We start from the raw sequence: 71,148 nt of genomic DNA, 5'->3' as shown, positions 1-71,148 counted from the left end.
CTCAGTCAAGCTTGAAATGAATTTGTCTTTAATTTAAGAGCTCTTGAAGACGGTGACTGCAGAGCTGAGAAAAAAAAACTCTGTTACAGAGGTGATGTGATATGTGACTTATTTTACACGTCATACGTTCACTAGGCTTTCCTCTGTGTAGAAACTAAACGTCTACTTGGGGTGGCTGTATCCGTTGTAAGGGAGACATGTCTATCCCATAGGATTAAGACAACAGCACTTTCAGATTTGTTTTAAAAGGCCTCTGAGAGCGAAAGCTTGCTGGTGGTGATCAGCCTGTCCTGGGTCAGCTGTCTGCCCCATGGCGTTTTTGCCTTTTCTTTCTGTGTGTAATCCTGACGCTCTGAACCAGACCCGCCTAGGACTGCTCAGACACATATAACTATTCAGGGCACAGTATGACCCCGCTCATGTCTGGTCTGCTGTACAAGCTGCAGTTAGCCACTCACTGAATGACAGATATTGTTGCTATTCAAAACAAATATGTATCTCCAAAATGGTAACATTGCAGGAGAAGGTAAAAAGCAGTCTTTACTTTTAATGTAAGCTCATGTAAAAAGATTTTACTCCAAATAATCATATCTATTGGTCCAGTAATCATTGAATATTCACATAATATAAAGGACAGCCGCTGTGCTCAAATGATGTAGAAAAATATCTGAACAAATTGAGATACATTGTTTTTACAACAGTAATGTATGTTGCTGTCATAACAAAACAATGTATCTCAGTTTTTTCAGATTTCCTGATTTTCTGGAGAAAACTCCAAAACTAACATAACATATTGATAATGAATATGACATTTTTTTCAAATTACATTGTAAACCTTTCGTTCTGACAACATATCAAACAGCAACAATATACTGAAAAAAAATTAAGAATAAAATCAATAATTATTATAATTATTAAAAATAAAAATCAATATACTGTTGCTGTTCCATTTTCTTAAGTAATTGGAAAATTCCAGGTGTTCTTTACATTGTATAAAAATGTTCATAATCAGTGGACTTATATAAACAGTCCAAAATTACTTAGAATAAAATCTTGCTTCATTAGCATACGTTACAGCCAAGGGTGGATTTAGTGATTCTAGGACCCCCAGATACATATTTTAAATTACTGAGCTTCCACATAGTGCAACCCTCTACACTGCCAAAAATGATACTTTGGCAAGTGAAATCTTCTTCTTATATGGGGGCCCTAGTCAGGTGTCTATTTTTGCCTAGTGCTAAGACCACTCCTGATTATAGGTTATTTTTTGCTTCTCCTGTAAAGTTACTGTTGTGCAGATACAAACTGATGACATATATTCACTTTTCAGCATTTTGTGTGTTAACAGTGTCTTGATTTTATAGAGCTCTAATTATATTCTACACAAATGATGTGAGCCAGATTGATTTGGGCGCACCAGCCCTCAAAACAAACAAACAAACAAACAAAAAAAAAAACAATCCCTAGAACTTTACTCTGATACACCTTTAAAAAGATGGTCCTTCAAAGGTTTTTTACTAAAGAGAATGGTTCTATTTAGAACCATGAGTCCTATATAGAACCATTTCACCATGCGAAGAACCATTTAAGCATGAAATGGTTCTATATAGAATCATTCCATTTCCTAAAGAACCCTTAAAGAAGCATCTTTTTTTAAGAGTGTAGGATGCGCCCAAATGACTGTGGTTTCCATGAAAGATGATAAATGAGAGATCCTCAGAAGAGGCTGAGGGCTGTATTAAATTTTGATACACTGTTTCAGATGTGTTTCATTTTTTTTTCATTTTTTTCCAATACTATTGAAATTGTTACACCCTTATCTAGCACTAAACATATGAAAGTGTGAAAGCTCTGTGTTGACTAAGAGTAGGATGAGAAAGAGGGGGGAGATATATGTTTAAGTGCAGTTAGGTGATTGAAAGCCAAAGATGGCTGACTCTTTGGTCTTCTGCCAATATGTGTCTATATTCACATCATGTGCCTCTTTGTAAGCTTACTGACAATCTCAGGCTGGTGTGCACGTGAAACAGGCTTGAATCATACTCCTCCCCCATTACAGCAAGTTCCCATCAATGGAATCAAATCTGAAGCCAGGACTTTGCAAATGATATCAGCTGTTACCGGCCAGCATGCGTGTCAAATAGGAGAAGCCAGCTGTGTGCTCTGTGTTAGGGATAATGCAAATATTTGTTCACAGTGTATAGTATTTTTAATCCATTGTATCCAGTAGAGACATAACATGCTTAAACTGCATGTGCAATGGACTTTTAAGCATAGTTACCGTATTACAGTAATGCACATATCTTTAGTAATATTTCTTGAATCATCTAACCCTTAATAAGAGTCAGTTTGTTTAGCTACTGATATTGTTGATCAACAAAGGCCAGAGCACTGACTCACTCTTAGACTTTAAAACAAAAAAACAAAACAAAACACACAAACACACAGTTTAACCAGTTGGCTCATTATGGACATGTACTCTTTCCCCCTATATCTATTTTAGTCCACATTGTAGCAGTACATTATGTTCAAGTACCAGCAGTAAAGTACAGCACAAAGCTGATATCATATTCTATTATAATTGTATTCTGCGTGCCAGCATTTTGTGATTGAGCTCTATTGGTATTAGGATTAAGCTTCTTTCTGCTCTCTCTTAAAAAGCACAAGAAAAGTACAAGTCAAATAATAAAATCAAATAATGTTAGTTCAGCCTAAAAGAAAGTACATAAGCTTATCCAGTGTCCATCATTCATAGATGTCCACTAAATCAGTTTTTTATTTGTTTACTCATACACAAATATGTTAAAAGCTCTTTCTCTTTCCACAACAAGTGTAGTTTAAACAGAAACTTAGGAAAAAGAGAAAACATACATATTAAAACCTCCACACCCTCCTCCTCACAAACCATTCAGAGAAACTATATGGATCCTACTCTGTATCTTTTAAAAATAAACAGACCCTCACTGAAAAGCTGATGCAGACACAAAGTGCCACCTACTTTCATACCCCCACCTCTGCAAGACATTTGTGACAGCTGTGGGGATGTATACTGATGTATACAGAATGAATGGCTCATGTAATCTTGTTTGTTACAGGCCTGAAGCCTCTGCAGTTTTTCTTTATCTCTCTCACACACTCCTTTAGTCTAGCGCAAAGAAATCAGTCTCTCTTTTGCATACACTAAAATCTGAAAACCTGGATTATGTGCTACAGCCACAGTCCATCAGCTGAAAAATGCGTTCGTTGAATATAAAAACATACATTGCATACAAGTGCAGCACAAAGCTGAGGAAATCTTGTATAAACCTTCTATCCTGCCTGATTTCCTTATCTTCTCTCTCTCTCTCTCTTCTCTCTCTCTTTCTCTCTCTCTCCCTCTCTGTATGCTCATGTTTTCTCTGTTCCATTGGCAAGCTCGGGGGAAAAACACTGAGGCATCCTTTAGAACTGTCATCTTTCTCCGCTCTGTCCAGCACCTGTTATTTGCTTGGGGAGCTTTTAATACTTATGAGCGTGGCCATGCTGCATTCTGTGGCGGGTAGCGATGGAGCTCGGTGCCGGACCAATAAACAGCACCCTCTCATGCTGGCGCTATTGTTGCTCTGAGGAATTCTAATTGGGGATTCATGAATGGCTGGGGTTAGTTCTCACCCAGGCGGGGTAAGAATAGCATCACAGTGTGAGAAGAGAGGGCAACAGAGTCAGCCTTGCCCATTCCCTGTCTGCTCGCTGAGGGCAAATGTCAGCCAGCTACAGAGGCCAGTGACCTCTCACACAGCTCTGACTCTGAAGCTGCACTGGCTCAGATAGAATGTTAAAAGAAAGTTAAATAAAACCTGCATAAGTTCAGAGTCTTGAAGGTTATTTGTTCAAGCTTGACTGCTTGAAGCAAAAATGACCTTTTCACACAAGAGTACACAAAAATATAACAGCATGATACTCAAAGACATTTTCATGGTACACAATGTGTATTAGCATATTTAGTTTTTCTGAGGTTTGCCAATAAGTTGGAATGAACAAAATGCACAAGCAAACAGTAAGAGCTAGGTATCATTTAAAATTTTCAGGACCGATACTGTCAAGATGCCAAAGTTTATACAGTGAAATAATGGCATAATTGACTGATATACCATCTACTTCTTACTTCGAAGTTTATAGGCACTTTGTATCAATTTTTTTTTTTTCATTTGTTTAGCATTTTAGAAGGACTGTCATAGCTCACTTTGGCCCTTACCAAAAGCTGCAACCTGATAAAAATGTCTGTTCTTGATGAGTTTTGTCTGCTGGTAAAACAAAGAGTCCTTAACTGTGTCTTCTGAAAAAGAATTCCTAATTTAAAGTTGTACACAGAACATTGTATTTGTGTGTGTGTTAAGTCATATTGGAATCAGTGGTTTTCAGTTTTCAGGTTTACTTAATGTAATAATTTTTTTTTTTTTATTTGTTTTTAAATTTGTTTAATTTGTTTGATACATTTATTTGATCACTTGTGACATACATATACAGTAAAAAAAGATCATATTTTGCTCTATTTAAGTGCATTCGAACTTTTCCACAATTTACTTGGCAAAGAGGCACCAGATTGAATAACTGCAAAAAAACAATATTTATTTATTTGTTTGTTTTTATATTTATTTATTTATTTATTTGTTTGTTTGTTTATTAATTCCCCAATCCATTAATCAGTTACCCAATAGCATGTCTTAAAAGTAATACAATAGAAGCAGTACTCAAAATGTGCTGGCTAAAATTTTCACTAAAATTTGCTGGCTAGTTAATTATTAGTTCTAGTAGTTTGATAGCTAACTGATTTAGAGTATCTGAATATCTGTAATTAAAAATCTGATATAAACATTCTGTCTGCAGTATATTTGTAGACAAAACGTGCCTTATACTATCACATGAAAAACAGATCAGTGCTTTCAGTGAGTACTCTAAAGCAATGTTCCTAAGGCTACAAGACACCTACATAAACCCTTCATGGCACCTAACATATACCTACATAGGTGCGTATAAACACTTATTCCAAAAGGTGTCATTTGTCATAAAGGTTGCATTTGCCAACTTTGAAGCCAAGTTCACGTAACATCTATGTCAGGTGCTATTTTTTTAATGACATATGCTTTGTAATTCAGTTATTAATATGATAAAGTTGACGAAAGCAGCCTTTTTGACAGATGAAAAAAGCTATTATTAATGTTTATTTTTATGTCAGTTGTCATGAGTTTATGTGTCATGTAGGTGTCATGTAGCCTTAGAATACTGCACTCCAGTAAAATGTGACAAATGGTATTACTAACTTATCAAAAAAATACAATGGTAAGCTAAAATTATTTAGTAACTGCTTAGGGTTAATTTTGACACCCTTGGAGACTTGAAGTAATGATAAAAATAAGAAAATTAAAAAATAAGAAAATAAAAAAAATAAGAATTCAGTGCCTGTGATCAAGATATAAGGAAATGGCATTTGTGAGGCTTACAAACAAAATTTCAGGTCAATTTTATGCATTTTAGGGTTGAAAAAAGCTTGAATTCAAGAGTATTTCACCATATGTGAGGTAGCCTGCATCTATTATTGATCAAAATGAGCATGATCACAGACTTAACTGTGTGTAAAGTGGTAAGTTGTTGTGTAAGGAACTCTATCTTAATGAACCTGAGATAAAGAACTGAATAATGAATGCAGAGGTAAGAAGAGAGAGAGCGAGAGAGGGAGAGAAAGAGTCAGGCAGAGTCAGTCCTGCCACTTTTCAGGCACTACCCAGGCTAATCTGGTGCACCTGTCAGCCCCCGTCTCTCATAAATGAACAGAGGGATCAACACTTTAATTTGTGTAAGCAGGGCTCTGTGCTCCACAGACATGGCTGCATGGTGTTAGGATAGCACAGCTACATCCAGCTCTCCCCCTGCCAGCCCCACATTATGAGTCAGCTCTTGCAAGCGGTAGAAGACCTTTTGCGTGAATACCAGAGATAAAACTAGATTGAAAAGCTTTAGAATTGCTTTCAACTTCAATCATGTCCCTTCTGCAGGGAGAGATGGGAAAAATTGACTATGAGTGAGGGAGACAAGTGAGAGTTTTTCAGCTACGCAGGTTTGATTTTGTCTCTGTGTTGCTTATGGTTGAATTGTTAACTGACTTATATACGCATAGTGTATATTAGTATCTGAGTCTTTTGGCAGTGTTTCTGGTGAAGGTATATTTAGATACATGTCAATTCCATATGATCCATTGTTTCAGTTTGTATTTGTGTCATCCTTTGCATATTACAAATAATATTTTCGAGCACGGCTTTGTTCAAATAATTCATATGTAATTACAATCAAAATAATGATGAAACTAGCTGTTTTTCAAGGATCACTGTCTAATTTTGCTGTCCGTGTTTCATACTATATGTTAATTCAATACATTATTGATCTTGGGTCTTGTTAGTGTCTTAGACGTTAATGAGACAAGAATAGTTGTTGCTGGCTTTTCATTTTGAGGAAAGGAATTTGCTTACACTCAGAAAGTTCCCTGTTCTCTTAGCTTAAGGTTTGAAGTAACGAAACTGACTTCAGTTACTTTTTATAGACTGTGTAGCAGTCAGATTGTTTTTAATACAAACTGCTAATACTTTGTTTTGGATTTGTACTCAATCTTTACAAAGAACTTGTGATCACAATCGTTATATGCTTCATTTTATGTAACACAAAGTCTCACAACTATCAAATTCTAAACAGGGCAGCTGTGTGGAATTCATGCAGCGCTGGCATTTCTTTGTTTGTTTTTGCCCAAATGGCAGCTCAGCGTGCAGAGGTGTGCTAGGTGGCTAAATCATAATTTATGCCCAGTTGTCTCCACATGCAGCCCCTGGCCTCAGGTTAAACCAGTGGCCAGTGTGACCACAATCTACAGACCTGTCTACTTACATTAGCCCTTCCAGCAGTCTCACAGCACACTCTGCTCCAGATAACTGGTCAGAAAAAGGACTTGTTAAAAAGGGGCTTGTGAGCAAGACCTGGTGCTTAAACATACCCTCAGCCAACTGCTGAGAAGGATTGTGTCTAGCTTTGTCAAACAAGCTGTATGAGATTTTTAAGACACTTTTGTCATTATTGTTGTTAACAGGAATTATTTGCAATACTGGGACCTTGAAATGAATCTGCAGAGTTTGTTTCTGAATGCTTTTTTCTCTTGGATTGTAGCTGGAGCTGAATGATAAACTCAAGATAGGACTGGGCTTAAGACAGATCTGAACCTGAAAAATTCTGGTTATGAGAACTTGCACTACAAAAGCAACGTGGTGAGTGTCACCAATAAATCCATTCAAAAATTATGTATGTTTGATTTTGCATTTCATTTCCTTTCATTAAACCTTTAAAATTCCAGGCTCATCCTAGGGCAGATTATTCAGTAACTGTATGGAAAACATTGCAAACTGGCTGACTTATTCCAAAGTGATAGAAATATGTAATAAAAGTCTAGACCCATCAGGAGATCCTTGTTAAAGGGTTAAGTGTAAGAGCAATAGATAATAAGTTTTATATTTAGTCTGTCAGTGACACATTTCTTGTCCCTGTTGGTAACATAGTGGGCCACATTTACCACACGTTATAACAGTGACAAGTAATCTGCGTGATTAATCTGACTATTCACAGACTGTTTTGGCTTCACATGTAACTTTCACAGGTACTAACACCAAGTAGTATTAGAGTTACTTAATATTTAATCTGATCATTCTACTTCCTTTGTGTAAAGTTTTCATCTCATGTTGAACAGCTACTTACAGTCTCACACGAAGGTTTAAACACCCCCAGTCAGATCACAGGTTTTTTCAAAGTAAGTCAAAAAAAAAGTGAACATGTCCTCTACAGGGAGTGAATTTAAATATAACATTTTTCTGCAAAGTTTACGTTACTATTTGCTGAGTTTGACATATTGGAAAAGTTGAAACATAAAATATAAAATGTGCCACAAGTTTTGCACAGACCACATGTAATCTTTTTTCACAGTATGTTGAATTGTGCACTGCAGTGTGCAGAAGTGTGTTCTCTGGGGAGGATGTGTACTTATTTTCACTCAAAAAATCAACAAAATATGTCATTTTGACCAGGGGCGGCCAACTATTGCATATGATAATACATGTTCCCCTAACTGAGTCTCTTTCTCTGGTTCCAGCAGGCAGGAGGTAAGATGTTTGTGGAGGTGTGTGGCCAGCAGGGGCCATGGGCACTCCTGCTGCTGTGGTGTATAAGCTTATCAGCAGCTGATCTATCCTGGCCATGCCCACAAAAGTGCATCTGTCGACAGGACACATTAGAGGTCAATTGCTCCACAAAACACCTAACAGGTGTTCCCGAAGGCCTGCCTAACAACGCCAAGCGCCTGGACCTTTCTGGCAACCGCTTGAAGACTTTGAGTCGGCGACAGTTCTATGGCCTGTCCAAGCTCGAGGATCTGGACCTTAGTGAGAATGTGATATCTATGATTGAGGTGGAGGCATTTCAGGGTCTTAAAAACCTTCGATTCCTACGAATTAAAAACAACCGCCTAAAGATCATTCCTGTGGGTGTCTTCTCAGGCCTGTCCAACCTTCGCAGCTTGGACATCAGTAAGAATGAGATACTTGTCTTTCTGGACTACACATTTCAGGAGATGGGAAACCTACGGGAAATGAACGCAGGGGAGAATGACCTGGTGTTCATTTCTCAGAGGGCCTTTGTTGGCCTGCAGAGCTTACAGGAGCTGAATGTGGACCGCAGTAACCTGACCTCCATCCCTACTGAAGCATTTTCACAGCTCCAGAGCTTGACCAAGATGCGTCTGCGAAGACTCACCATTAGCATCTTGCCCAACAATGCCTTCCGTCGGCTGCACCAGCTGCGCACCCTGCAGATCCTTCAGTGGCCCTCCCTGGAGACCTTAAACAGCAACAGCCTTATCGGTCTCAACCTCACCACCTTAGTTATCAGCAACTGCAATCTGAGTGCCGTACCTTACGCCTCGCTGCGCCACCTGGTCTACCTACGCTACCTTGACCTGTCCTACAACCCCATCACATCTGTACAAGGCAACCTGCTAGGGGAATTGCTCCGACTTCAGGAGTTCCATCTGGCAGGTGGAAGCCTTCTACGCATTGAGCCAGGTGCCTTCAGAGGACTGGTCCACTTTCGGCTGCTCAATGTATCTTCAAACAGACTTACCACCCTGGAGGAGAGTGCCTTCCACTCAGTGGGGAACCTACAGACCTTGCGGTTGGACCGAAACCCCTTAACTTGTGACTGCCGGCTACTGTGGGTAGTGCGCCGACGTTTCAGGCTGAACTTTGATGGTCGCCAACCTACATGTTCTGCCCCTGATCATGTGCGAAAACGGGAGTTTCGAGACTTTTCAGAGGTGGAGCTTCCTGTAGTGTTCATCTGCAGACAGGCACGAATCCTGGACAGACAGACGCAAGAAGCAAGTGTGGATGAGGGAACAAATATACAGTTTGAATGCAAAGCAGATGGCTATCCACCACCGTCTATTACTTGGCTGTCTCCCCAGCAGACTCCACTCAGCTCCGTGGGCAGAATACGGATACTTGCAAATGGGAGTCTGGAGGTGCGTTATGCTCAAGTACATGACACTGGGACTTACCTGTGCATTGCAGCAAATGCTGCAGGCAATGACAGTATCTCTGTAAACCTTCAGGTACGGAGTTTTCCTCGAAACTACACATCTCCCTATTTCTCTGATGAGGGGTGGGTTGAAACCTCGTTACCTCCTTCCACCAACTCTTCAGATCAAGTGTCAAACCCTTACCCCTTTGATGCCAAGACCCTTGTCATTGCCACTACGATGGGCTTCCTTTCATTCCTGAGTTCAGTGGCCATCTGTTTTGTTTTTATGTTCTTTTGGAGCCAAAGTAAGGGTCAAATCAAGCACACTGCCACCATTGACTTTGTGCCACGTACATCTATGGGTGGAGGTGGTGATGGTGCAGATACTGGGAGGTTTACAATGAAGCTCATATGAAGTCATCAAAGGACTGTTAAGTGCTTTGGCAGTTAGCTAACAGTAGTTAGCAGTTAGTTAACACTGTTAAGTGCTTTGGCAGTTAGCTAACAGTAGCAAAGGTAAGCAAAAACAGCTGACTTTTTTGCAGTACTGTAAATAAGCTTGTACTCAGTACTACTTCTTGGTATCAAACCGTTCAAGTCAATCTGGTGTTATTTTGGCTCATTTGATTTTCATTACTGTACAAAATGGCAAATGGGCCTTTTCTTATCATTTTTGCTGAGTTGTTTGGAAAGACCCTTATGTACCATGTGCTGAAATACTGGGAAATAGCCGGCATTAGCACTGTAAAGCATGCACAGTACAACTGCTTTGAATTGAGTATAGCAGCACTGGCCGTGAAACAGATATTGTGAACATCAGTGTTCGCTACTGTGCAGGCACATTTTAATAGGCTGGGGTGTAATGATTAATGTAAATAGGAAGACTGTGTTGGCCTCAACAAACAGGACATGTTAAGAGCATAGTGCGATCCACTAAATATGGGCCACTACTGCCAGTAAAATTTGAACATGCTACTGTATTTGTCTGGAATGTCTTTTATTAACAATATGTTGTCAATATTAATGATTTACGTAAAATCAAATACTTTTTTATGATAACATCAATAGACAGAATGCTAATCACAGAGTTTAGAATTCTCTTAGCTATTACTCCATATAATTAGACTATGTAAATTACAGAACTTGATTTGAGATTAATTGGTCATCACTGGATGATATTTATCTCTATACCATTAAAGAGCTTAGTTTCCCACAGGCTTTATAATCTAAGAATCATCTCAATGGTTATAGAACATATTGAATGTAAAACTTGTTTACGATTTTGCAGTTGTCTTTGTGCTTCAACACTTTGGGAAATTGACCCCAAAAACAGGCATAGCTAGAAAAAATAGCTGGATAATAATCACTTAGATATGTATAAGCATTTAGCAATAAGAGTTACTTTGAAATAGTACATACATTATTTGCTTTTTACTCAGTAGTGTTTGCCTTGTTTGCACTTGTTGGAGCAAAAGTGGACTACAAATTTTGGGCAATTTTTGTTATGGGCAAAGAATTCAGTACTTTAATCTTGTTTGTTTGTGGACTGACACATGGTAATATGTAAATGTGTTTTATTATTTCTGTAATTATGTCTTTTTAGCCATGGTAAATTATGTTTAATTAATGCAAACTACTTGGATGTGTCTTAGCAATGCATAAATGTCACAACAAAATATGTAAGATGAGATAAGCTTTTGAAATAAAATGTATGTCATGTACATACTGTATACTTCTGTCACACAATGCTGTTTTGCAAACTTATTTGTAAAATGTAGAGTTTTGCATTTGAAACTATTAAAGACTATGCAAATCTGCTGGTTGAGCAGCCATTATGTTGTCTTGTCTTTTCATTCCCTAGAGGTGCTTTCTTACATAACCACTAAGCAGGAAAAATAGTGCTGTCATGCTTGAGAAATCTGCACGATTATCACTATAAATCTAAGCCTCATTTGTTATGCCCCTTAAAGTGATTCCCTGCACCTACCTCACTCATCCTTTTGATTTACCTTATTTTTTTGCACCTTTCTCATTCAATTTCCATAATGAAATTAAAAAGTGCAGTTGCTTTTTGAGATGTGTGTTGATAAATCTGATGTTTGACAGCTGTCTCATTAGAGGACAAAATGTGGAGGCAGAAGGTCAGTGTTCTGTTTGAATGCCGCTGCCATGCTGCAGACCTTAATCAAGCCTTCTCGGCTTTATTTGGGATTCTGCAGTGAGAGAATTCGCTCATGCAGTAGCCGAGAATAACCCAGAAAAAAAGGATGATAATCACGTGTATGACCAGCGGTTTAAACCCTTTAGGATTACCTCTGGAAGGCTCAATCTGTTATATAGGTCTGTCTGGCTGCGGATGTGCCCAAACCATAGAGAGACTGCCATGCGGTGTGATCTGCTAAATGTATAAATGTATTTTTTAAGACATAAATGTGAAAAATGCAGAAGTTTGAATGTAAAAGCTTTGACTTTTTTTCACATAAAATCACTGTGTCTGTTTTAAAATATTGCTTAATTCACATGGCATAATTTGTATAGTCTTAAATTAGTCAGATGTTCTTATGTGTAGCAATGCTACATATATCCACTGATTGTACTTTATGAATAAACATATTGATGAAAAGAGTATTTGGACCAAGGCTTTGACAGTCATGTTCTGTGCCACTGGTGTCCACTAGGTGGAGCCAAAAGCAAATAATTGAAGAGAAAACACAGCTGCCAATGATCCATTGCTTTAAAACATTGGCTCATAGCATGCATACTGGTTTGCTTATTTCTTTATAATCAACCATCCATTCTACATTGGGAAATAATCCCCATTATGGCGTCAATAATTATTAACACAACCAAAACAGAAAGTGTGTGTGTATATATATATATATATATATATATATATATATATATACACACACATATGCAAATATTTGTTAAAAATGCATACTTTCTCTGGTGCACAAACATTCACTGGTTTGGCACTGGTTTGGTTTGCTGTTGCTAAGGCTTTGGCAATGTGAAGTCTGTGTATTTTTTCAGGTCTCTAACATCTTGCATTATCACAAGGAGACACATATCCAGTTTCCTTTAATCCTGCTACTGTTAAGAAATTTCAGAAGTAATGCAATGATAACGCCCAACTCAATATTGGATTATTCTTACAGATGGATTTTCCAGCAGTGAGCATTACAAGAGGGAATATTGATCATTGATTCACATCCTCAGCAGAAACTGCACTGTTGCATCCATCTTGTTGAGGAGCATAAGAGACTGCTGAGAAGATGTGAAAAGACATGTTAAAAGCAGAACAGTACAATAGTTGGGAGGGGGCAGATTGTGGCATTTCAATTCCAAAACACATCATTAGATATTAACAGTGCTTTGAGGAAGGCCAGTTTGTTTGATTACCTCTGAATAAACTGGAATACAGCATCACTATCCAAAAAAAAAGGGAGGGGGGGCATTTTTTCAATTTGCGTTTTTCTACATCATTTGAGCACAGCAGCTGCCGTTTACATTAAGCAAAAAAAAATGAATGGAACAATAGACATGCTCCAAAATTACTTGGGAATAAATCTCTACATAAATTAAAAGTAAATGACATTTACGCCTTTTACTGCAAAGTTGCCATTTTGGATTTATTAATTTTTTGGACAGTGACAATATGAAAGTAGACTTATCGTAATACTTTCTTTGAACACACATATAAAATTACTTGTTGCACAAAGACACACTGTAGAATTTTTAAACAAGTACACTGCTTATACTATAACACCCTGTACACTGTTTATACTATAACACCCTAATGTTTGCAGACACTCACTGATCTAACATTTCTCCTAAAATCAGAAATCAAGAGTCTTAATGGGGAATTTGTCCCCTGTTCGTGCAGTAGCAGCCGCTACTCTTCTGTGAAGGCTTGACATTAGATGTTAGAACATTGCTGTGAGGATTTGAGGATCGTCCTGAATGTATTGAATGGAGCTCCTTCACTCCAGAGAACCTAATTCCTCTGCTCTACAGCCCAATGCTGGCGGGCTTTATACCCCTCTAGACGACGCTTGGCATTGGGCATGGTGCCACTGGACTTACGTGCATCTTCTCCTGAGAGTCCCATTCTATTGACAATGCTTTTCTTTGGAGATTATGCCAACTGTATGTTGACTGAACGCCTGTATCATCAATAAGCGCTTCTTAAAGTAATTCAAAGGGGTATCTGGATCCTCCCAAACGTGTGCATTTGAGGAAATACACTGGTTGATGTTATTCACACCCTACACCACCATGCCACACTAGAACATGCTCAACACAGTCTCAAAGAGTGGACTGTCAGAACTCTTAAACATAAAGGTCGGCCTGTAAGCATGATGGGTTTAATATGAGTCTAAACCTGGCAGGTTTAAACTGACTGGTATTGAAAAGCTGGATTGTTTCAAGTCTGAACATCTCTCTCATCCCTCCTCTCTCCTTCGGGGCGTGTGACGTACAGCCCATCACCCCGACTTCCTCTCGGAGATGGTGAGGGACAGGAGGTCTTCCACTAGCACTGAGACCGATGCTGCGTATTAAAGCGTAGCCTAAACCTGCCAGCGGTTTGGAGGAGGATTTTAGTTCCCTTGTTTGGAGGACGTTCTCTTCTTTCTGACAGCAGCGTCGTCTGTTAGCTCTAACGCATCTCAGAACCATGAATCCAGTCCTTCTGACGACCCTCTTTTCGATAGTTCTGGCTGAAAAATCCCCTCGGCTGAAATTCACAGTGCAAGGTAAGCAGCGCTTTCCTGTTTGGCTTTTCGGCTTTTCTAGCGATGTTAAGCTCAGCATGATTCGTCACCTGGAGTGAATTCTGGAAACATCTCGTTTCATAGACACCCTGTTTGTCTAGTGCTGTCTGTACTGTATAATAATGAACACCTCAGTGTTGGGGGGGGATAGTGGAAATGCATGTGTTTTCGCGCGGCTTAATTGCTCGCTGTACGTAGAATACGAGCTAAGCTGCTTAGATACTGAACACAGACCATACTTCTGAATGCAGTGCATTCACCTAACACGCCTTAAAAACCATCTGTTTTCATTGACATTCACTTAATCCTGACTTTATTAAGCGGAGGAGTGAGGAGAGTAACAGTGTGGATGGATTTTTCTGTTACCATCGTTCGTTCTTGGGTGGAGAAAAAGATTTTGTCATTAAAGTGCACTAAGCAATTACAGGTTATCTACCCTTTATGTTATTTCAGAGTGGAGTCTAAACGAGCTTAAACTTTACTTTTCCTTCCCCAAAGCCGCTGCTACCAAATACAGTCTACAGTTAGTGCCTTAAACTAAAGCAAGAGCGGACGTGTCAGGATGGGTGACCGCTGCAGACACTGCGTCTGATTTCCCAAAGAAACACACAGCCTGCTGCTGGTCAGTGTCACCATAATAGATGAGTGTGGTCAAACATGGGTGTATGTTGGGTCGATATTTATGGCCTCGTATCCATGGTAACGCCATCTTGACATATGTTCGTTGTTGGTAAACTGTCTGTGATCATAAACACCGGCTTGAAGAGATAGGAATCAAAGCCTCGGTCTCCTCTAGCGAGAGCTGCTGTAGCGCACGGTTTTATTTGCTGTATGCATGAAACGGTCAGCTTCCTGTTAAGGCTGCTGTAGAGGTAACAGGGCGGACGGCTGTTTTCATGTGTGGGAAAATAACATGGTTAAAATGCCATACATCTTTAATTAGTGCTTGTTGGGACGCGAGTTAGTGGTCAAAGCTGCAGAACTGCATTGCAGGTACGAGCTAATGGAGATGATGCCATTGCAGTAGCCGAGGATTTTCGAAGATCCGAGCAGAAAACACACGCGACCTCGTCAAATGCGCGCGCGCGCGCGCGCACACACACACACACAAACACACACACACACACAAACATATGGGAAGTAGCCTGTGGAAAATTCCACAAAATCCAGCTCACAATTACTTATTCTGTGCACGATTTAACGCGTTTCAGTCCACTCGCTGAACCCCAGCTAAAGAGGATGGGATCAAGAGACAGACCATCTTAATCATTCTGTCTTTTTTCCTGACTTGTTCTCCAGCGTTTGATCCCCCCTTGGTCTTCAGTGTAGTGATAGCCACTTTACCAACATTGAAAACATTTGTCAGAGAGCAAATTCAATTGCTGTGTTTCTGTTTTGGCTATAAAACCCCCCGAGAAATGTACATTGTGTTCATAAGAGCCTGTTTCAGCACCACGGAGAGCGGCTATCGATCTCTCTATCTCGGCCAAAGGGAGGCGCGTCCTCAATTCAAAGCACGTCTTTCTGAATTCACAAAGGAGGGGCGAGCCATCTGATGAGCGAATATTTTCCACAGTAGCTTATATTATGAAAAACAGACGTTCTCTTCTGAAAATACATTCCGGAATAGGCTTGGCGAGGTTATTTTACTTTACCTATAAAGCTTGGAACGCTGTTTTGCCACAAACGCCACAAAACACACCTGTTGATGATGAATAAGATTCAATTAGTTCTGAATTCCAATATACTAATGCAAACACACCGGGGCTGAGGGGACAGAGGGGACAGACAATGGACAACAGGACTGTCTTCGACACATCTGTGCTGTATTGATGTTAATGGCATGCTGTATATCAACTGAACATGACAGCACATAAAGATTTTGATGGGTGTATTTTAGAATTATAGTGAAACACAGTTGAACTCATGCATTTATATTTACAAACTCCATATCTTACATATGTGCTTCAAACCCTTGAAGACACCACTTGCATTCAGTACCGTGCAAAAGTCAGAGACCATCCTTCATTTATTTAATTTACTGATAAACAGTCATTAAGTAAGTAGTTCATTTTTCAGCAGCAGGACAAAAATATTAAACAGAATATTACACAGAAGACCAACAGTTAAATGTACTTTCATTTTTTTCAGTGTTTCATGAGTCCGCACTTTGTCTTTATTACAGCTTCCTTTCTTTTCAGAAGACATGCTTTCAGTTTTTCAAGGAATTTGCAGGGATGTTTTCCACAGCTCAAAAGTGTGATCTTAGAAGTTGGTTGCATTTTCTGCTTCTTATGATCCAAGTAATCCACATTCATGATGCTGAGGTCTGGACTCTGGGGTGGTCAGTCCATTGTTCTGAGAACACCAGCAGCATATTTGTTTGAGCTGCAAATTTCCATTTTCTCAGTAACAGTTCCTTGGCAGCTACACATCCTTTCAGACTCATAGTGTTGATTTGTCTTCTCACAGCAGAAGGATCTACAGAAACACATTGATTTTTTTCAGGTCTGAAACAAGAGTGGAGCTTAATTTTCTCCTCTTTCTCAAAGATGAAAGCTTTCAGTGCTGTTTATCTGATGGTAACAGTTTTGGTGGTGTACAAAGTCTTGCACTCTTAGGATTCCCATTTTGTCTATTTTTTTTTTTAAATAACTTTTGGAACTCCATTTTAGGAAACTCCTGTTTTTCCCCCTTTTTTCCTTTGAATTTGCCTTTCCTTGTACAAGTGGAGTGTCTTATAGCCAATCTCCTCAGGAATTTCTCATGAAAAATGAATAATTGTAATTGTACTTCATGACCACTTGCCTGGAAATGAAATTAAGAGTTAAGAGCGGTCTCTGACTTTTGGACAGTGGTAGACAGGCACCAAAAAAGTGATTCACTGAATTCATACAATTCAAATATATACATTATTTCCATGTGAATTTGCACTTTCTGTCAGTAACTGTTTTTGTATAATCTAACACTGTTATGTAATATATTTTATACATATGTATACATTTGAATCAATTAAAGTCAGTAAACATATTTTTCAGCTTGTGTCTTGACTCTCTGTAAACTGCCTTTCAGAGCCAGCAAGGTTTCATTTCATGAAACCAGAGAACTACATGACAGTGTACCACCAGCAGGGGAGCGATGTTCTGTATGTGGGGGGCCAGGCGGTCATCTATATGATCACATTCACCCATAAAGGAGTGCAAGACACATTGGTAGGGGCCTGACATAGTAACCTAATACCAATGCCCTCAGCACTGATCTAGATAGTATGCATGCAGAGAACAAAACTCTTTTATAATATCTATTAGCACTGGGTAGAAGTGCTTCAGTCAAGATCAGTGAAGATCAGTGAAGATCACTGAGGAGTTATACTAACTGTAGTGGTTAGATCAAAGCCAGATCAAATCCTACATTATACTCTCTTTAAAGTAAAGGTGTCAAAAAGGGGTTCTTTGGAGTGTTGCCATAGAACAACCACTTTTGGTCCACTAAAGAGCCTTTCAATGGAAACTCTATTGAAACTTCTCAATTAAAAGGCTGGGATCCAAAAGTGGTTCTTCCATGGCAGCACTCCAAAGAACCTTTTATTTTAAAGGCCTAGAGAAACTTCACATGGTTTCTAGCAATTTAGGATCTTAGCAGCACTTCTCTGTCCATAATATGAATAGCAGAGCAGTGAAATATGAAACTAAATATTACTGTATAATAACTAAATATTACTTGTTGATCTGCTCACAGATAAAATTAGTGGCTGATGAAGGTGCCAAAGAGACCTGCCTTGCCAGATCAGTACCTCTTCAGGTAAGAGAGACTTTTGTGTGATGGTTACTGCACCTCTATCCACATAGTCCTAGTTTCTTAAACATGGATTAAGCCTTGGACTAAACTGTAGTGTCAAGGAAGAGTCACCATTAGACATTCTCTTTAGTCTGTGCTTAGGCTTTCCTGTACTGTAAATTTAGTGCTACATATCTGGACTTAATAATAAAATAAATTTTGAATCAACACAACTTTCTCAGAATTCTTAGAAAAATAAAAGGACATACCAGCTAGCTCTGTAATTGAGCCTTCTGTGATTCACCAGCCTGATAAGGATGAACACAAGCTTGTGCATACAGATTTCTCTGGTCTACACTGACATCAAAGCTTAAAGCAAGAGTGGAACAGCTCCTTTGTAAATATAGATTCTCTTCACAAGGGCCAGCCAGAGCAGAGAGCAGAGCACAGTGGCCTCATTCTAAATTTACAGAAATAGTCATATGTGACGAGCAGCACATCACTCATCATCACACTAGACTGAATGGGGTTATGTTTTAAGGTTAATGGCTTAGATAGAACTCTTGTGAATAACAGGTTCCTTTAAAAGGTTCAATTAAAAATGCAAAGAAAAGACTTTGCAACACTTTAAAGTCTTTTTTATGTCTGCAGTGCTGATCTCTAACATGCATGAGCATGTATGATAATGTGAGGTATATTTTGCCAAGCATGTATAGTTCATGTGTTTAACACTTATAAGTTATTCCTTTTATTCTAATATGTTCTTTCACCTTGTATAGCTCGAGTGTGATAATTTCATCACTGTCATCGAGAAAGTCAACGACACCTTTGTGGTGTGTGGGACAAATGCAGGCAGTCCTAAATGCTGGCTACTGGTAAGGTGTTAAGTATTCTGTTCATCATATGCATGCTTGTGGAGAATGCTCAGAATCTTCTAGGCTTTCAGAGCAGGCCCAAAAAATTTTAGTTCATTTTTACTAAGTATATTCATCATACATGTTGCATTTAAACTCTTATTTCATCATTAAGTTTTGTTTGAAAATGGTTACATTTTTTAAAGAGTGGAAAATTGTCCAATCTTTTTTTCTCATTTGTTTTATGTAGATAGAGGAAAGCTAGCTCTCCCGTTGGTTAGGACTTCAGAAGCTGAAGTGAATTCTTTATATGTCAGATTTTAACTACTTAGGAAGTTAATAATTAGTAACTGACAGTGGAATCAACCAGTCATGTTTTGATATACAATGGGTGGGGCCTAACCAGTTGTGAGAAAAAAAGTCACTCTAGGAAGTTCTGGATACGTCACTGACTGTGAGTAAAGGTGGTAACCTGACTATTGCATTTCGGTCAGTCATTAGAAATGGAAAACAGCAGCAGAAATTAGAAAACAATTGGAAACAATATGTCTATTACAAACTTCAAATGTCCAAATTCAATCTAGAACAGGCAAAATGTTAATATGAATCGCTGTTAGCTGAGCGCTAGCATACTACTAGTATCCCTTAAGATTGCTAGCAGAAATTAGCATTGTCGTAGATGTGGACTTCTTGTTTTTGACTAAATTTTGACAATTACGGTTCGAACTGCAGTTCAGTTGCAGTACAGATAACACTGACAGATAACATTGCAATATCAAAAACAAAATGGAAACTTTGAGAAGGAAAATATTTTTATTAGCTTTCATCAACTTCATTAGATTTTATTACAGGCGATTTTGTAATAACGTATCAAATGTGAACCATTTTTGTTGGTCCACTGGTTATGAAAGGTTCACACTGTGTAAAGCTCAGCCAATGTTTTCAAATGCACAGTTTAACATTTGAAACAAAAAGGTTTTGAGCAACATCATAGAAAAGCCTTTTTAGGTTTAAAATGGAGAAGTAAAGAAAGTTTTTCATAGTTTAAAGAACCTTCACATAATGTAAACTTAATGGTTCTTCCTAGGACCTTTAGTTAATCTGGAGATTTTTTAATTTTTAAAAGGGTTAACCATACTCACATATCTCATTTACAAAAATCCAAAAAGATGTCCATTTAAAGATTTTTTAGGGAACCAAATGTGATTCTTTTATTGCAGTGATCACTAGCCATTCTCCTGGAGATCTACCTTGCTGCAGGTTTCACCTCCATCTCAAATCTATGCCTCATTCTGATTTGGGAGTGTGGTTTTAAAAATAAAAGCTAAAAAAGGTTAAGGTTAAGAGGTTAAAATGAGTTAACGTTAAGATAAATTATAGCAATGATATGCTGGAAGGAACAACTTTACAATGTTTAGTATTAAAATGGGATTTTACTGAATCTACAGTGGAGGAAATAAGTATTTGATCCCCCACTGATTTTGAAAGTTTGTACTCTGACAAATAATTAAACAGTCTATGATTTTTATGGTAGCTTCATTTTAACAGTGAGAGATGGAATATCAAAAAGAAAATCTAGAAAATTAAATAATATTTAAATAAAAAATAATTTGGGAAATAAGTATTTGATCCCCTAAAAACCATGACTAATGTTGGCTCCCACAGACTACTGACACACCCTAATCTCAGTGAAGTCATTACCTGCATGAGAGACACCTGTCCCAAATTGTCACCTGTATAAAAGGCCACCTGCCAACAGACTCAGTGACACTCCAACATCTCCACCATGGGCAAGACTAAAGAGCTGTCTAAAGATGTCAGGGACAAAATTGTTGACCTATACAAGGCTGGAATGGGCTACAAAGCCATAAGTAAGAAGCTGGATGAGAAGGTGACAACTGTTGGTGCAATTATTTGGAAGTGGAAGAAGTACAACATTACTGTCAATCGACCTAGGCCTGGAGCTCCATGCAAGATATCACCTCATGGAGTCTCACTGATCATGAGAAAGGCTAAAAATCAGCCAAGAACTACACAGGAGGAGCTGGTTAATGATCTCAAGGCAGCTGGGACCACAGTCTCCAAAAAAACCATTGGTAATACACTGAGAAGTAATGGTTTAAAATCCTGCAGTGCACACCAGGTTCCTCTGCTCAAGAAGGCTCACGTCCAGGCCTGCCTCAAGTTTGCCAATGAACATATTAATGACTCCGAGAGAGACTGGGAGAAGGTGCCGTGGTCAGATGAGACCAAAACTGAGCTCTTTGGCCTCAACTCAACTCGACGTGTTTGGAGGAAGAAAAATACAGAGTATGACCCTAAGAACACCATCCCCACCGTCAAGCATGGTGGTGGAAGTATTATGTTTTGGGGGTGTTTTTCTTCTAAGGGCACAGGCCAACTTCACCACATCGACGGGAAGATGAACGGGGCCATGTATCGCAAAATCCTGGGTGACAACCTCCTTGCCTCCGCCAGGGCACTGAAAATGGGTCGTGGATGGGTCTTCCAGCATGACAACGACCCAAAACATACAGCCAAGGAAACAAAGGAGTGGCTTGAATGGAATGGCCTAGCCAGTCTCTTGACCTCAATAGAAAATCTATGGAGAGAGCTGAAGCTTCGCGTTTCCAAATGCATGCCTAAAAACCTTAAGGATTTGGAGATGAGCTGCAGAGAGGAGTGGGCCAAAATTACTCCTGAAGTGTGTGCAAACCTTATAAAAACTACAAGAAACGTCTGACTGCTGTGCTTGCCAACAAGGGTTTTGCCACCAAGTATTAAATGATGTTTTACTAGGGGGTCAAATACTTATTTCCTTTAATGAAATTCAAATTAATTTTTTATTTCTCATTTCATGTAATTTTCTCAGTTTTTCTTTTGATATTCTATGTGTCACTGTAAAATAAAGCTGGCATAAAATTATGAGACGTTTCATTTATTTTTTTGTATTAAAACTTTTAAAGTCAGTGGGGGATCAAATACTTCCACTGTATAAACAGACAGCATGACCGACTAACAAAGTACACATTTCGAGAGTGTAGCCTTGTAACATTGTTCTTGTATGAAAGCACGTTGAATATTAAAAATTCTGATAGCTTACAGGAACAATGGGTACATCCTTGGCCCAAGCATAATGTAGAATTTTCCACTGATATATTAAATAAATCTAGAGGCTTGGGTGCATCTGTTTTTACATCTGCAGCTTCAGTTATGTGTTTAGCTCATTATTTTGCTGATTCTGCTCCATCTTCAAAATTATCATAACATCTTACAGTCTTTAGTTTTGCAGGTGGTGTGAGATCATTAGACTTAAACACACTAGTCAAGAGGATTTTGTTCTTCTTCTAAAAGGAGACAAGGGTCAAGTAGGGAATGTACATAGAAATGGACCCACAGTAGTTCTGGCATCATCCTCTTTCATCATCTCTTCCATCAGGTGAATAAAACTGTTCTCACAGATCTACCTGACAATGGACAGAGGACATCAGCCTCAGATATCTCGCCTTCTTTTCCCTCTCAGCGTTCTGTCAGTCTCTCAGCAGGTAAAGGGGGTGGGGCGACTGTTAACTTCTCTCATTAGACATTTTCCAAGCCCAGCACTCTCATCTAGATGAATCAGGCATTCTATAATCAGACAAGAATGTTCTCCCTACACAGGTGCTGCTGATGCATAAAGTCTCTCTCTCTCTCTCTCTCTCTCTCTCTCTCTCTCTCTCTCTCTCAGATGGTAGTCTGTATTCTGCTCTGTCAGCGGTTGCGAAGCACCCTGGCTCTATCCGTCGCACCTACAGCTCCAACAAGCTGTTGAAGACTGAGAGCAAATGGTTGCTGAGTGAGTGGGCTGAGGTGTTACAATCAGAGCGCCAGGCGTTTCAATTTATAAATACTTGCCAACAAGTCACAATTGTTATTTTTTCAGTTCTTTTTCATTGTGCTGTTGTGCTGTTATAAGATTTTGTAACTAAACTGAAAAGTGACGTATAATTTCATATTATTATTATTATTATTATTATTATTACTGCTACCTAGTTAGGTTTAATTTGGTACACTCTTAAAAGGAGGGTTCTTCAAAGGTTCTTTAGTAAAGGGAATGGAACCATGAGATCTATACAGAACCATTTCATGCTTGTTGTAAATGGTCCTATAAGGCACCAAAAAGGGTTCTACTATCATTACAGTGTCAAATTTGTAACAATAGAAAAACCCTTTTTGGTGCTGTGTAACACATTCTACATCAATCTGAAGAACGATTTCACCATAGAAAGAACCATTTAAGCATGAAAAAGGTACGAAATTGTCACTGGGCCAGTGCCCCTCTTGTCACTGAGGTGGTACCCTCAAGAGTACATCTCAGTACCTTTAGTCAGGGAACATAATTGGACCTTAATCCATTGAAATTATATTTTCTAAGCTGTATTGACTCCACACACCCATGTCTCTCCAGGCCTTTTATTTTATTGTTCTGTTTTAAAACATTAAGTTATGAAAAGGTACAAATATGTACTTTTGGCAAAAATAAATTATCTAAGGTTCACAATCAGACCTTAAAACCACTGTTGTACCTTTAAGGGTACATTTACATTGCTTGTACCTTGATGAATGAAAAATGTACCTGCACAGAACCTTTATTTCTAACTGTGCAGTTTAAAATGTTCAACGTTTTAACAAACTACATTACACATATAACCGAAAATAATACAACACCGTACTCAGTCTCTTGTAATGAGGTCTGATAATATGATCTGGATTCATAGTCTAGGACAGATGTGTGGATAGCCAAGCATATCTAGCTAGAGAACTTGGGTTTAAGGTACGTGGAATTAGGCCCATTTAAATGTTATCACCATTGGCTTCCTCATAATGAAAAGAATTAAAAGTCTTAAAGCATGATTCCACGTACCTTAAACATTCAATATAATTTGTTATGTAATGCAGTATTCTGTAGTGCAGCATTATCAGAGGCCACAATTTATATAATTTTTAGGTTTTTTTATTCAGCAGTGTTGTCTCACTGCAACGCCAAGCATACATTGCACAAATACATCATACAAGCATTGGGAACTCCTGTGGTGTCAACAAATCCAAACTGCTAATCTAGCCACTGAAATATAGGCTAATACAATCAAGCTAGCTTTAGTGTAATTCTTACCTTGGACGTTGAACAAATATCATAAAGAAAATAGTGGTTCTATCTTCATTCAGCAAAAAATAGATGCCTTTGACATGGTTTTTACCCTTTTTGCCAGAAAAAAGAAGGCAAACGGAGGTAAGATATCTAGATAGCCAGCTAAATAACCCAGATAACAGCCAAAAATAACAGTCAGATAACCCCCAAAAATCCACCCTGAAGCAGTTATAGTCTTCTTCTACCTTTAACATATGTCATCAGAATGGGATTTCCATGGTCTTTAAACTTAAAAATCTTGCTCTAGAGACCTACATTATCATACACTATAGCATGCAAGTGGGCATGTTACAACTGATGTAGTGATGGTTACATTTGACATTTTCCTTTAAAGATTTGGGGGGTATGTGGTTATGACCTGTTAATGAGGCAGAGAGAGAGATGCAATGGAAGAAACCCAGCTGTGATCAAGAAGTGGAGCTGTCAATAGCTTATTATCTTCTTATTGAGAGAGGGAAGCACAGAGTGCTTCTCAATGTTAACAGCTCTGACTGCTTCTACAGAGCAAAGCTGAAAGGAATTGACAAGATGGAAATAATCAACAATATCACTTGAATAACATTTGGAAATTAAGTGGTGCCAGTTTTCATAGATGGCATGAGCTAAGACTTCTTCATAGACTGCTGTGACATGATATGGAAGAGACCTAAAATGGGGTTGGTGAACGCTGGGAGTAAATGAGAAAAATGAAAGATAAGATCATTCATGCGTGAAGCTGCAGGAAGCAATCCTATCATGAAAAGCTGCAGCAAAGAAGAACAGAATGTTGTAGAGACATGCAGGATAATATCTCCGGCCATTTCAGTATATTCTGACATTGCACCTTTGTATAAAGCCCTTGCTATTCAAACTGTGTGCTTGCATGTGATACCCTAATGAATCTGTAAGAACTTTCAGAGCTGAAAGAACTTAAAGAGCTGGAACAGAATGACCTTCGGTGGGCATTAAAATGCACATGCTCTGAATGCACAGTCCTGTAAATAGATCCTCTCTATTGTTGTTTTCTTCAACTAATCACTCACAATGAAGGATTGGTTAGCATGTTAGCAACTCTGATAGGATTTTACTTGACACCAAAAAGGATTTGCCTACAGGGACGCTTTAAATAAGCCTAAAATAGATGTAAACGGAAATGATCCTTTCAGCAACACAGACAGGTCAAAGCAATCCTTTAGTGTATGAAAGCAGTAATTGCTTGCTTGTTTTGTCTCTTTCTCTCTTCATCAGACCCTCAGTTTGCTGGAGCTGCAGTTATTCCTGCAACACAAAAATACAATGAAGAGATCTACTTTTTTTTCAGTGAGATCAACAAGACAGCCAGTTTGGATGAAGAACGATACAGGGCACGAATTGGACGAATCTGCATGGTAGTCAAGTATAGTGTTTTTACTTGTGTTTACTGAGTATATTGAGATCTTCTGATCCATAAAAATGATCACAACATTTATGTAATTCACCATCAGTTAACTGTTATATGTCGTGCTTTATCAGTTATACAGTCATGTGAAGAAGTTAGTGCACCCCAAGAAAGTTTCCTTTTTATTGACATATGTGGACACATCAGTGGGTGTTCTTCAGTTCAGTTTTTATAAGTGGAAATTTTATTTCGCAATAATTTATAAAAAAAATAAAAAATAAAATAATAATAATAATAATAATAATAATAATACCTGAGATGTACACCTCTGGCTCCAGTAACTGCTTTTGCCCCTTTGGCATAAACATTTTGGTCCACCCCATGCAGAATTCTTTCAACTGTGCAATATTTGAGGGTTTTGTTGTATGTGCAACTTGTTTTAAAATTCCCCCAAATGGATTTAAATGGGATTCAAATTTGTGCTTTAACTAGGCCATTCCATAACCCTCCATTTCATCCTTTTGAGATGTTTCTTGGTGGATTTACATGTATGTTTGGGATCATTGTCCTATTTGATGGTCTACTTCTTCAGCTCCAATTTTTTTTACAGGTGTTGACACATTTTCCTTAAGCACTCTCTTGTATGAAAGAGAATTCATAGTCGATTCTATGACTGCATGCTGGTCAGGCCCTGAGGCAGCAAAGCAGCCCCAAACCATAACATTTCTTCCAACTTCCTCTAATCTTCTAATCAAATCCAGTCTTCACTAAACATGGCTTCTGGTACTGTGGCCAAACAACTATCTTTGACTCATATATCCATAGCACATTGTTCCAGGAGTCCCAGTATTTCCCTAAATATTCATTAGCAAACTACTTTTGCTCTGATGTTTTTCTAAGACACCTTCTGGTGTACCTCCGATGTAGGTCAAATTTATGGAGTCTTTCTAATAGTAAATGCATGTGCTTTGACATCAACAGCTAGAGTTACTTGCAATTTTGAGGTTCTTAGAGACTTCTTTTAGCATCTTACAGTCTGTTCCCAGGTTAAATTTGCTCAGGTGGCCTGGCCTAGACAAGTTGGCAGTGGTTTTAAATCTTCTCCACTTGTAGATGATCTTCCAGACAGAGAAATGATTGATTTCCAATATTTTGGAAATCTTCTTAAACCCCCACCCAGACTCACAGGCATGTACAACCTTCTTTCTAAAGGCTTCAGAGAACTGTTTTGATCCAGGCATGTTGGCACCACACACTCCAATAACAGAGAACCAAACCAGATGGCTGAGGTTAAAATGTGTTCCTCCGAAATATTCTGTGACCATGTTCTAATCACTCACACTTGGTGCACCTGATCACCTTTATCTATCGACATTGTTTAAATGAAGATATCTATATGTTGAAAAAAATCTACATTTCTCACAGGGTCTATTAACTTCTTTACATGACTGTAAGTCACTAAGTCTCACTGAAATGACTGGACAGAATTCTTGATGACTATTTGTGTGCGATCTAGAGTGATGAGGGGGGCATAAAGACTGTGCTGCCTGACTCCTGGACTACATTTATGAAGGCACGTGTGATGTGTGGGACAGCCAGCACCCCACAGCAGTACAACAACATCAGACGAGCATTTGTGCTGGCATCTCAGCATCGAACTGGTGTCATGTATGGACTCTTCTCCAATGTGTGGTGAGTGGCAGTAATGCATCTGCAATTGAGAACGGAGCCATCACTATTACGTGATGTATTAGATGTCTACTTTATTAGACTGCACTTTAGAAATATCAATGGATGCTGTCTAATTTGTATAAAAGTAAAAGATCATAAAAGTAAAAGAATAGTTTGTGCTTTTGCTTTACTTGCATGCCATTCTCACCAGGAACACCAATCAAATTACTGATATACTGCATGTTTTGGTGCAATTAAAGGCAGGAATTTGTATTTATATGCATTCTTCCTGTGCTCTGACACAGGGACACTACTGTAGTCTGTGCGTACTCCATTGAGGAAATCGACCAGGCCTTCGGTAAATCTAAGCTGAAAGGCCACACTGGCCCACTCACTGGACACCGGCCTGGAATGGTATCTTCCCTCATTGTTCAGTTTGACATGAACCCCTTACATTCCAGTTTTATTACATACAAAGGCTTATCATTCAGTAACTACAGGGGCTTTTAAAATACAAACTGGTTGAGCTATTTACAAGTTATAGAAGTGTATAACAAAATTGTATAATGATAATAATAATTTGAGTCAACAAGCACTTTATGTATAAATAAATATTATTATTTATTATTATTAAATATGTAATAAATTCAAATAAATGTAATAAATACAAAAGTGCATTGTGTTTCAATCTAGTGTAACACATCATATTTTGTCTTACTCATGTTTATCTTTCTTAAATTCACAGGAAAATAACACCAAGAAACCCATAAAATCATTTTGCAAAGAGATAAAACTCACTGTAACTGCTATTTCTCTTCACCCAGTGTGCCCCTAAGAATAATACCACAGCTCTGAACCCAAAGACACTGGGAGTGATCAAGGACCACCCAGAGATTGAGGAAGTGATCTGGCCAGTAGGAGGTGCACCTCTGGACCTGCCTACTGATGACCACTTCACACATGTAGTGGCAGACACTGTGCTGGCTGTCAATGAAGAGCACTACAGTGTTATCTACTTAGGCACAGGTAAGAGGAAGGACGCCATGTCCTTATGCAGAAAGCTAATGTACTGACTGTATATTTTGAGAAAAGATAGGGTTTAGAGAAAACTACTACTTGTACATTGCTTTTTACAGTTACATAGCAATCCTGAAACCTCATAGAGTTTCTAAATGTACAATCCTTTTTATGAAACCTAGAACAGGGGTCACCCAGTGTGACTGCAGATTTTCATTCCAAGAAAGAAGAAGCACACCTCATACAACTTCAGTTAATTGAGGACTGAGACAAACTGATTAAAAAAGTGAAATCAGGTGCAGGCTTCTGCTTGATTGGAATGGAAACCTCCAGCCACTCTTTCCCTGGATGAGATTGGCAACCGCTGCCCTAGACCAGGGGTGTTAAGTTCTGACCATGAAGGGCCAGTATCCAGCAATTTGGTAATTCTCCTACTCACACACCTACTAAACAGGCAGTAAGCAGATGAGTTGAATCAGGTGTGGTTTAGAAGAGAAATAATCAAACTTTGCTGGACACTGGCCCTCCAAGATCAGAGTTACCTCTGCCCTAGAGCAGTTGTTTCCAACTCTCCTCTTGGAGATCTACTTTCCTGTTGAGTTTAGTTCCAAACTGCATTTCACATGCTGCACCCCACCCCACAACCTAACACTAATGTGTCTGACATAGCCAATCAAGGACTTCTGAATAAGTTCATTAGCTGGAGTTTTAGCTGGCAGATTGTGTAACTATGTTCTGCAGGGATGTAGGTCTCCAGAATCAGGACTGGTGTTTCCTGCCCTAAAACAAAACAAAGCGCAAGCTCATTACTACAAATTAAATTCATCATATCATGGAAATGACTCTTTTAAGTGTTATTACTATCTATGCATTTTTATGAATCCTCATGTGGGGAAAGCATGGTAAATGAGCTACTTGTTGATGCCTTTAAGCTCTTATTAAAAATGGGCTTGTTTTACTCTTTGTTGTTATAGAGCAGGGGAAAGTTCTAAAGGTGCTGCACACAAATGAAGAAGCTTTCATCATATCCCAGTACTCTCTGTTCCACAACGAGGGCCCCATCATTAACATGGCCATCGACTCACAGAAGGTACACGCTCTGCACACGCTTTAAATGAAGACCCACAGAAATAAAATAATTTTGAACCCAGCCTTGTCATACTCACACTATGAAGGATGAACCCAGTCTGCAGGCTAGATGTATGACTGTAGTGCTATAGCCAGGAGCTGTCAGAGAGACAGAGTGGGAGCATTAGCTTCAACCTGGTGAATCATGACGATATCATACCCAGGCCGTGTTTAACAGCGGCTCCAGATGGCTCCTTTTTCACCCTGTCCATCTTGCTTTCTACTAGGGTCACCTTTACGTTGGCACAGCAATGGAAATTCAACGTCTCCAGTTAGCCGACTGCAGCCGCTATGGAGACAGTTGCCGGGAGTGCATCCTCTCCAGAGACCCTTACTGTGGGTGGGACTTAGCCAAAAAGAAGTGCCTAGCTATTCCAGCAAACTACAACATCACTACAGGGTGCAGATATATTGTATTTACATCCAGACAACACTGAATGCATTTGTTTTGTATGAGACTATTTGTGCTTGCTCTGTAAATATGCTTCATTCACATTATTCTGTTTTCATACAGGGGATTCATACAGGGCCTTGACCAGTCCAATGCCTCAGTTTGTGGGGATACTGCTGGTGAGTACTGCACTACAATTTTTTATATAATAATTTTGCACATTTTATAAAGGGCATTCTGACTTTTTTTGACTTTGACTTTTTGTTGTTGACAAGCTTATGTATATAGTTATGAGTGCCCTCTTCTGGAACTATATGACCTTAGTTTCTGTAAATATAGCAGTTTTCATTTAAGCATGCAGTTTCCTTACAATGCAAAATTTCTTATATGGCATGCTGGGCAAAACCAAGTCCTCTAATGCTCGCTGAAAAGATTATGCTCTATCAGAGGTGGTCATAGGATTTAACTGAAATTTGAACCAAATATAAAAAACAACAGTATAATTCAAGATCTTTTGTTAGACCTAACTTTCAGTAATAATTAAATCCTGTTTCATTTATTTTCTTAATCATTAAAATTTAATTCAGAGTAAAAGGACTGAAACAAAAGGCTCTGTAATATCTGAAGACTTTAACACTCAAGCCAAAATGAAAAATTTAACCATTGCTAGATCTGTTGTAAACATACCCACTCTGCAGTGGTACATCAATAGATTTTCCTGTTTTGCAACTAGAAAAACTGACTTGATGATGCATCTTGAAGGTGGGAAGAACTTTTGAAAAACATTTGGGGCATATACACGATGATGGACTGTTTGATTTTTGTTAGCAAGGTTATGCAGATGGAAACCGTTTAGCTAATGTTACTGATAGGAAGCCAAATATCACAATTATCTGTATTTATTGGCCAATAGAACAGTGCTTTGCATAATGCAATGGTGGGGGATTCCCAATGGCTATGTGACATATTTGTCCAGTGCATGCTGTGTATTATAGTGAGAGAACACTGATGGATGAAAAAGCAAAAAGGATAAAATCATGTATTCATGCAATTCTATGTTACATAATACACATTATTAACACACTTAATGCATTTACCTCTTTAAAAAAGGTATTTTTTGAAGATAACTAAATCCAGTAAAGTCAAGTAAAGTTAGTTTCAGCCATGCTGCAAATTGTTAACAGTACATCAAACCAGTTAAAGCAGTTCAATAACAAGACCTCAGTTACTAAAACCATTTTTTGTACAGCAGCTCAAAAGACACACAGCACAGTTCCTAAGGAGGTACAAGTGGCAAAAGATGGTCCAGTCCTGTTACCTTGCCCTGTTCATTCTTACCACGCCACCTATGTATGGGAGAAGGACAACTGTGTGAAGCGTTACCCCTGCACCATCACTGGGTCATCATGTGTGCTGGCGTCGACCCCTGAGCTGCCGCTGAAGGAAGGTGTGTTCCGCTGCATGGCGATGGAGAGCGGCCTGAAAAAGGAAGTGGTGTCCTATAGGCTGGTGATTAATGCAGGAACCCTGCCCACATCCCCAGCCTCCACGCTGGGCCTGTCTCTGCTGCTGGCCGTGGGTAGCCTCTGGTTGCTGTAGGCCTGTCCCCCTCTACATGAGGGTCCTACTGGAGAAGAGGGAAGAGAGTTCTGATACCAAGGTTAGGTTCGCAGAGCATGTGAGCATACTAGGGCTGTCCAACATGTGGCAGGAAAACAACTGATCTCCATACAACCTATACTGTGCTTTTGTTTGTGATTTAAGCGGGGAACGCGGTTTCTGTTTAGCACCAAAAAGCAGAGAAAACACCTAAATGTGACCCAGCTGCCAAATTATGCATAATATCATAGATAACATCAATTGTTCATGCTGTTTAAATATTTCCTGGCATCAGCCATATAACAAGCATTCTGTCTTGAAAATATATAATCACCTATCTAACAAAGGGTTTGTACTGAATAACAGTGCTTTTTAAGTGTTACTACTTTGCGAACCTAGCCTGAGAAACAAAGAACCAGGAGAGTATCTTCTACATACAGTATATACTTAAGATACTCAGTATTTCTCAACTATGGACATTTAAATCCGATGTAATGCTGTAATCTGCAAAATATCCTGTTATAAACATTGATTTTTCACACACTGAGGTAATGACAGATTCAAAGCCTTAAAAACATGTATAGGACCTCTCCCTAAGCACAATTCACCTTTTGAGCAGAAGCTGCAGAATCTGACTTGGCTTATTGCATTGTGTTGGGTCTCATTAGCAACGTGTAAGCTTTTTGCCAGCCACTGGGTGGAAAGCAACCAAACTGGAAGATGTTTCATCCAAATGTGTCACTGTGTAAAACAGCATAATTTCATATGAAGCCGCCTGTGCATTCTTTTATGATAACAGACGTCTATAGTATTTCATACCTGTGTGCTCATGTGATTACATTTTTTTCCAAATGAAAAGTATCACATTTTAAAACATATGAAATGATGGCCAAATGAGCTTGAATAGATCGCCTGTAGACTTGCAGTTCGTAGTTGCTGTGAAAATAAGCTTGTGATTAATCTTACTTATATTGTTAATGCTCTGCATATGCTGATCTCCACCACTGCTGCCTATGTAAATGGAAAGTATTTCTGATGGTTTTATAGTCATTGTGCACTGCGTTTTCAGAGTATAGATCAATTAATCCGTAGGAAAGTTTATTTATTTATTTATTATTACTGTTGTTTTACATAAGTAAATGTCTTAATGTTACATTTCTGCTCAAACGATTGTTTATATGGGACAGTGCTTACTATTTGAGAGACAGAGAGAGAAGATTGAGAAAGAGAGTCAAATTTTTTAATTTTGAAATTGGAGCATCCCTTGTCTTATTCCCAGATCGAACTCTCCCACTGCAACTGACCCCATGTGCTAGTTATGTGCCAGTTATGTCTTTAACCTCATTCATTAATTTCTGCCCACTGTATCTCAGAAATCAGAGCAATTAGTCAACACAGTAATATTTAAAGTATTAATTACTAATATGAAGAATATGTAGTATGTATTGATTGCTGTCAGTCATTTCCGTTTTATAGTTGACAACTTTGCTGTTGATGTTAGCATTGTTTTGATTGTTTGTGAAGAAAATGCTTTTTGCACATGTTCCCCTACTCTAACCAAACTTCATTTTGCACATATGTCCACAACCAGAGCCAGCTCTCCAGACCCAGATCTGATTCAATCTGGACTAAACCTCTGTTAAACTGGCCGAATGTTAATAAAACTGATTAAAAATATTTCACTGGTATTTTTCAATGCATTTGACTAGAACAGTGCAAACCAAAACAAACTGTGTTTGTTTTTAGCTATAGACTGCATCTCCCGGGGGCCCACTCTGCTTGTGTTAGCTAATCACTGAACAACATGTTTGGGAACTATTTCTTCTGAAATTAAGAATATTAATAGGGAGCTTGCTCACCGCCCCGCCCCGCCCCTCCACCCTTAGGGTTGTGTGCAGCAGCTCCAGAGCTTCCAAATCTATTGACAATGCTTTTCTATGGAGATAATACAAGCTGTGTGTGCACAGTTGAATGCCTGTGTCAGCAGTGAGTGCACCTGAAAGTAGCTGAATTCACTAATTAGAAGTGCCTGCATACTTCTGGAGATACAATGTCCAAAAGTTAAGTTCTCACTATAATTGGTTCAAAATGTTACATTCTCACTATAATTTGGCTGGGGAATTTATACCCTTTACAAATCTAGAATATTTCTTCAGAGGATTTCAAAAACTTCATAAGCCCTATTCCAAAACAACCACTTTTCACATGACCTGCAGTTTAGGGTGATCATGCCACAAAGGGGACAGTTAATCCATTTATCTAAAAAAACATTTATTCAGTTACTATTTGAGTATTAGTTCCTTTGGCCACCCATCTGGCCCTTGAATTCACCTCAGATTATACTTCCTGTGAAGAATATCATATTCTCATTGTGGCATTTGTTGTAATTCTTGAAGCTCCACTGGACAATTTTTACCTTTGTGTCTCTGTTTCAGGCACAGTAAATGTGATGTCACCTACTAAAAGCGTGCATGCATTACTGTTCACAGTTCAAGCTCCTGTCTGTAATTGCTGGTCCTTGAGGACCTATTGATTGTACTAGGTCAGCTTTCTCATTGTATGTGATTATACCTCAAGGTGTGTTGCACTGTTAGAATGTGATTAGTGCAGAGTCATTAGGCATAGCTGCAAAGTTGGTTGTTTGAGTCTCTATAATCTGTCGCTATAAACAGAAGACTGTACAAGAGCAGCCATCAGTGTATTGGGAGATGATGTTTGCGCATTCACTTGATAGCTGAGGGACAGCTAATATATAAAGTAGGCCTGCCCTCATAAAGGACATCTCTCACAGTAAGGACAAGTGGTGAGAATATGCATTACCACATTTTTGAGAACACAGGGAGGAAAGCTACAAACAAAATACTCTACAACAGATGCCAAAGTTACTGCTTGATTGTCATTTAATTCATTTGGCATACTCTTTTTGGGAAAAGGCCAAACAGACACTCCTCTGTGTTTTGGGCTCAATCCAAGAGAACTCAGTCATTGCCATTGGGAATTGTTTAAAACTTTCCCCTCAACAAAATAACAGCCTAGACTTTTCTTGGCTTCATTAGATGTCTCACAGTCATATTTGGATTTATCTGAATTCTCTGCATCATCAGAACAACAGTGAATCACACTGCATTCAGAAAATGTTCTAATCATTTTCACACACAATCATTTGATTAAGTATCTTATTTATTCTGATTTTTCAATCTCATGACAGCCCGCTTTACTAGCACTGGCCTTTTCTACATTCCTGAAGCTGAGAGATATTGGCACCACACCCCAGTGAAAATCACATTTAGAATCAACTTTAGACCTTTGTTAGCTTTCTAATCATGCAGCAATACACAGCTGCCCAGGAAACAACAAAAAGCCAATTGTTCAATTACTTTTGTGTTTAGAAACTGGTCTTATCAATGGATGCCACATAAACCAACACAGATTCACCTGTTTGCTGCTGTCAGGTGTCATACTTACAGATATTCTATAAACCATCAACATAGTCTGCCTGCCACCAAACAGTTCTTTAAATTCTTACTCAACAGAGAAGGAACATAAACATGGAACTTACAAAACATTTGTGAAATATGTCAATAGTTCATGCATTATTGAATCCCCAGTGAACCAAACATTTAATCCTTGTGTGGTGTTGATGTTTTTGTTACTCAGTGGGTCTGGTGGAGCCACCACATTATTATTATTTTTTTTTAAATTTATACAGCCATAATAATATGGGTATTTCTGTTTTAGCAGCTGTTGCCAGTCAGCAGCCTGTCCATGTTGTTCACCCTAACACACATGCACACATATACACAGACACATACACACTAACAGCAGGCTACGTATGAGGAGAGCAGAGTGAAGGGACAAAGCACCTCTACACGTTTATTTCCCACAGGTTCACCCCAACACCACATGTGTAATATAAATGTGTAGGGGGTGAACAGTGTGAAATCACTGAAAATGTGTTATTTTATATGTCCTTCACAGAAAATGAGCAAAGGCCAAGGAATCTGAGGTTGAAATAATATTAAATCGCATCATTTTTTCTTTGGTAAACATTGAAAATGGGTCCCACAGACACGAACACCACATAAGGGTTATGTTATATTTTCACTGATGTGAAAGAAAGGATTATGCACATCATGCTCTGCTCCTTGCAGAAATAGTGTGGCTGTATTATTCTGCATGGAACGCAGCACTGGTGTCACCTGTAAATTTCCATAGGAGGAATACATGCTTGGTAAGACACTTAAGATGGAAAGATGTTCTGAATATAGAACAACTTTCGCAACCTCCACTTCGGAACAAGTGAAACAAAAGGGGACATTGTACGCTGACACAAAAGAAGACAAACCACATTACTGTTAAAGTCAGCCGTAGAGGTATGCAACTGTTGAGCTTTTTTTCAGGTGATTAACATGTTATGGCCACCTTCACTGTTAAACTCAACAGAGAGCCAATTCAAATGATGCCAATCAAAACTGTGAGAATACTTCCTAGATACTATTGTATTATAACTGCTTCACAAGTGACAGCGCTTTATGTGGGAAAATACTTAAAGACGAAATGACAGAATATACAAAGTAAAACAGCATTAAAGCAACATTGAAGAAAGTCTTTCAGACTTTTAGACTTTCTTAATAACAATTTGACAAGCAATTTTTTTTTTTTGTTTGTTTACAGAAAAATCATCCAATATTTTCTATTCTCTTCAGGAACAATACTTCTGCAGTTTTGTTTTGACTCCTCTGTCCAGTTCTTTGCATATGCAAGATCTATGGCATTATGTTGGCAGAGCATACTCTGATGTGTAATGTTCACTTTGAGGTTGCCTTAGACTTGGCAAAGATCACCAATTATGTCACCAGTCAAGGAAGCTCAGATTATGACACTGTCTTTTACATCCTTTCCGGTTGGGAACCAGGCACGCAAAACCAGCTGTTCCACTCTAAGTCTTAAAAATACACAGCAGTTAAAATTCTGAGTCATCTGCCCACTGTAGTCAAATGACATCTATCATTCCACAAGTGTATTTCAGTGTCTTCTGCCATTTACTTCTCCCTTACATACAGTAATTCCTAATTTATACCTATGCTGACCCATACATAAAATATGAATAAGTTTTAACTATGGAAAACTGTTGTACAAATAATTCAGAAATATTTAAAAAGGACATGTTTTTTTTCATATTTAGGTCAGTGTTTTAATATTGTGTACATCTTAACTGCCTTAGGTTTCAAACTGAACTTTTCTTGTTATATAAATACAGTGTGGTCTACAAGTAATTACAGGTTTGATGTAATTTTTATTGTTTTGGCTCAGTTTTTGTACTTATTGTTGAAGGTATACATAATCATCAAGTATTGAGATCTTCCTTTATTTAGAAAAAAGTAGATTTCTTGCTTCTTAATAAGGTACCAAACAGTTGATTTTGACACACTAAATCATTTGGCTATGTCTTTGATTTATTCTGATCTTTCAATCTCAGGATGTCCTGCTTTATTATCTTTGATGCTTCTTCATTCCTCAAGTTTTAAACAAATGTAAATGAATCAAATTTATATCTTTGAAAGCTTTCTAATGATGCAGGGATACAAGGCTGGCCAAAAAGGCGGTTGTGCAATTTCATTTGGTCTCATAAAATGGAGGAACTATGATTCATGATTCTATGAATAATAAAGAGGTGGTGCTGGTGTTGTTCCTCTATGATTCACCCATTGTTTTATTTCAAAAACAATACCTGTCACCAGTTGTAAAATTGAATGGAAAAAATCAAGGGGATGGAGGATTAAAATGTCTACGGTTTGTTATGAAGCTGTGCACCCCCCCACCCCATCCCACCCAATGAAATCATGACATCAGCTGATGCTGCGCTGCGGGGCTTAGACAGGCTTAGTTCATTCATGTTTATTCTTATTATTTCTTTCTATTCTTTAGGGTAAGAGAATTTTCACCTTGTTTGTAAAATAGTTTAACTGAGTGCATGCTTTTAAAGTATAAAATGTGTTGTTAACAGAGGTTTTAATGCCCAAACAGGTTTTAAAGCTCAAGCAAGGAAAATCACTTTTCACAGGGCCTTGATCAAATCTGTCCCCCGTGATGTCAGTGTAACAGATAGATGAAATTTGTCAAAAGGAACACAACACTAGCAGAATTATAATAACCTACCTTAAATTCACTCCAGCTGTATCAGACCTGCTAAGGTTGCCAGTAAAACCTATTTCCTGCTGTGTTGTTATTATTTAAGGATATAAATGAAACTTATTGTGTTCAAAGGCAGAACAGATGACCAATATCACTATTATTGGCAGAACAGAACAGATGACCAATATCACTATTGCTGGATTTTAATTCAATTTCAGTCATATTATATTGTAATGTAGGGGTAAACCTCTTTTCGGTCAGTAGCAGGTAATCTGTTTCCTCTGTGTTCTAGAGTAAAACAGCTGTATGGATGAAAAGTATAAACAAAAGATACATTACTACTATAACAGTAAAATGTAAATGCACACCAGCTTCAATATACTATAGGGAAACCAATTTCCTAGGTGCACTTACATGAGTAGTCTAAAATAATAACACAGACTAATAACTGTGCTGTGTAAACCAGTTTACACAAAATGTTCTAATGTTTCAAACCCACATATACAACATGGTGACGCTGTGAGGCTATGGGACATGAGGCTATGGGACATCCACAAAACATCATAATAAATCACTCGAGTCTGAACAACAATGCCTCTCCATATATGGTAATTAAATTAGAATTGACTCATTAAATCTGTTACACAGAGTAACTGAAAACAAAGCAAAACCTAACATTAGCAAGTTGACCCATCTACTCCTTGTGCATTAAAACCTCTGCTAACAACACATTTTATACCTTAGGCATATGTTTAAATACAATTTTTTCTTTTACAAAGTGAAAATTCTCTCTTGAGAAACAGAAGGACATAGCAGTACAAACATGGGCGTACTGAGCCTGTATAAGCCCCACAGCGCAGCATTTACCGTGGAGGGAAACGGGGAATTGAATTTACCATAAATCGGCAAAAACCACAGGTCTCCGTCCACTTCCAAGCAAAACCTGGTTCAGTTCACTGCTGGTGGGAATGCATCCTATGATCAAACGAGAGGATTCATCAATAGAGCACTCTTCTAGCAGCACATTGGCACTGTACTGCCAGCATGATCTGCCTGTTTTAACGTCTGACTCTTTACAGACTCTCATTTGCTTTCATATCATTCCTGCAGCACAAGCTGCTGCTGTTAAAAACAACAAACGAGCTATAAAATCATAGCAGACAGATGCGTTTGATCTCTACTGGCTCGCTCTGCCGTAGAACTGCAGGAGGCATAACCATGCAGAGCGACCACATGTGAAGGCTCTCGGTAGGCGGCACGCTCATGGCCGGAGAGACATTTATTGTAAATAAGTTGTTGTTGTTGCTAGCTTAATGATGCGCACGTGTTAATTGTGCCTCTCTGTGCTAAGCTGTGGGTTAGCAGTGTGGTGTCAGTAGTTGTTGACCGCGGCCCTCTAGCGATGCTTCGAGCAGGCATCATAATGGTTGGTCGAGGCTGAGAGTCGGGGCTTTGGTGCACACGAGCAGCACCCTTGCTGGCATTGATGGCACAGTAGGCAGCAGAGGAAGCAGAGACCGCCTCTGCTGTTGTCGCCGCTTGCAGTAGTTTTGACTGGTAGGCCGCTGGGACGGTCGACCTTTGAAGGGGGGCTATGTAGCATTTCACTACTGGCCGCGCTGCCTCTGAGAAGCTCGGGAGGCGTGGCCATGCGAAATGCCATTCGAGGAGGCTCATTGGAGGTAGCAGCCCCCCGAAAAAAGGACTTGTTGTTTATGTTGTTGTCTGATAGTTAAAAGATGTGTTGTGTGTTATTTTGTGTCTGAGGTGCAGATGGTTGGGTGGGGGCACTGTTAGATGGAAGCCTTTGACTATTGGTGATCCCCCAGTTTGGCTGTATGTTATGTGCCTTTCTTCCTCTGAACGCTGAAAAAACAGCTTGAAGAATTAAAAACTGCGCACAACTAGCGCATAAGCACACTACGCCCATCCTACCAGCGAGTACACGAAGTCCCCGGCAATGCTCGTGGAGAGTGTGACGTTCTTCAGCGTACACACATTCCCACATTACTCTCGCAGACGAAACAAACGCAGCACGAGCCAGTTAAAGGTAGTCGGTCTTTCCACACCGCTCTGTCCTCGCTATTGCTCAACGCAGACAGTCTGCCAAAGACAACAGCAGAACCTCAGGAGGATTGTAAAATGGATGAGAAATAGTAAACAAAAGCGATACAGCTTGTAAAAGTCTCCATCTAAACTCCTGAATCAGAGGTAAGTAGCCAGATGTTTTGTTTACGAATCAGAAAGTTGAGGCTCAGATGAGAGAGAGTGGTTTTGTTTTCTGTTCATCACAGTGTTTTCTGTAGGTCATTATGATGCTCTCTGTTAAACTGACATAAAATGCAACGTTTAGCGCATCACTTTTGTTTCACATTCTGCATAATGATAATAATACAGTGATTTATACACACTTCTTGTTAGACTAATTTTTGTTAAGTTTAGACATTTCTTTTTCTTTTTCTACAGGTTTTTGTAAGAATCTTAAAGTGAGAATAGAGTACTGTAAAAGCATTTCAGAGTACTGTAAGAGCACTACAGGTTCTTGTAAGAATATTAAGTAAATTCAGCTTAGATTTTTGCTGCAGGGTACTATAAAGGTATTACAATACTACAGGAATATAAAATATTTAGATTATTGTAGAAGTATTATCAGTAAAGAACATCACTGTAGTTTCTTATAGTACTACTATAGATCTTTTTGTACGGGCAAGAAGTTATTGGACATATATACAGAATGTTGTTATGTCTGGGATATTCTGCCCAGAGGCATGTGTTCTACAACTCAACAAATATTTATCTGCCCAGGCGGTTATGGAGTCCTTATGATGAGTCAAGAAGAAAAACTGCTTAGTAATACTGCTTGGAAGTATATTCTTGTAGTCAATCATGTCAACTCTGTTATATGTAATTCACCCATATTACGTCTTCTGACTTGATGAAGTTATGAGGCTCCCAAAACTGTCTGAGGACTAAATTTTAATGCTTGGCTCCAAAATGCTTAAACTATGCATGCACTGTGAAATGTACTACTTTATATGTGAGGACAATCATCAGTATCTGGTGGACAGAGCATGAAAGTTCGGTTTGTTTGCTGGAATTTATTTAAGTATGTAGTGGAGGGCTGTATTAGCCTGTTAAAAACCGTGCCTTGTAAATCTTATCTCTGGAGGGTTTTTTCCACACATTCCTGACATATTTGTTTCAGTAGTCTTTCAAAGCTAATGTTTCAAATGATGTAATAAAAGAATCAATTCTTTTTTAAATTATTTTGTTCACTCTGGCTTGCATACATTTTCTTGAGCCATCTTATTGATAAAACCCAGCTCTTTACCCCTGATATTTGGGAATAAGTTGGTTGTTGGTTAATGGCCAACCAGTCAGAGTTACGCACTTACGGGTAGGAAATGTTGCTTCCTTAATGAGTCACAGGGTCCCACAGTTGCTGTTTGAGTGTGTGGTTTGTTAAAGACACCTGCTAGGAAAGTTAGTACGAAACAAGAGACTTGTCCTATTACTGTAACTAATATTACCTGAATTTAATGTAGTTTATTTCTTGGAATGTGCGTATTTTACTGCAGAAGACATTTCTTTAGCTTTAGCTGAAAATCTTTTAATAATAGCTAAAAAGCAATTCCACCAATTTTTCAAAGTTTTCTGCATAATTCAATCATTAAGATAATGCTGTAGAGAAATGTTTGATTCAGATTACAGTGGTGGTAATAGGAACCAAAGTTACAAAGTTTATAACAGAAATATAGTCATCATTTTCTATTCAGAACTGGAATATTCAAATGGCATTTTTGAGTTGAATCAGCTTATTGCAATTTAGTTTCGTCTGTTGCAACTGGCAACTTTTTGGAGTAAAACTTACTTCTTTCTTATTGGTTCCTGGATCCATCTATTTGCATATTGAGTGTTTCTTGCCCCTTTGTTTTACTTGGTGTATACGTTTATTAAATGTTTTGTTTAGCCGCTTGGCCTTGTGTTGTTGGTTAAAACAGCAACAACAAAACTGGTACTGTCCAGAGCTTATTCTATCCATCAATCCACTTACAATTGCACTCATCAACCCACTCCATCCATCCATTCATACAGATATATCAAAAAACATTAACTTTTACAGTACATTCACTTTTGTCATCTCTTTTTAGGATTTTTTTTTTTTTACTTTTAGTTTTGGTTTCTTTGTGTTGCCATCTAGTGTGGAATTGTTTCTAGACCAAGAGAGTGACAAAATACAGAGCTATTTCAGTATGACTAAAGTAATATAGATTACTGATGATGATGATGATGATGATGATGATGATTTCTTTCTTTATTTATTTATATAAAAATTACACATCCCACCAAATTCACACAAGTGTAAAATGAATCTGCCCAGAACTATGCTGATTCAAGCATAATTATTTCAACCTTTTAGACTTTTTTTTAAACATACTCAAGTATCTAAAAGTAAAACAAAAAAATGTTAGGCAAAATTAGGAGTCAGGGTATTGTATTTATTGTTTTTTGTTCATTTTGTTCATAACACTTTTATACTTTTAGATACTTGAGTACATTTAAATGTAGATGCTTTTTTGCTTTGACTCAATTTTATTTTTGACTTTTAAATCTTAGTAAGTTTTTTATACTAAGATTTTGATACTAAGATACCATCATTTAAGTATAGCTTCTCTGTATGTTTTACACCCCTGCATCTATGGTACCCCACTGTACTCTCACCATAACATTAATAACCCATAGCATGTGATCAGCATGTGATCTGCAGTTCTGTTAACAGGTGCTCTGGTGGTGACAATGCAGAGTGACACAATAATTTCACTATCACCGTACGGAACTTTGCAGAAGTGGCTTATCCCATACCGCTGTACATGCATGGGCCTCATTTTTGAAAAAAACTTTGCACAAAGGCACTACTGTCTGGTTCAACATCCCCAAAAAGTGACACTGACCCTGTGTCTCAAATGAGCTCTTTCATAGCACACTAGCCACTTTTAATGTGAGTAAAGTGTTCACACTGAAAAATGAAGTGGGATGCAGTGTGGTTTTAACACTGAGATAATGTACTAAAACTAGTGCCACTTAAACGGGAGCCTGGCCAATTCTTGCTTCTCCCATTATATCTAAAACATAACGACAGAACACTAAATGGTGAGAGCAGATGGTGGTGAATGGAGCTAAAGTGCTAAAAACAAAACCATTATCTTTTTCTAGCCATTTATGCAGACCTTCATTTAATTTGGGAAAGTAAAATGATGTATTCCATTAAAAATCGAGGAAAATTTACCAATATATTCCCACTTTTCTACATTAAATAGGTTTTGGGTAATTGGACGCTAGCATCACTGCTACTGAGTGTTCATTGGCTGAGGTTCACGCTCACTGATGTCATGAACGTGTTAGTAAGTCCTATAACTGGAGCTCAAAAGTGCTAAAATATAACAATGTTGAAATACTTTGTGCTGTTCTTTGTTGAGAAAATTAGTGTTTTTTCTGTATAAAAATGATTAAGAATTTACAACCTACGATTTTGCACTAAAGCTCCATTGACAAGACATAATTGAGTGGCAGTTCTTATTAATAGAAATTCTCTGCTAAAACTGCTGACAAATGAACACAGACTGCCGTATGTAGTGAAAGAGATGGAGCCGGGAGAACTCACAGCTGTTTGAAATTTCAAATAAGAATTAAATGTCTTTGTATAATAACTGCATTTTCATTAGATTTTTTTTTTTACATTGTGCAGCTAAGGATTTCAAAATATAATTAAAATTATCTATAAATGTTTTATTATAGTTAACTTCAGTTTGCTAGCATGAGCTTACTAACCTAGTAAACTTAACTGTAAAGAAATTTTCTAGCTCTGATTTCTTTACAGTGGTAGTGACAGGAACATGGGGTCACGATGTCTAATGAAGTCATAATGCAAAAACAGCCATGTTACTTCCTATCTAAAATGATGAGTTAACCTACACATACCTTCCAAGTTTTATATGCAATGTTGATGTTTCCTTTGGGCATGATTTTGCCTTACAGTGCCCTGCACGCATTTTAAAAATACTTTTCAGGCCAAAGGCTTATCTCAAAACTTATGTAAAACAATGTCTCAGGCATCAGACAATGCATTTGTAACCATTTAATGTACTAGCTTTCTGTGAGGTAGCTTTAGGCATTGAGGCATTAAATGCTATGAACGTCTGGTTCCTATCATCACCACTGTGCACAATACTGACTCAGTATGTTTCTCTAGAACAATCCACTCTGAATGATTTTGTTTACTTCTCAACAATTGAAATATATAGACATTTTAGAAAATCTGTGAAATTCCCCTTTAAGAACCACTTGAAAACATTTAGCTAGACGGTGCACTTATTACATTCAAGTAAATCGTACATGTCACTGACTCCTTTCGGACTGACAGGCCTAATAAAAAATTCTTTCTTGCATCAGTGACTTGTACTTTGAAGACCTGAGCATACTTTTTTTGTCATTAAAGATTTTATTACATGTTTAAAATAGTCCTTCATTAAAAAAGCCAAGGCTAGGGAAATACATTTGAGAATGAAATGACTCACAGAACTTACAGATAAACAAAAGAGGCTTAAAATACTCTTTTAATAAACCATTTGGTGCTTAAACCTTAAAAACAAGCTTTTCCTGCTCACTCATCCATTGAGTAATGCGATCTACCAGAAAGATTGCCATATTAGCTTACATTATGTATCTGTCAGCTAGGATATTAACTGGCTGCACATGTGAGAGAATAAAGATAAGTGCAGCTCAAGTCAAACAGAGCCCTTCCAGGCAAGGAATCGAAAGGTAATTAGGAGAGGATGTGCAGAAGGACAGAACAAGTCTAAACATTTCTCTTCTACACCTGGCGTGCAGTCAGCTTTGAGAGTTTGTTTGTTCATTTGGCTATAAATGTCGTCATAAAGCACATGTGCTGGTGAGGAGAGAATGAGTATCCCTTCATTTGTAAATACAACTGCATTTTAAGAACCTGAGAGGATCTGCCCTTTATGCTTGCTGCAGTCAGGACTGAGACACAGTGGAATAAATGGAATAAGGCTGATTACAGATTACAAATCAAGTTAGTAAGATCACACCTGAACAGAATTCTTAGGTTTTTTGGAAGGTAGTACATGGCATGTCTGTGTCATTCCAATATCACTGTATCTTTTAGACACTATAGGCTTTGTTATGGCATAATATGTTGTAAATTTAATGTAAGCTGGAAATAACTGGATCTGTCTTGAAATTTACCGTGCATTGCACATCTGTTTCAGGAGTGTATTTCATGCCATCAATCTTCAAGCGACTTTAAGGTATTTATAGATTCTTTTTTGATCTTTGAGAATTAAGAAATGCTTGCACGACATGAAAGGACACTTCTGTTTTTCAGTGCATGTTAAAAACTGTCAAAGCCAGAGAGGCGTTCTCATGACAGCAAAGATGTACACCAAACTTGTTTCCTTGTTTCTACACTCATTATCCATTTAATCAGCTCCACTTACCATATAGACGCACTACGTAGTGCTACAATTACAGATTGTTGTCCACCTCTTTCTCTGCATACTTCAGTAGCCTTTTTTCACCCTGTTCTTCAATGGTCAGGACCCCCACAGTATTATTGAATTATTTTTATTCAGTATTATTATTATTTGAATGGAGGACCATTCTCAGCACTACAGTGACACTGACCTGGTGGTGGCGTATTAGTGTATGTGTTATGCTGGTACGAGTGGATCAGACACAGCAGTGCTGCTGGAGTTTTTAAACGCCTCAGTGTCCCTGCTGGACTGAAAATAGTCTACCAACCAAAAATATCCAAGGATAATGTTATGGCCGATTGGTGCATAACCCTATTGATTCTGTTGCTGGCATGTGCACTGATGAATTTTTTCCCTGAAAAGGGAAATCGGACAAACCTAAAATACATACAGTACCGTGAAAAAGTTAGAAACCTCTCTTTCATGTATTTAATTTCCAGTCAAAATGGCTAAGTATAAATTACTCATTTTTCAGCATCAGGAAAAGCACAGAAAATTACACAAAGGCCTTAACACCAAAATGTAATACTTTTTCAGTATTTAGTGTGCCTACTTTTTGCCTTTAATATAGTTTCCATTCTTTTCAGGAGAGTTACTTTCAGTTTTCAAGGAAATCTGCAGAGATATTTTTTGACACCTTCAAAGTTCAGTCTTAGACATTGGTTGTGTTTTCTGCTTCTCATAATCCAGGTAGTCTAAAGTAAAAATTTAGACTAAGCAGTTCATAAAACCTTACTCCACATTATAGTGAAGTATATGTTTTTTGTATTCTAGTGCAAAATTTCTTCCTTGTTTTCTATTTCATTTTCTTACATCTATTCAAACCCTTATTGATTTTCTCCTATCTATGAAAGATGAAAGCTTTAAGCACTGTTTATCTGATGGTGATAGTTATATCTTGCATGTTTGTTAGGAGTCCCATTTTCTCAATATCTTTTAATGTCTTTTGATACATTTCTGAAATTAAACATATTTTCCTTTGACTTTCTCCTTCTTTATGCTAGTGTATTATCTTGTATTTAATCTCCACAGAAATATCTCATTTTAGATGCACCTGAGGAGAAAAATTGAATGCGTCTAAAGTGTGTTTGGGTAGTTGCTTGTGTGAATATTAATATTTCTTTGAAGGGGAACATTGCACTGATTATAAATCTATGTCCTATTTATTTTCTTATTGTATATCTATCCTAAATGTTTTACCATTTTACTAATTTCACAGAGGCTGGTATATATATATATATATATATATATATATATATATATATATATATATATATATATATATATATATATACTCATTTTTCACATTTTTCACATATATTATATATATATATATATATATAATATGTGTGTGTGTGTGTGTGTGTGTGTGTGTGTGTGTGTACAGAATAAATACAACCCAAATAACAACTATATGGTTCTATCTCTCTTCACAGGTCCAAAATGGCTGATGTGGGAATATTTACTTTGCTCAGTCTTGTGTTTGGCTTCCAAGCATCTTTTCTCATCTTACCAGTCAGAAGTGAACTGTCCTGTCTGATATCTGCTGACCAGCGCAGAGCTAACTGCCAAGGCCTTCGACTGCAGCATGTCCCTGTGGAGCAGCTGCCTCCCTCTCTAGAGGAGGTAGATCTTTCCTATAACATTATCCAGGTCATCCGAAATATGGACTTTGTTGGGCTGCCTCTGTTACGGGTCCTCTGGCTTCAGTTTAACAACATATCTGTAATTGAGGATGAAGCCTTTCAGGAAAATTCACTACTAGAAGATGTGAATATCTTCAACAACTCATTGACAATTATTCCATCAAAAGCTCTTGCTCCACTCAGCAGGCTTAAAAACCTAGAAATGTCAAATAACCTCTACACTGAGGCCACTCTGGATGATGTGTTTTTGAATTTCAGGAATCTAAAAGTACTGTCCATGGGTGGTCCCGTTGTTGGTATTTTGAAAAAAGGGGATCTTGATGTGTTACAGAATGTGTCTTTGGAGAAGTTTGCCATCAAAACTGGTTCAAGTCTGGATGTTTATGAACCAGGGTATCTGAAGAACATCCAGACAAACAACATGTGGCTGGATGTGGCCATAGATAACAGAACATACGCACTCCCTATGATATTAAAAGACCTTGCAAACAAAACATTTGTGGTTCTCCGTTTTCGCAATCTTTTTGAGTTTAAGTATTACACAGACAAAGAGGATATTTTCTATGGCTTGAAGTATATCAACTCCCAGCAGCTGATCTTTTATCGAGGGAAATTCAATGAGGAGCTCCTGAGAATGGCCCTCATTAATTTGCAAAAAAGTCCAATTAAAAGTCTAGGACTTCTGTTCATTGATTTTGCCAGGTCACAGAGATTTGTGAATAGTGAGCAGGCATCCAGTGTGACAAATCTAGCGCTGGAAATGTTGGTTCTCTCGTAAGTATTACAGCCGTCTGCCCTGAATAAATAGGCCTTTTAACTCTTCTTAATAACCCAAGATCTTAGCATTTTGTCACAATCCAGTCTTATCTGATTTAACAGGGACATCAGCAACCCAGACATCCTGCGCTTTGACTGGCGTTTTACGTGGCTTAACAAGATCCATCACCTACACATACACAATGTCAACTTTAACACTGTGCCCTGTGATGCATGGAAAGAGATGAGGGGGGTTGAAATCCTGGATGTCTCCAAAAACCAGCTGAAGGACAAATATCTCTTTAACCAACAGTGTAACTACGGAGAAACGATGCCATCGCTTCGCACCTTTAACCTCAGCGATAATCAACTGACCAGCCTCAGTTCTTTTGCAGCTCTTGCTGGGGAATTCAAACGCCTGCAAACAATTGATATCAGTCACAACAAGCTAGGCTCCGAAGGGAACAACATCTGCTCCTGGAAACAGAACATCACTAAAGTCATTGCTAATCATAATACATTGGTTATTGACAGCTTTAAATGTCTCCCCACCACCGTGCTGTACCTTGATCTCTCATACTGTAATCTAGACCAATTAGACATGGACTACTTTAGAAAGGCCATTGGTCTGAAGGAGGTCTACCTCAGTGGTAACAAAATTAAATTCATTGCCTCTGGTTGGAGGAGCCCTAATTTGAAGTCACTAGCTTTAGATGGAAACTCATTTGGGCTTATTAGTATGAGTTCTTTTAAGGGAATGCCTAACCTGGAACGCCTCAGGGCAGGTAACAACCCCTACCACTGCACCTGTGATCTCCACACCTTTATACAGGAGACCACTGTCAAGGGTAAAGTCCAAATCACAGACTGGCCAGAGAACTACAAGTGCTACTACCCAGCTGATCTGCTTAATACAATGGTATCGCAGTATTTCCCAGGTCATGTAGCCTGTGATATCAGACTTGTCATCGTTATATCTGTGGTCACCACTGCGGCTGTCGTGCTGGCTATCATGTTATTGTGCTATGTATTTAGTATACCCTGGTATGCTAAAGCTACATACCAGATCGTCAGGGCCAAATACAGGGCTCATAAAGAAGGAGTAGGGCTGTCTATGGACTACACCTTCCATGCTTTCATCTCATACAGCCACTCAGATGCTGACTGGGTAAGGGACAAGCTACTGCCATGTCTGGAGAACAGTAGACCCCCTTACCGTATTTGCATCCATGAAAGGGACTTCATGCCAGGAAAGTGGATCATCGATAACATAATTGACAACATTGAAAACAGTCAGAAGGTATGTATAAGGAAATTCAACTAAAAAGAGAAAGTAAAACAATAACTTCTTGTTGTATAGAGACACTGAAAAGTAAGACAATAAATACAATCTTAGGTTTGGAAAACCAGTTGATCGCAGTCACAAAGGAACATTCTATTTTCGGTTTTCCGGACATTTCACACTGGCAAATCACATGAGTGTTAACTTTATCCAATTGCAAAACATCCTAACATCCTGTTTCTTCTTTTGAGGTTATCTTTGTGCTGTCACGGCATTTTGTGAACAGTGAGTGGTGCAACTATGAACTCTACTTTGCCCAGCAGCGAGCTATTGGCAAGACCTTAAGGGATGTCATCCTGGTGGTGAAGGAGCCCATCGATCCTAAATCTCTGCCCAGCAAGTACTGTAAACTGAAAAAGATGCTGAATACCAAAACGTATTTGGAGTGGCCTGAACAGCCTAAACAGCAGGTCTTCTTCTGGGCTCAGCTGAGGAGCGTCCTGGGAAAGCCGAATCTCATAAAACAGCACTCAGTCACTGAACACAGACGTGCCTCCAGACTGAGCAGAGTGTCGGTTATTGGGCTGCCAGTGGAGAACCAGGGGTCTGTAGATGTTCAGCCAAATATAGATCCAGATCCAGGAGCAGAGGTCAAACCTCAGACCACAGGAGAGACTGGAGATCATCCAGAGAACCAGGATCTCAAGATACCACTGGAACAGATGGCCTAAGCCTAAGGGACTGTGATTAAGTTATTTGTGCTGATTTAAGCACTGCATCTTGGCACAGCTTCATAGCTGCACACCAAGCAGGCAGAGAGTCACATGATGAGGACAGTAAGTGTGGTGATCCTTTGGGTCTTTAAGCATGGCTATCATCAAGTTCATGAATTCCACAAACACTGAGATAAAGCTACAGCTGGGCCTATGTGCTGACAAGGCTGAGACTCAACAGAGTGACAGCAATGTCCCACAATATACTTCTAAGCAGCAGCTGATCTGAGAGATATTGAAGGCAAAGACTGCATACTATCTATTAGCTCCAGCACAGTGCCTTATTTAATGAAAGTTTAATTTAATGAAAGAAAAATGACTCCACTTATACTAGCACTGGCACTTACCCAGGCATAGTGAGTTGTGAATGGTTGTGAATAGTCAAATACATCTGAGTTTGGAAGTGTGTATTTACAGCAGCTCTGCTTTCAGTATTCACTGCAGCAGAAACCTCCTCAAACAAGTTTGATCCAGTTGTTAAATTGCAAACCTGCTTTTTCATAGAACGTGGTCTAGACAAGCTTTGGAGTGACACATACTTCACTCAGTACTAAGGCAGAATTACAGTGAGTGTGGCAAATGACTGGCTGGCTCACTTTGTCTAAGATTGCTGAACTAAATTGGTGCACACAATTATAAAAATACTTTTAGAATCAACAGCTTTGATCAATGGAACCAGTAACTCTATCAGTGCAATGTTATGTCTCAATCATCAAGGCAATCTGAGACGTATTGTTTTTTTTTTTTGTTTGTTTTTTGTTTTTTTTTACTTATATAGTCACAAAGGATAAACAGCAGCAGGTGTCAGAATTATATTTTAGAAACCAGTTTAATTACAGCTATAGGAGTAAATGAATTAGTATGTGTCATTGAATTTAGAGGCATTCTAGATAACAGTGATGTGAATGTGTTTTGGATTGTTGTATTTGTTGGAATTGACAGCATGTGAAGGAAGAACAAATGAGTATTTTTATTAATTTAAGTATAAAGTATTTGAGTTTAATATTAAGTGTGAATAAAGTTTATCTCTATTAATTTTGTGGCCGGTTGTACAAATTACTTTTTAAAAATGTTTTAACCTTTTTATTGAAAAATATATATGACAGAGAGTGATAGATGGGTGGGGTAGGCTGAGAGAGAGAGTGAGACAGGAGAGAGAGAGAGAGAGAGAGAAAGAAAGCAGGTTGGAGGGGTGGGAGTGGGGGAGAAGAGAGAGAGGAAGCCAAAATATGGACAGTGCCAAAGATTTCATTTGTTTTTGTTCACATTTATGTATCAAAAGAATTGTGGCTTGTTGAGTAAAACTACTTTCAGCTCATCGAGAGAAAATTAAATGTCTTGGTTATTTTGTCTTCATTAAAGAAAGAGGCTCTCCTTTAGCACTGATTCTCCTTTAGTACCTCTGCTCTGCACATTTCAGTGCTTTTAGTTTTCACTGCTCCAACACACCTGATCCCACTTGTTAGCTAATTAACAAGTTCAAACGGTGCGCTGGAGCAAGGAAAGGAGCACAGAAAGGAGCACATGGAGGAAAGATGTGCTGAGGGAACAGTGGTAGAAATGGATCACTGACAGGCCCAGTGCACAGGGGCCTTGGGAGACCACAAGGCCTGAAGCTCAAAGACTGGGGACAGTCCACTGCATGTACAAAATGACATACATGAATAGCCCTTATATGTAATTATGAAATAAATGCCTATATATTTCCATTGTTTTTAAAGTAATTAAAAATAGATCAAATATTTTTTTAATTCATATTTTTCCTTGAGGTTGACTTATGATGTTTATGATTGGTACACTGTGAAATTTTAATAGTGTTGACATACTACACAAGCCCTTTTATTGCAGAACATGAGAATTAAATTTTCCATGATAGGGGTCCATAATATTGTGGCGTCAGAGCACTCCTGTGTTCATGTTTACTTTGTTTGCCATTTTACCTCTTGTATTCTGTTTGCTGTGATGGGTTTCCAGTTATGGTCCAGAACCTCGACCCGTATAGGTTTCTTCTGAGAACCCCCTCTGTTACAGTATTTTTGGCATTACTGTCAGTGTGTGGGGGGACTCCTAAGACACTTGTGCCCAGAGAGCCTTGTGAGACCATGATCCAGCCCTTTCAGTAGATGGCACTATTTCACAATCTTTGCCGCATGCTGTTCAGCCAGGTTATGAGTATCTCAGCTGGAAAAGTCTAGGCTTGACCCAACTCTGAACTTCACCCCTTGCTTATACACTGGCAGTCAAAAAGAATTACTGACGTACACTGATGTTTAGCACATGATTTTGATGTGCTTAATCTGTCTGTTCATTTAAAGGAGGAAAAGCAAAGAAATACAGTAATCATGTTCAATATAGGGTAACACATTTTCATGCTGATATGAATTAGTATATTTTCCTTACCACAAAATCAGTGCACTAACATTCAGAAATAAATAACATTAATAATAAAGAGAACACCATTTCTGTTTTGGACCTGCATGATTTGATAGACATACACAGAATGGGCTTTCCAAACATCTTTTTGTAAATTACAATGACCTGAACACCGATACTTTTTCATCAGAATTAAAATTTGTTGTCAGCTTCACTCCTGCACACCTTCACTGTTCCATGTTCACCTTATTGAGCTCCTGAAGGTGATCATTAGCTAAAGATGTGACTCAGCTGCAGGTGGAGTAGGGGGCTGGAGTGGAGTTTGGAAACACAGCTGTAAGCTGTTTGGTGTGGAGGAGGAGGCGCCACAAGAGCTTGTTCCTCTGCACAGGTGAGTGCCTGCCATTTAGAGAGTAAGAAGCTAGAAAGCTGAGACAAATTCCTCACGCCTCATTTCCTGCTTTCACTTGGTAAGAAAACTGTTTAAGTAATTTGTTTTGATAAGTGTAACAAACAGGTCAAGTCTGAGATGCAGGCTAGTCATCTGAAATGGATTAAATGATAGCAAGTACATTAACAAAAAATTAACAGGTGAATTAATTTTCACCTATAATGCATGCTTGGTTAGGAATCATCTTTAATGTTATGTAAAATTAACCTTTAATAAAATTACAAACCTGTGTAGTCTATTACAAAACATTCTATCTAAAGTACAGTGTGTGTGTATATATGCAATATAGAGGGTTATAGAGAGTTGCTTAGAGTTCATCTGTGTGCTGGTCTTTTCCAATAGCAATATGAATCTGATATTGTGCATCCATTATTCTTTAAAACAATGTGTCTGGATGGTCATGTTTTTTGTATTTTATATTGGTTCAAGTTAGGCTGTATAATGTCTCAGATTTAATGTCAATCTTAATTTGAGTTTTGGTCACTTTATTAGCTCCTACTAGGGTATGTGTTAGAAATAGCTTAATGTCAGATGCTCATTCTCAACCCCTTAAGCTGCAGACAAAAGGCTGATTAAATATTTGATGCACTCCTGTCCTCCTGTTCCCATTGAACATCATCCGTCTGCTGGGGCCAAACCACTTGTTACCTCTCAGACACCGGATCCCTCTTTAACAGAATGTGTAAAGTTGCTCTGTGGATCTGAGGTAGTTATGGGGTCAGCAAGTGTTTTATGCTGTGGAGAACAAAGTCATGTGGTCAAAAGAATGATGTCCATGAGAATACTTTCATGAATGCTTGCAGGGCATCCCTGTAGAAAACATGGTTTCTCAGCTGGAAAGTGCGATGGAAAGCCTTATAAAAGTGTTCCACACCTATTCTTCCAAAGAGGGGGACAAATACAAACTCAGTAAAGCAGAGCTGAAGAGTCTTCTTCAGGGAGAACTAAGTGACTTCTTAGCAGTGAGTTCATTTTCCAATAGCTTTATTAAACCTGTCAAAGTTATGCTATTTTTTTGACAAAGTTGCTTGCTTTAAGTGTGATTTACTGCCTTATTTTTGACATAGGTACAGCACTGGCCTTACACAGAGATCTGAAACTCTTGCGCTCTGTCTCATTTTAGGCAAGTAAAGATCCACTTGTTGTGGAGAAGATAATGTCTGACCTGGATGAGAACCGGGATGGGGAGGTGGACTTCCAGGAGTTTGTAGTTCTAGTTGCAGCACTTACTGTGGCATGTAATGATTTCTTTGTTGAGAGTATGAAAAACTGAGGTCCTTCCAGGTTATCTGCTCCTCATTAATAAAATGTATTGCACTGATATTTTGAAAATTCTTTGTCAGGAAAGTTTAAATGACTTCTGAAGTCCATAACTTTTGAATTTTTCAGTCTTAATCAATTCAGATCATAACAGCTGTTCCTCTAATGCGTGCGTGCGTGTGTGTGTGATATAAATAACACACACAATGCCCTAACTAGTTTTACCCATCAAGTGGAAGGCATTTGCATTTAATGACTTCAGCCAAGTGTAATCTGCAGATGACTGTACATCTTCAATGTATAAGTAGTGCAAACGTACTTCACTTTTTTCATTGATATTAACAGGCTTTGTGTGGGTGTTAAGCTTTGAAGTTAAGGTGAGCATAGCATGCAGAGGTCGGACGGATATATAGCACAGCTTATTGTATAGATCCAGTTTGTATTGAGCAAGGGTGCCATCTACAGGTGAAATTTGTTCATACATGCTGATGCGAGATGAGGTAATGATTTGAATTATGGACTTAACTGCTTCCTTGACTGTCTTTTCTGAGACTTTCGGCTCTAGTATCTTGAGCTTAATATTGATTTTGGGGTGCATCGCTCACAACTGTTTTGCTGCACAACCAGATTTTGTCTTTTAATATAAGACGTGTGCATGTACACTCCAAGCTGGGATGCAGGTTAGGGAAACCAGCTCTAAAGCAAGTAAAAAAATAAATAAATAAATAAATATGCTTAAATCTTAAGGTTTAGCAAATGAATGTATGCAATTTTCTTGTAAAAGGTGTTGCTCAAGACATTGACACTGGTCCTATTACTTCTGTTAATTTGCAGCTATTCTCAAATCTTACCCACTGTAGTGTTGTACAGATTGAGTTCATTTTTGCACCATTTTAAATGTTTTATGAGATGAGCCAGAGATCCTGAGCTCTGATAGCTTCATTAATGCGATTAGGTCTCAGGGAAGGCACAATAGCCAGAGGCTGCCAAGGTCCAAAACCCAGTAGTAATCTAAGACATCATTGCCCAGGTCCATCTAGTAAGTTAATCATGTATCAAACCTGGTAATTAATCAGAGTCATTAATGTAAAACAACCCGTGTAACACATCCATTCTGGTAACTATGTGAGAAGCAGTGGGGTCTGTGCCTGCACCATCTGTCTTTTCTCAGATATTTTAGTCTTAGCAGCAAGGAGGAATAATCTGGTGTCTCAAACTTGTTCATAAACCAACAGACACAGATTTATAATGTATTTAAAAATACTAAAAAACAGCAATAACACAATTTAGACAAATTCAAGTATTGCATGAGGCTGTGTCACTGCTGACATAAAATACTGGGACAGTCTGTTGTTTGGACATTGGAAAAAGGCATAATCAAACTAAAAAGAACTTTCAAATAAAATTCTGCTGGCAGTATTATTTAGTTCAGGACCTGGTTTTGTCCAGAAAAGCAGATAATAAAGCCAGAAAATTCTGCTGGAACAACTCAATGGAAAATGCTTGTCGGAGGAGAGGTTGGTCAGAAAAAAAATGTCTGATAAGCAAGTTTAAATTCAGACCACTGCTTTCATGGACATTATTTCCCTAATAAGCAGGTTTGGATTGTTGTAATCTGTGCAACCTCTTTTTAAACAAACCCAGTCTTGAGGTTCTGAATAGTAACTGCAGATGACTTGGAACTGCTCCACTAATGAGTCTCTTCTCCATCTGCTTTTGGTTTTACTGCCACCAACACAAGGTTTCGAGGGGAAAGGGCTGGATCAAACAGAGGAACTAGCTGGCTCTGAAAACCTGAGAACACATACATGAACATTAGCTTACTCTGCAACTAGGTGTATAGACATGCTACTAAGCACTACATGTGTACTAAACATATTTAGACATTGATTTCACAGAAAGATCTACAATTGCAAAATTAGTGATAAATGCAGGCTGTTAAAGTCATCATACACAACTAATGCCATACATTTAGCTAGATAAAATGTGTCACCCATTTAGAGAAAAATCAAATAAAGTGCTACATTAAAAGTAAAAGGCATCCTTAGTTTAAAATGAACTACTTATCTCTCTAACCATTGAATACTCAAGCCCCTAGCAGTCCAGAATGCTTACCTCTCTCTTGCAGAAACAACATTCTGTCCAGCAGCACCAGGGTCTCCACCACTGGAGCCAGCAGCAGAGCCAGGCTAAAATACACCACCACTCTCCCCTGCTGCTCCAGCATGCCTTCCACACTGACACGGTCAAAGGGCAGGTCAGCAGGCAGTCCCACACGGGGCAGTCCCAAACGGGCATACCTACAGAAGCAAAGGCAGAAGGTTAAATGGTGTGCTGGGTCCTCAGAGAAAAAAAACACAGACAAATGTTATGGGATGTTTTTTGCAGGATAGTTTGGACAGAATTAAATCAGTTATCTGATTATAATATGAAATAGACTTGCAATTTGTGTTAATGTATGATGTACTATTACCTATAAAAATGGACAGATGAAATTCAGGGTTCAAGACAGTTACTACTACTGTTTTTAGCTATGCAAATCACACTGGCACTTTTTATCCACTGTATGTTCAAATGTATCCATACACCACTTCTAATCAGCGAATTCAGCTACTTTAAGGTGCATCTATTGCTAACATAGGCTTTCAACTGTGCACACACAGTTTGTAGAATCTCCTTAGAAAAGCATTGTTAGAACACGACTGGTGTTTCCATGAGGTGGAGCAGTGTAACTGTGATCTCTGAACAGATGGAGCTCCATCCAATAACTTGATAAGTTGGAGTGGTGTTTGTGATCCAGAACTAATCCTCCAACGTCAGTATCTGACCTCAAATGCACTTGTGGTTGAATACCATCAAATTCTCACAACAATGTTCCAACATCTAATGTAAAGTCTTCACAGAAAAGCAGAGGCTTTGTTATTGAAGCAAAAGGGGGACACACTCCCTATTAATGCTCTTTACATCCAGAAGAAACACTGGATTGGCAGGTGCCTACAAGGTTTTGTACATGTAGTGTAGATAACATTAGGCCTCATAAGCAAGTCTGTTTGAGGTTACTGGTGTAAAAATAACCACTTGATGTGGCTTGAGGCAAGTGGGTGATGACTTCGGAATGTAGGTTGCATAATACTAAAATAAGCCTTCGCTTACTTGTCAGCTACAGACAGGTATCAAATTAAACATCTGAATAAATGAATGGAGAAACATAACTAGTGCAGATACTTCTAGAGAGGACTGCATGACACAATTAAGCAATTAACATCCTACCATGCTCTGTGATAAAAATGCTGAACAAACCCAGTTCACCTTTTGGATGAAGATAGCAAGATGAAAAGATCTACGTGAGGGTTCATTATTGTGGCACGAATGGCTTCAGTCAAAAACACTGCTCAACTGGCCAGTATTTCAACAAGTACAGTGACTAAATTGACATTTGCATTTAGCGCTGCGGAAATACATCAGTAAATAGGGTTTGGAAGTTGTGGTCAAAAGCACACATTCAATGAGCGTGATGCTTTAGTATGTAAGGAAAAACAGATGAGAGACTGTCCCTCAGGTGACTGAGAATGTCAACACAGGACGTGATTACACTGTGTCAGCAAGAACAGTCCATCCACAACTGCATAGAAAGGGGTAATGTAGTACAGTTCCAATGAATAAACCTCTCATTACAAAGATTAATGCACATCTGAGAGTTCGGTGGCACAAAACCATAAGCACTGGTCTACACAGATGTGGAAAAATGGTCAGATGAGTCATCTTTCATCATATTCTTAATGCATGTGTGGTGTATACCAAGAGAATGGTACATGTCTGAAGGCTTGACCCCTGAAGTGAGGGGGTCGAGTGGCTCTGTTATACTGTGGGGAGTATTTTTCCATCATGGTTTTGGTCCACTTATTGCCTTAGAGGGTCACTGCATAAACATACAAAGTTATTCTGACTGATCACCCTGATCTTATGATGAAACATTTCTATCCTGATGGGAGTGGTTGACAAGGCCTCCCATTTACAGGGCACGAGCGGTCACCGCATAGGGCTGCCACGATCAAAAAATTTAAGCTGACGAGTGTCATATAAATAATTACGATTAGCAATTTGGCATGTTCATTATATACATCTATTAAAGTACAAGCCAAAAGTGGCTAATAAGCTATGTTTACTATCTAACCCTGGTAGTACTGTTGAACTGGTGCGCTACACTGTTGTGTAAATGCACATACTCTCATACAAAGAGAGAGAAATTTTAAACAAAAAAAACTCATTCTGCTATGATGCATGCTAAAAACATGAGAATTAGCTACATAGCTAATACACAGAACTGCCATCTAAATGTGTTATAGCACTAAGAAGTGTTTTTTTGTTTTCATAAGTTCCTTGATGTGCACAATAAACATATTTTCTACTTACTTTCATTTACATTCATTTGCATCAATCCAACACACATTATTTGCTGCAGCTTAATATTATTGTGAAATCTAATGTGGAAAATGATAATTGCAATCATCTTTAATAACTGCAATTATCACAAATAACTGTGATAATTGCAATGATTATGTAATAATTTTGACAGGCCTATCACCACATGGCTTGATGATTATGAAAATGCTGTAAAACATATGCTATTAACCACAATTATAAAAACTTCAATTGAGGGAATAACTTTTGGAAGAATAATGTTTCATCCCTCCAGTTCCAGAGAAGTGCAGAATCTATGCCAAGGGGAGTTAAAGCTGTTTTGGCAGCCCAAAACCTTATCTACTTTGTGTTGGGTTTACCTTTAATTTGTCACCCAAGTACTCTCTCAACAATGATTTTGTTAATGTTTTATTATCTATTTCAGCTAAAAGTATCTCAAAATGTGTGGTCATTAACTGCTTAACTGGACACATCTGTTTTTAAAAGTCTATGAGTCCTAGTCACACCATTTCTGGAAAGTTACAATGAGAGCAATACTGACTCTGAAAATGACAGCATATGGGCTTTTTTGATGGTCTGGATGCCAGCTCTGCGCAGCTGAGGCCTCTCTGATCTTATGATGCTCTCCAGCGCTGCTCTATAGCAATGTGTTTTCAGCAACGCACTTTCCTCTCTTAGTCTACGGATATAGTCTTCTACTGCATGGCATGACCCCTCTCGAGCTTTATAAGACAGCTCATGCTCAGCCAACCCTTTCACCCACTCACTCATTGGGTAACCAAAGGACTGTGACACATCGTTTGAGTTGTCAGAGAGAGGAGGTGGGACAACTCCAGGAGGAGTGGGGTTCTCCTTGGTAGTGATCTTCATATAGCAGCATGCTACAGAGGTGATTGCTTGAACATGGGGGCAGTTAACAAAATGACGGAGGAGAGTAGCACTCAGGTCTCCACAAGCGTGAAGCCCAGTCAGGACAAAATCTGAGCTGTTGGGTCTTTTATTACAAGAACGGACATCGGGGCATATGGCTGAAGTCCATCCAGAGGTAATGTTGGGCATAGCACCTACAGGTGACTCATTCAAAGAGTCCTCCTTACGGAGATGGCTTAAAACAGAACTACTGTGAAAGCGAGGTTCTGCTGTCACAGTGAGTGATTGGGCTGCACGGTCAGAGTTATCTCCATCGTGTTGGTGAAGCAGAGATGAAGACTGTCTCTCTTCAGTATCAGCTACTGAGCTGCATTCTTCAGTGCACAAGTGTTGGCTTCCATGAACAAGCTCCCTTTCAACCTCAGGTCCCTGGTCTGACACTGATACCCGTTGTCTCTTTTTACACGGTCCAACTGTGCCTGGATAACTCTCACTTTCTTCTCCCCCTTGGCCCAGCTGCTGGAGGAAGACCTCCCAGGTGGCTCTGGGGTTGACCCAGCCAAGCACATGCTGAGGTGCAGGACCAGCTGTTGAGAGCTGAGATACGCCAGTCTGAAAAAGTGCAAACAAAGAAATGGGCTTACAGTGAGATGGTAGATTTTTTTTAAACTGTTAACATTATTTTTCACCTTTTCCTGGAAATGTAGGGATAAACTTAATACAGGATAATAAAAAAAAAAGAAGAATTATACCTTTTGATTCTCTTTGGCCAGTGTCAACAAGAGCTGTCCATCAAATCTGGAGGCCATAGAAACTAGGTTGGGATCAGCTTCAATACCAGTAACATCTAGACCGAGTCCAAAGGACAGAAAACGGGTCAAATGGCCCTACAATGAATTAAGGTGGTTAGTGCTTATCATACTGTAAGTATGATATACTAAAAACACTCTACAGTGGAATGTGATAGCAAATTTACCTGCCCAGAACCAACATCAACTACACTGGTACACCGAGTTTGGTCACACAACTGCTTAACCAACTGAAATAAAGCAGGTGGAATAAAGATGAGTTAACGTTTATGTTTATGCTGTTGTAGTGAATAGAATATTTTAAAATGACACCTGTTGATATGGCTCATTTCAATTATGACTTACAACAGCTTTGATTGATTGAAATATCCTTACTTACTGTTCCAAGCTTGCGGATCTCATGCTGTTTCTTGGGTTTCACATGTTTTCGGAAGATGTGACCAAGCAGAGAGCTCTGGCTTCTATTGGAAATAAACTCCTCTGGTTTCTGTAGACCCACTGTGTCCTGCACTTGGTGGCCTGGAGGTGTGCGTGGAAAGGCTAGCGTGTGAGCTGTGGCTCGAAGTGCAATTAAAGATAGAGGCCAGACAGAAGGATAACTGAAAGGAACAAAAGCTTAAATTGTAATTAACCACAATCTGGCCAAAAACAGACAAAAAAAACTGGTTTCGTGTAAAGGGCTAAACACCTTTGTGGTTGAAGCAAGTGCACGGCACTCTAAATAGCCTAGCAAGAGGCATGGGCAATGACAATATTTATTGTTATTGTGTTAATATTGTCACAATATTCTTTTCTGAGCATATTATGGAGGTCATTTAATTAATTTAATTAACACTTAATTATGTTAATACTTAAAGAACACTGAACAACTGCATGTGTCATTACAGGGACAATATAATTAGTGCAGTATGTGAAACATTGTATAACCCTGTTTCCAAAAAAGTTGGTATGCTGTGCAAAATGTAATAAACAGAATGTAATGATGTGCAAATCATTTAAACTCTACATTTAATTGACAATAGTACAGCAAATGTTGAAACTGAGAAATGTTATTGTTTTGAATTTGATGCCAGCAAAAAAGTTGGGATGGAGCAACAAAAGGCTGGTAAAGTTGTGTAATGCTAAAAAAACACTAATTACTTTAAGTGGCAACAGGTCAGTAAGATGATAGGGTTTAAAATGAGCCTCCTAGAGAGGCTGAGTCTTTCCGAAGTAAAGACAGGGTGGGTTTTGAGAAAAATATTTTCTGGAGAAATCTTTGTATGCACATTACAAGTCCGAAAACCAGTATTGGTTGGCTATGATCTTCAGGCCCTCAGCCAGGACTACACTTAAAACAGACATGATTCTGTAGTGGAAATCACTGCATGGAATCAGGAACATCTCTGAAAAACCACTGTCTGTGAACACAGTTAAAACTCTATCATGCAAAGAAGAAACCAAATATAAACAGGATCCTAAATGGTGCATTATGAAATGAAAAATACGACAAAGGAGACTCTGAACTGTTGAACAGCTGAAATCCTATATCAAGCAAGTATAGGAAAACATTTCACTTTCAAAACTACAGCAATTTGTCTCCTCAGTTCCCAAACACTTGCAGAGTGTTGTTAAAAGAAAAGGTGATGTAACACAGTGGTAAACATGCCCCTGTCCCAACTTTTTTGGAACGTGTTGTTGGCATCAAATTCAAAATGGCACATATTTTTCAATAAACCATAAAATTTCTCAGTTTCAACATTTGATATGTTGTCTTTGTAGTATTTTCCTTTAAACACAGAGTTTAAATGATTGGCACATCATTGCATTCTTTTCGTATTAGCATTTTGCACAAACGGTTTTGTACAAACATTATTGTATTAATAGTGTTTCATAGTATTTTTTCAATGTGACACTACTGGTTCTTTTTTTTCTTTTTTCCAACTTACCACACCACAGAAAACTAAATATCATGGATGCACCGACACTGCCACTGCACTCTAGCATACCAATTAAACTCAGTAATTAACTGATAAGTTGAATCAGGCATACTTCAGCAGGAAAGCCTCCAGGACTGGGGGTCCCCATCTCTGCAGTAGATCAATGGTTTTCTACACTGATCCAGGAATGCCTCCTGCCCAGCACATTTTAGAGTTTACCCTGCTCTCAACACAACATATCCAACTAACCAGTTAAAAAAGCCCTCCTTGAGTTGAAGAGATGTGTTAAGGAGACACAAAATGTTATGGTCAAGGTAAACTCAGGACCAGGATTGGGAACCAGTACAGTAGTTTATACATACATTCTGTTGTTGATGTCCTTGTCCAGTAGCAGATCTGCAATCTGAGGTGCTGTCAGATCACTCAGAGCTCTCTGCCATCCTTCTGGCAATGTCTCCCAGAGGTTCTCAGTGAAAAACTCCTGAGTTAATAAGTGACAGAGTAAATAATATAGTAACAATTAAGAATAACATTAAGTAACAGCTGTGGTCCTTATAATTGCACACATCTAACATCAGTCACGGGATAGTCCTTTATTGTTCGTTTAATAACTTGTTCAGTGGATTTAGAAAATACTTTTGAACCATGTTGTTTTTTTATTCGCCTACATATAATTCTGAACAAACTATAAGAGAGAAAAAAACTGTGACCATTACAATTATGTAGGAGTCGGATATGTGTTTGTATCTGGACAGGAAAGATGTGATCCTCTTGGCCAAATCCTTCTGCTGCTGCTCTGAAAACGTGGCCGACATCATGATCCCGAATCAGTGTCGCCGAGGAACAGTTCACTGATCATCGGTTTTGCCGCCCTAGAAACTAACTACGGTCTCATGCTAAGCTAATTTACTGTCAGAGTGCTGTCTGAGCGAAATGCATGTTAACGCATGTTAATAACTCTATCTAGCGGTGTTTGTTAGAGGAACACACGAACAAACCCCCCTGCCCTCCAACCCGGAAATACACGCAGACCGCGCACATGCAACTAAAGTCCTCCACGTACTGACTGGACATGAGTGGGGTGGTACCCAGTGTAAGTTCATGTAGAGGGTTTTTTTTTATACCCCGTTGTGTTTATTTCCCCATAACTGTTGAAATAAGATGTAAGCAATTCGGTTCACTGATTAGCAAAATGGACACTCGGGGTTAGTGAACTAAGCCCGGAGCCAAGCGCAGAGCTGACTCTCCGGTGTTTTACCTCATTATAGCTTAGCCGTTAGCTAGCGAACGTGGCTTAGCTTCACTAACGTTAGCCAGTTGTTTTGGTTACCGTTTGAAAATAAACTCGCTCGCTGACCAGCCTGCTGTACACAGACTAGCTGCATTTTAACAGGTATAACTGCCCTCGTTTATTGAATTATCGAAATGAAATGGCACTCGTTATTTAACTAGCTAACTAGTTAGCTTGTCATTCACTGCCAGACTTTTGTGTAACTTTTTTTTTCTCCTTCGTTTTGGTGGCAGACCAAAAAGCTAAGTTAGCTGAGATAGTTATAACTAACTTAGTACATTCGATTCTTTGCTTGTCATCCATTGCTTGCGCTGACTTATAGACTTGATATTTGTAAACACGTGTCCTCGGTAGCCTGATGAGGATCTGCTGGGATGAATGGATGTAGCGCAGCCTCGTTTAGAAAGATAAGCGATTTAGTTTTATCGTCCGTTTTCACAGTCAGGTCGTGATATTCATGTACCGTGGGAGTGACTTTAGGAGTCGATTTTTTAATTCCTTATTATTATTATTATTTTTTTTTAGATGTTTAGACCTGTTTCTGTTATTATCATGTTACGCAGTCGTTGTTTATTTCTGAGTTTTCTGTTGTCTTTTCTGCAGATATATCAGCTTTCCAAATACTTTTGGTTACCCAACCTTTTTAATTGTATGTAAAACCTGCTCTAACTTAAGGATTGTTTATCTGATGTGAATAAAAGTATGTAAACAATAATAATATACAATAAGGTTTATTTTTATTCCACTTTTCATATTAAAAAAGTTCAAAAAACAAAGAGAATTATGGATAAAAAGTAATTTGATAAGAGTTTGAAAAGTCACCACAAAGAAAAAGAAAGTTTTATACTAAAAATATATATTTTTTAGATATTCAAATTGCACACATTGTCTTTCTTCACGTAAAAAAAACATAGTGCACCTAATAAAGTCTAATACATATATTTCTTCACAGACTGGACAGAATGGAATCTAAATGGAGTCCCTGGATCGGTTGAGCTTGGGTGTTCTTTTATCCATCAGAGTCTCAGGATCATTGGGCTAACTTTTTAACTGAGCTGTATCCTCTGAATAAGAGAGCTTCTTAAAATCTTTGTAAATATTCCTCAGACACATCTGTTCAAATATGTCTGGAATAATGCTAAACCTGGACTTTAATGGCTCAGGCCATGATGGGAGACAAATGAAACCTGCTGGAAATGCCAAGCACAGACGTTTTGTTAAGAAAAGGCGCCACTTGGAGAGGAGAGGTCTGCTGAATAAAAAGCAAAACACAAATAACTTTCGCAAAGAAGGACACGGGAACAACCAATGGCATAAACAAAATAAAAGAAAGGACGATTCTCAAGCTGGTGCTGTTTTCCCCAAGTTTTCTAGCGGTCAGTGTGAACTGTCCATGAAATCTTCCAGTTCTGTGCAAACCGACCATGGAAACTGTGCGGCAGAGACTGACAAGGAATCCATCGTGCCTTCAAGTTCAACATCTTACAGAGAATCCACTTCAACTCTGCAGAGAGTGGTACCGAGTCTCGGAAACCCTCAGAAATATATAGCCCTTGACTGTGAGATGGTAGGAACAGGGCCCAAAGGGCATTGCAGTGAACTGGCCCGCTGCAGCATAGTTACCTATGATGGAGATGTGATATATGACAAGTTCATCAAGCCTGTTAATCTGGTCACTGATTACCGCACCCGTTGGAGTGGGATCAGGAAGCGCGATCTCTATAAGGCAACACCTTTCAAACAAGCACAGAGAGAAGTAAGGAAACACACCATAATTGTATTTGAATCCCTCATGATTTTATGGTTTAAGCTGGTGAATTGATGTATAATTGATAACCTTGTCCATGGTTTCAGTGTCACCAATTGTCTGTATTTTTGTATCATCCCACAGATTTTAAAGATCCTCTCAGGGAAGGTGGTTGTGGGCCATGATGTTCAGAATGACTTTAAGGTTTTGCACTATTCCCATCCTGACTGCCTTACACGAGATACTTCACGCATGCCATTACTGAATCAGAAAGCTGGACTGCCCGAGGACCGCACCGCCTCGCTGAAGATTCTGACAAAGCTTCTCTTCAACAAGGATATACAGGTGAGTTAGACCCAAACCTCTATGAGAAGCATGGTTGTGAATTCTTCAGAATCAAATAAGCTGCAGATGCTTTAGGTAATAAATTAAAGGTTTTGTTCACAATTAAACTTGAATTTTGTTTCATGCTTTACATTGAGAACAGGCTTTACACATATCAGTGCTAAGAAATATCAGTGCTATGTTATAATTATTATATTTCACATTGTACCTATTAGTGAAATAATTGTATGTCAGTTGTTATTCTTTTCTCCTTTACATATATGTTTGTCATATTTTCTGTTAGCTTCATGTACATTCAGCTTCTCTCTGCTTTTAGTGAATCTGCTAAATTTTGGGGATGCATTTTGACATCAGTGCCCACATTTTGCTTTTTTCTTAACCTGCCGTAATTCAAGGAGGGGCAATTCAGTGTGGTTTCATGAAAGGCAGAGCCTGTCATCCCCCACCCAGCCAGTTGTGCAGATTTAATTTGAGTTTACTAATTGTTTAAAAAATAAGCTAATAGATTTTAATCAGAAATTCACTCTTGTGTCCTCAGGTGGGGAAAAAGGGCCACTCATCAGTAGAAGACGCGAAAGCCACCATGGAGCTTTATAAATTGGTAGAGTTGGAGTGGGAAAGGACTGTGGCGTCTAAATCTGGACACTAGGGGGAAAATATTTCTGTATGATGGCCAGTTTTTTTTGTTTTTTTTTAATTCTGAAGCAAATGTGTTTTCAAATCAGATCTCACTCCTTGAACCATACCCTTTTTACAGTTACCCTCAGGCACTTCTAATCTGTTCTGCATTAAGTACCACAAGGGGGCTCTAGTTTCAACAGATTTTTAATTGTTCATGCCAGTTTTACAATCCTGATTGATAAGTCTTTGTATATCCTTGTTTTTAATATGTTTGTTTGTGCTTGTTACTCTCTGTAACAGTAAACAATGGTCATTTTTCAGCACAACTGTTTTGAGTCTAACTCTGATTTCAGTTGAAATGATTCTTGAATTACAGGTAAAAGATTTGCTTAGTCTGGCTTCTCTTTCTCTCTCTCTGCCCTGTGGATGTCAGGCTGGTGGCATGTCTGAAAAGGGAGTGAGAGTTAAACTCCCCTCACTCCCTCCCTGTTTTAAAGATTGTGGTCAGCATTTTTCTCCTGTCATAAATTCAACACAGCAGCATTAATTGCTAAGTGACCTGTTTCCAAAACCATCAATGGCACCATCATAATACTGCCACTTCATAGATCATCGCTAAGTTTCTCAGTACAGGCTTTCTTTCCTCAGATCCTACCCATACATCATTTAGTCAAAGTTATATCCATGCTATGGTCTTACCCTGAAACTATACATACACTATGGATGATCTTTGGATAGCGGCTATCTACTGTAGTGCAGTTACTGAACTCTTATTCAGCACCCAGAGAGTCTGAGCTACTGAAGTTGGGCAGTTCTCATAATATGTCAGTAAACCTATAAAAGCTTTTTTTCTCAGCATTAGTTACAGCAGACTACAAATACAAATACTACAAATACTTGCTAAAAAAAAACTTGCAACAGGCAGTTACATGAGGAAAGAACTGATTCTATCGTGGAGTTCTTCATCAAATTGTCTTGTATTTCCTTTAGAAAAAGACACATTTTAGCTGGAAAATGGAGCCTTGCTGAAAAGTGATGGCAGACAGACTTGCATACGTGGTATGCCAAAGCTAGACGATATTCATTGTGAGTTCATAGTTTCCTGGTCGTGGTCTGACTGGATATGACTGGTCCTAATGGTAGCAGCTGTGCTGGATGTGTGGTTATTTTTAGCTCAGGCTGTGAATGCAGACCACATGTAATACTGTTGTAGGATACTGGGTGTAATCAACAGAACATTACTTAATTTGTAATTATGTAGAGATTATACTAACAGCAAATAGAGTGTTGAACTGTGTTCACTTACAGTGTAGGCTACTTTGAGCATTATGCATGCTTTCAGACCAATTAATGGGACAAGACACATTGGCACATATTTGACTAAACAGTCAGAAGCTGCCAATGGGCCATATTTTCTGTCCCTTACTGCTGCAATACCTCAGTCAGTTTCCATTGTTTTCCACATGAATGCTGAATAATAAGCCTTAGGATGTATGAAGCCTGGAAAAAGAGCTAATCACAACTGATTAATTAGTTAAAATAATGTTCAGGCACCCTTACCTTTGTTTGCATTTTGTTACTTGTTTTCATCCAGTGTTTCATTCAAAGCATCTGGCCTTCATCTGTGTTTAGATGAGCCTGGCAATAAGAAAGAAGCTAGAAAAAGGACGTCAAAAAAAGTGAGAACAACAGGAGTTTCCAAAAATTATTAAAGCTCCACTCTTGCTTCAGATCTGAAAAAATCTAAAGGTGATTCTGTCCATTCTTCCACTGTGAGATGACAACACTGTGAGTCTGTAAGGGTGTGTAGATGTCGAGAAGCTGTTTCTGAGAAAAGGAAAGGAAAAGGTAATTGTAATAAAGCAGTTTCTTAGTAAAATGGACAGTGTAGTCCAGAAGTGAGTATTGTCTAATAGAACAGTCCTCATTTTTGGCTTCAGTTGTCTGGCTAACTGTGAAGTCTTGTCCTGTGACACACACCCCAGGTTGGCCTACCCTAATTGCAATGCCATTTTCTAGTTCCCCCACAATCATGACATTTTACATCAGTAATGATATCTTGGGAATCAGTAATCACTGAAAGTTTAAGGAAATTAAAACATAAAAGTACTGTTGAAATAACATATATTAATGTGGTGGCTTTTTGGCAACTATCAATCCCCTTCAACTTGTCTAGAGTTTGCCTTTAACTAATTATGGTGGAATCATGGTGATTTCTACCTAAGGTTTTGGATATCCACTGTGCCATGCCTATGTGTATCCAGATTTTAAAACAAATGCCCTTATTTTCACTGTATTTAATGCTTTAAATTGGTTAGTTTGAGAGAGACCACCTGGCTGATTGAGAAGCTTCCTAGTGCTGTTCTTGTCTGCCCGTGCTTAGCCTATATGTTAAATTCCTCCAGTGTCTGATTCTCTGGCTGGCTTGTCAGTGAGAAGAGGGCTGTACAAAGCTGTATTCACCCTCCTCTTTCTCTGTGGGTCATCCCAGCTGCAGCGAGGCAGATTCACCCTGCTGTCTCATTCACTCTGTGTGCCACAAGATACCTCAGTGCCTCTGTGTCCACAGACATGAATCACAAATGGATTGCGTTCATGTTTGCTGACTTGAATCACAAATTAGTCACCTGCTGGGCATTGATATGACGATGTGAATTACAAACAGAACGTTTTGCTGCTTCACCACTATTCCTGAGGTGGGCTGTGACACTGGCTTGCAAAGCTTTGGCTTGCCTTTTTTGTTTGAGCAGGAAAAACATGTTCCTCTCATATGGATGTGATGGTGAGGGTTTATGTGCTCTGCTGGCACTAACTAATTTTCTCTTGTACGTACACTTGGGCTTTTTTAGTATTTCAACAGTAACTTGTCAGTGTTGCTTCTAAGAGAAATCACCCCTTATACATAAGTTCCTAAAGCAGGCAAACATTGGATAGAAAAACACATTAGCCATCATCCTCACAAAAGTGATAAAACACCTCTGTAGCAGTTGCACACCTCCTCTGTGAGTTATACTCCTTTGGGATGTACATGTTCACAAGGATCTTGATGGCATAATGTCGCATTAGTATATCAAGAGGAATCTTCTCCTTCATCTCCTTCATATGTTTTAAACATGTAAACTTTAGTCTAAGATGTCTGGCTAAAAAAATATTCAATGTAATGTGGAACATTTTAGCTCATCAGAAAAAAATAATCAGTTGATTTGTATGTGTGTGTTATTTACTCTATTTTGTCCGCATCAATATTTAAAATGCCAACTGTAACTCACAGTGAACAATGCTGTCTCTGTTCTGCACTGGCTGTGGAACAATCCCATCATATTAGGCAATTTATATGGATTTGCTCAGCAGACTTTTAGGGCTTTAGCCCACAAGTTTCCAACCGAGGTACCTGATATACACACTGCCCTGCACATTTTTGTGTTTTCCCTGCTCACACTGCTTACCCACTACACACATTCACTCAAAAAGGGCTTCTTAGTTTGCTCATTAGTTGGATCAGGTGTGCCAGAACAGGAAAATACGAAAATGTGCAAGGAAAAGGACTGGGAAGCAATTTTATCCTATCCTATGATGGTTAATGTAAATTTATGTGGCTTGAATGAGCAGTTAATCCAGCACATCAGTAGAGCTGTTCTACTGCAGCCACACTCATTTCCAATTTAAAATTCAGCAGAAATCAGTCAGTGTTGTGTGGTTGTTGGTTGGATTGTGCAGGGGAAAATGTTCTTTGACAAGAGGACAAAAACTGGCCACTATGCTGAAAAAATAAATTAAAATAAACAGCTTGGACAAGCAGGAATTCTTGGTTTAAGCTGGTTTATGCTGGTTTGGTGTTGGTTCACTAGCATCCAAAACATGTGCTGGTTTTGCTGGTGACCAGCTATGCTGCTCTTTGCTGGCTTTTATAGCAAAGTTAGTTTTTGACTCACTTAAAAAATAAATGGGAACCGAACATGTTCAGGCTTTTTAAAATGCCAGCTGTGGTGGCTGACATTCTGCCATTAAAATGTATTTTTAACTGCTGGTTTCCCCAACTATATATTTCAACGTGGAACCGAGAGATAGATCTTTACTTCAATTGTAGCTCATTAGTATTAGGTTGTCAATACTCTAGTATTTTAGTCAAAATGCTGATTTTTCGACTGACAAATTCTGAACTTCTAGCATGAGTCGGAGTCAATGGTTAACGCTGAACAGCAATAGGAAAACAATAAATCTTTTAACTTGTTAATTATTGACCTGAAAATCAGCCAGCCAGCCAGACTAGAAAAGGTTACGCTAGCTCCATCCGAGTTCCAATCTGAGGTAGGTAACTCCAGGTGAGTTTTTTTTGTTTGTTTTTTTTTTGTTTTTTTATTAAAGTGTATTTGTAGTATGGTGTAAAAAGAAAGTGAATCTCAAAAAAAAAAAAAAATTAAAAAAAACTTGTTGTAAACTCAATGACAGCATTCTTAGTGCCCTAACTTGATATTCATTTCATAATATTTTTAAATAAATAACAATAATACAGTAAATAATAAAACATTTATGTGAAAACAAATCAACATAGACACAAATGTGAACATCCAGTAAAAATATTGTAGCGGTGAGGGGGTAGCTTCTGTGCCTAATTTGCATACTAAGTATAAAGCCTTGAGAGAGTTCTGGTTGAGTGGTGTTAGGCAGTTATTTCTTTATATCATTATGTTTTGTGTTATTTAGTAGGAATTCTGTTCTCCAGACTAGTCTATGTGCATGTGCCCAGTGTTCAATAAAAGACACTCTCTTCCAGCAGGAGCTTGTCTAAGTCTGCTTTTTAAACTGGTGTCAGGAGAGGGATGACTTCTCATGAGAAGAGCAGCACATCAGAGGAATAAATGCTTGTTGATCTGAAGCAAATTGAAGAAGAGGTGGTTTTTCTGGAAAGCCAGCTGACTGCAAGATGAAGAATGGCAGCTGCTGTGAGGACTGTCAAGGCTGAGCTGGATCGGCGGTCTGCACCACCATATGGCACTGAAAAAGAGGGCTGTTGGCGCCATGTCATCAGTCACCCAATAGCACCCCCAACTCAGCTCCATATCAGTCATTCAGTAGTACCAAGCCAACCTCAAGTCAGCATCCTGGCAGAATTGAAGGGGGGTACCTATAAAACATCACACACCCACCATGGGAGACATATCTTGCCCAATTCCAGATAGCAGCTTGGCATAATGGATGGGAAGACGGAGAGATGGCAGTCCAGTTAGCTCTGGGACTTGGTGGGTGTACCTTACAAGCCCTCCTAGACTTGGGGCCAGAGGAAAGCAAAGACTTTAAGCAGCTTTCCACTGCACAGCAACAATGATTTGGCAGGCAGGATTTAAGCCAGTCATGAGAGAAAAGATAGCAGCCGGCCAGCAGAAAGGAAGGGAGACTGTTGGTGCCTTTGCAGCAGATATTCACTACTATGCAAGACTGGGTTATCCCTGCTTCCTAAATCACATGCAAGAAGAGCTAACCCTTCATTCTTTCCTGTGTGCTCTTCATCGAGAGACTCTGACAGCAAGTTTGCCTGGCATCACCCCCACACTC

At 38.7% G+C, this 71,148-nt stretch overlaps 5 protein-coding genes across 9 annotated transcripts in view; 4 read left to right on the top strand and 1 right to left on the bottom strand.

Moving 5' to 3' along the window:
• Window positions 1–11,417, top strand: part of lingo4b (leucine rich repeat and Ig domain containing 4b) — a 13,583-nt gene extending 2,166 nt beyond the window's left edge. The window contains exons 2-3 of one of the 3 annotated variants that reach the window (XM_036584222.1): window positions 7,189–7,286; window positions 8,165–11,417. In XM_036584222.1, the coding sequence (XP_036440115.1) occupies window positions 8,177–10,000 (1,824 nt within the window). In that variant the 5' untranslated portion in view covers window positions 7,189–7,286; window positions 8,165–8,176 and the 3' untranslated portion in view covers window positions 10,001–11,417. Of the gene's footprint in view, window positions 1–7,188; window positions 7,287–8,161 lie in introns of all 3 variants that reach the window. The other 2 variants (XM_036584212.1, XM_036584229.1) reach the window with 2 other exon arrangements.
• Window positions 11,418–14,091: 2,674 nt separating this feature from the next.
• si:ch211-113g11.6 (uncharacterized protein LOC559008 homolog) lies at window positions 14,092–33,022 on the top strand. Of its 2 annotated transcripts, none has more exons than XM_036584190.1 (14): window positions 14,092–14,342; window positions 17,433–17,572; window positions 18,099–18,161; window positions 18,917–19,012; window positions 22,431–22,536; window positions 22,719–22,826; window positions 25,407–25,546; window positions 27,053–27,228; window positions 27,513–27,621; window positions 28,032–28,233; window positions 29,199–29,314; window positions 29,580–29,752; window positions 29,867–29,922; window positions 30,993–33,022. In XM_036584190.1, the coding sequence occupies exons 1-14, from the start codon at window positions 14,264–14,266 to the stop codon at window positions 31,340–31,342; spliced, it is 1,914 nt and encodes a 637-aa protein (XP_036440083.1). In that variant the 5' UTR covers window positions 14,092–14,263; the 3' UTR covers window positions 31,343–33,022. The 2 variants fall into 2 exon arrangements, with proteins under 2 accessions (XP_036440083.1, XP_036440091.1); XM_036584198.1 differs by having other exon boundaries at window positions 14,264–14,342; window positions 30,996–31,342.
• Window positions 33,023–39,493: 6,471 nt separating this feature from the next.
• tlr18 (toll-like receptor 18) lies at window positions 39,494–53,590 on the top strand. The gene is made up of 7 exons (XM_036578266.1): window positions 39,494–39,688; window positions 44,767–44,805; window positions 46,467–47,450; window positions 47,556–48,732; window positions 48,966–49,439; window positions 53,115–53,273; window positions 53,435–53,590. The coding sequence occupies exons 3-7, from the start codon at window positions 46,474–46,476 to the stop codon at window positions 53,582–53,584; spliced, it is 2,937 nt and encodes a 978-aa protein (XP_036434159.1). The 5' UTR covers window positions 39,494–39,688; window positions 44,767–44,805; window positions 46,467–46,473; the 3' UTR covers window positions 53,585–53,590.
• Window positions 53,591–53,931: 341 nt separating this feature from the next.
• Window positions 53,932–62,461, bottom strand: rrnad1 (ribosomal RNA adenine dimethylase domain containing 1). Its single transcript, XM_036584156.1, has 8 exons — window positions 62,308–62,461; window positions 61,954–62,072; window positions 60,052–60,271; window positions 59,840–59,902; window positions 59,616–59,750; window positions 58,535–59,475; window positions 55,687–55,871; window positions 53,932–55,365 (listed from the first exon to the last, which is right to left on the bottom strand). Exons 1-8 carry the CDS (start codon window positions 62,407–62,409, stop codon window positions 55,262–55,264), a joined length of 1,869 nt encoding a protein of 622 aa, XP_036440049.1. The 5' UTR covers window positions 62,410–62,461; the 3' UTR covers window positions 53,932–55,261.
• A 112-nt stretch (window positions 62,462–62,573) lies between these two features.
• On the top strand, window positions 62,574–65,918 carry isg20l2 (interferon stimulated exonuclease gene 20-like 2). Of its 2 annotated transcripts, none has more exons than XM_036584166.1 (4): window positions 62,574–62,684; window positions 63,835–64,638; window positions 64,774–64,974; window positions 65,513–65,918. In XM_036584166.1, exons 2-4 carry the CDS (start codon window positions 64,006–64,008, stop codon window positions 65,621–65,623), a joined length of 945 nt encoding a protein of 314 aa, XP_036440059.1. In that variant the 5' UTR covers window positions 62,574–62,684; window positions 63,835–64,005; the 3' UTR covers window positions 65,624–65,918. The 2 variants fall into 2 exon arrangements, with proteins under 2 accessions (XP_036440059.1, XP_036440070.1); XM_036584177.1 differs by lacking the exon at window positions 62,574–62,684 and adding an exon at window positions 62,695–62,984.
• Window positions 65,919–71,148: the final 5,230 nt, after the last annotated feature.

The sequence above is a fragment of the Colossoma macropomum genome, unplaced genomic scaffold (assembly GCF_904425465.1).
Source record: "Colossoma macropomum unplaced genomic scaffold, Colossoma_macropomum, whole genome shotgun sequence".
NCBI lineage: Eukaryota > Metazoa > Chordata > Actinopteri > Characiformes > Serrasalmidae > Colossoma > Colossoma macropomum.
This window is presented reverse-complemented; position numbering and strand designations above follow the sequence as displayed.

Coding starts and splice junctions, on each gene's coding strand:
- tlr18 (XM_036578266.1), top strand. CDS start 46,474: ATGGCTGATGTGGGAATATTTACTTTGCTCAGTCTTGTGTTTGGCTTC. Junction 47,451..47,555: donor CTGGAAATGTTGGTTCTCTC/GTAAGTATTACA, acceptor CTGATTTAACAG/GGACATCAGCAACCCAGACA. Junction 48,733..48,965: donor ACATTGAAAACAGTCAGAAG/GTATGTATAAGG, acceptor TCTTCTTTTGAG/GTTATCTTTGTGCTGTCACG.
- rrnad1 (XM_036584156.1), bottom strand. CDS start 62,409: ATGATGTCGGCCACGTTTTCAGAGCAGCAGCAGAAGGATTTGGCCAAG. Junction 59,903..60,051: donor AGATCCGCAAGCTTGGAACA/GTAAGTAAGGAT, acceptor GCTTTATTTCAG/TTGGTTAAGCAGTTGTGTGA. Junction 55,366..55,686: donor GTTGTTTCTGCAAGAGAGAG/GTAAGCATTCTG, acceptor ATGTGTTCTCAG/GTTTTCAGAGCCAGCTAGTT.
- isg20l2 (XM_036584166.1), top strand. CDS start 64,006: ATGTCTGGAATAATGCTAAACCTGGACTTTAATGGCTCAGGCCATGAT. Junction 64,639..64,773: donor TCAAACAAGCACAGAGAGAA/GTAAGGAAACAC, acceptor ATCATCCCACAG/ATTTTAAAGATCCTCTCAGG. Junction 64,975..65,512: donor TCTTCAACAAGGATATACAG/GTGAGTTAGACC, acceptor TTGTGTCCTCAG/GTGGGGAAAAAGGGCCACTC.
- si:ch211-113g11.6 (XM_036584190.1), top strand. CDS start 14,264: ATGAATCCAGTCCTTCTGACGACCCTCTTTTCGATAGTTCTGGCTGAA. Junction 25,547..27,052: donor GAATTGGACGAATCTGCATG/GTAGTCAAGTAT, acceptor TGTGCGATCTAG/AGTGATGAGGGGGGCATAAA. Junction 27,622..28,031: donor CTGGACACCGGCCTGGAATG/GTATCTTCCCTC, acceptor CTCTTCACCCAG/TGTGCCCCTAAGAATAATAC.